The sequence below is a fragment of the Perissodus microlepis genome, chromosome 23, assembly GCF_051167445.1.
Source record: "Perissodus microlepis isolate ML-2025 ecotype Zambia chromosome 23, ASM5116744v1, whole genome shotgun sequence".
Taxonomy (NCBI): domain Eukaryota; kingdom Metazoa; phylum Chordata; class Actinopteri; order Cichliformes; family Cichlidae; genus Perissodus; species Perissodus microlepis.
Window position 1 is genome coordinate 20125029 of NC_140482.1, and position 71746 is coordinate 20196774.

The window sequence follows — 71746 nt, forward strand, 5'->3', positions numbered from 1 at the left end:
ATGGTAGACACTGGTACTGCTGAGCCACCAGGACAACCCTTTATGAGTTTGAGTTTCACAACTAACATGGAAAAGTTGAATTATGCTGCCAGCTCTTCCATCTCTTTCCCCACATGTGTGACCACTTTCATCCTCTCATCAACAGTCAGTGGGATTGACTGTCAGTGCGATCTTCCCTCACTCTCTCCTTCACGCCTCTCTGCCTCCATTAGGACCCTGGTACCCTGATAGGGGATGTGGGTGGATATGAGGACAGGCTCTGTTTGGCAGGAGTGTTGGGGGTGGGGGTGGGGGTACATTTACTGGATCAGCCTGGGTTCATCACCTTGCTGGAGGCCATAGGCGGCGGGGGGGTTGACTCTACTTATAGGGCCTTGGGAGTTGTCCCAATTCTCAGTGTGCCCAAAATCTGCCATCTTGGTCCTAAACTCCCAGACTGCACCCAACCTGCTCTGCCCTGATCAGGAGCATCCCTACATCTTAACGGGTAAGCAGTTTAACCTTTGACCTTTTGGTCCTTGTGGCCATTAACACTCCATCTCAAAACATTCCACAGATTCTCAAAGGACTGTCGTACTTAGAACCAGCAAAGATTAGACTTAATTATACAAGCGTGTTACATAAACTAGCTTTTTTTGATGGTTACCACTACTCTTGGATCTTTTTGGAGTTCTGAAGATGAGCCAAGACATTTTTTTTTTTTTTGGGGGGGGGGTCAAATAATGAGCAGATTTCCTCTGACGTGGTGCTCCATTTTACCCCACACTCTTTCTCCTTCTTTGCCTCGTATGATTCAATGTGGAGCAAATTTAATGCTCTATTTGTAGTTTATCCCATGGGCCATTTTACAGCCGGGTGGGTAGGTGGGTAGGCATGTTTACCATTTAGTGGTCTATAGGAAGAAAAATTAAAAGCCTCATCACAAAAACCCGCTTTTTGTAATTTGATACATAATCAGTTTTTCCAATGGAGCGCTTTGGTGTCAAATAAAAAACACAGACAAAGAGGTGAATCATGTTCTTCATTGTCTGCACTTGCCCCTAATCCAGACAGTATAACCCCACTGTTTTGCTTTCTCCTGGCAGCTCCCTTAAATGTTCTGCCGCTGCTGCCGTCCCACCCTAATAATGTCAGATTAAGCTCTGCACAACTGTCCATCTGACATGAGGGCTGGATTTGTGCTGGATTTGAAAATCTGGACGGGATGCCTCCATCCAAAAGCTCTGTAATTCTGCACACACACACTCACAGAAGCAGATTAAAAAGCAGAGGATGCACAAGTCCACGAAGTCTGTCGGTCCACCACGCTGCCGTGCACAGTTTGGCGCGGGTGCATTTTGCTTTGACCTCGATCGCTTTGAGGTGTCTGGTTGCGTCAAGCCCCGAAAAAGTTCCTCAACTGTCCTGAGCTGAGTCCCTCATAAACAAGCACTTTGGCAGCAGCGCCGCAGCATTGTTTTAATCTGAGGTTGGGATTATTTGAACATGTAGCTGGGTTATTCATGTGTCGATTGTTATCGGCAACGACAAGGACGCCGGCTTTGTGGATTTCAGAGATTTGGGGGGGTTGGTGGGTGCTCGACCCTCCCCTGGCACAGATGAACACCCCGGAGGCTACAGTTCTGATTCAGACCAGCCTCATCCCCAGACATGCCCCGGTGATGCCCGTGTGCCTCACTGGGCACGTCCCTATTTTGTTGCAGCTGACGGAAAGAGGGGGGTGGGGGGGTGTTGGGGGTTGATGGGGTGGTGGGTGATGGTCACCCAGATTATGCCTCATCATACGGCCTATTTACAATTGACACCAAACAGTGCGGCAAACAGCGGCACAGAAACGCAAACTGAGCTCATCGGAGGAGTCGGTTTTGTTTCATCATATAATTTCGAGGTCTGTCACGTGTTCCTCTGGTTGCTCATGTGACCTGTCGGCAAGGACCAATAGGGTGTAAGAGTTTGTTCTGGGCAGAGCAAAAGACAAAAAAAATTATTTTCCCTTTGCAATTTTTAATCGTCCAACGCCGAAAGTGGTCGTCAGCGACTGTCTCCTGCACTGCATAAAGGTAAACCCTCTTCTTGTTGCTTCTATTCAGGAAAAACTTGTTAAAGCTCCAGAGTGAGCCTTTTCCTTTACAATAATAATAATGAATAATTTGCATTCTTATAAAAATGATTTGTTCTCTACTTTAGTTAAATACATACTTGAGTTGATTGCTTGACTTCCAGGCACATTAATCAGTTGAAACTTTAAAAAATGCCGCTCCTTGCCGAGTTGGGTATCGCCATCAATAATTAATTAACTTCATAACTTACCCACAGCCAGGATTAAATCATTACGCACATAATGAGCTGTGACATGGTGCAACTTATCGACCTATTGTTACCTAATTTGATGCTTTCAAGTTTACGTTTTTTGTAAGTTAGCCTCAGTGAGTGCCAATAAGATGACCCATGCGGGAGGAAATATTTTGGTTCTCCCTGGGGAATTTTATGGTCAGTCGATTTTGCTTTCAGGCGTCTCTTGATTCACATTGTTTAGGTGTTCGTTGTCTTGGTTTAGATTCAAGCATGAGCGATTTCATTGTTTCGAGAATTAGCAGTGAGCACGAAAACAATAGTAAGTGGAAGAAAACCTGCTTAAATTCTGCTAACGATGAAGCCTGACCGCCCGAATTTATAGTAGAAATGATGCTCAGTGGAATTGATACATCAGCCCCCGTGCCACCCCCCAACAAAAGATCATTATTCCAATTATCGTCACATAGATATTAGCACTGCTGATGGCCTTATTTGCAGCTAGTCATAGACCAAAAATGTCATTTGCCATTACTTCAGAAGCGGCTCTCTGTGTTGCACTTGGAAACCGGCGATGAATAACTCCTTTGTTTGGGTGAAAAGCTTCTGTTTGGCACTCAGATTAATAAAGCCTGATACACTCGGAAATTTTCTGTTGGGAGGTGACAGAGGCCGAAAAAGAAAAGAGGATGAGGACCTGGATGAGGATGCGATTTCGAGCCGTTCTGCTCGACCGCTCGGCGAAAGCCCCCACGTATGGAAGCCATGACTTTGTGACAAGCAGTGATCTCACATTACAAATTGTGGCAAATCTAAAATGGCCGACTTAACGCTGGGCTCTTAGCGCCGCATTCACATCACAACATGGTGCGCCTGCATTGTAAAGCTTACTCCTCGCCCTCCCCATCCACCCCAGGACACTTGGGCTATTTTAAGGGAACGCAGAGTAGGCAGTGAGGTATTTTTAAAGCCACTTGGCGATACTTGGTCTTCACGTCTTCCTCGCTCAATTTGTTCTCTGATTTGACTGGTCGCGGTGAAGATGTGGTGGCCAGAGTTTTGATTGTGATTTGGGCTGAGGTATCAGGATGCTGGGCTGCTGATGTGGGCTGACAGCTCTTGAGAGCACTGTCATAGTGGCGTATAGGAAGGCTAACTGGGCGGACGCCCCCCCACTCAGCCGCGTACAACAAAAGCCTGTGCCAGACGAGAGCTGCTCATATACCAGGAAACGCAGGGCGAAAACCTCAGGACTTAGAGCAACTCTTCTCCATTTCTTCTACTTGATCTTCCTACAGTTACTATTTCTGACAGCAGCTAGCAATTATACACCACCATTTTCCTGTTACTTCAACTATCACAAACTGCAACTGAGAAGAGATTTGTGGGTGTAAATGTAGAAGAGAATTGTCAAACAGTGATTTGAGCGGCTCCACAGGAAACATATGGATCAATGAGGTCACCCTCTGCCCAACAGCCCGGTTTTGGGCAAACATATTGGCAACATTACGGATACACCTTTTCTCTTGGTTGCTTGACATGCACCTGCACACATCTGTCAAGGTGTTTGCAGCATCATTAAATACTGCACCACTGCATTAATTAACCCCATAACTGAAACGCAAGTGTTTACTGAACCTTCTGAAAAATTAAATATAAATGAATTAATACAATAAACATTAATTAGCATATGTACATTTTAATTTGCATCATATTTGTTCAGTTTGGCATTGTTGTGAAATTAATTTTGTTTTTTCAGAAGGAAGAAAAGATCACACTGATGTAGAGGTCTCAAAAACTCATGCATCAAACACGATACGAATGGGGTTGCAGGCTCAACGTTAGCATGGTTGGTGCTGGAGGTGGAGCTAACAGAAGTCAGAAAATTTTAAACAAATCTTGTCAAAATTTCTTAGAGCCAAATGCAGTTCAATTTTTATGACATAAAATACTAAAAAAAAATACCCCTAAATTTTAATGGAAAGAGAATCTGCTTTAGTCATATTCTGTTGGTTATCAATATGGTGGTCGACCCACATAAGCTCCACCCACCAAGTGCTTGAGAAACTAGGACTGGCGACTAAAGGACCAATTGCATATGTTGTTGTTGCCCTTGGCAAGAGCGAGAGTGACAGCAGACTGTAAAAGTGCATTATCTTTTTTACGGAAGCTTTTGTAAATGGTAAAATTCAATAGTAAAAATATGTTGGTTAAAAAACATGTATATGTAAAATACGGCACACTGTACTGTATTTTTACAGAATTGTTTTACCGTGCTTAAGCCACGCCTTCTCATTTTTTGCCTCACACAAAGGTTTGAGTGGTTGTATTGCAATTTAAACGAAATACCAGCTCAGAAACTTTGAGATTTTATACCGTTGGAATAGCTTAAAAAGGTGAGACTATTTAGAGAAAAATAAAAATTTGAATTTGTGGCAACACCTAACAATGAAGAGAACACTGCAGCTGGTGACAGGTCTGTGCTGATGCCACTGTTTACAACAAGTACAGTAAAAATAACGGGCCCTATTAATGAAGGCTAAATAAAACATGCACTGATCGAAAGTCAGGTGTTTAATAGTTCGTTAGACATGTCATTAATGTCCTTTTACCTTTATCAGAACTGTTGCAAAGATGGGAGTGTTGGGAGTGCAGCTGTCCAAAGAGTTCGGGGAGACCTCATAAATGAACACCAAACAAGAAACTGGATGGTATTCAGAACAAAGATGTCCAGATATTTGCATTATTATATTAAAGGTAATTAATTAACTATCCCATGAACACTTTTTAATGACAGAAGACTGCACACAACTCGCTTGAAACTTGCCACCTAATCAGCAAAAATCTTGCCGTCTCAAGCTGCAGATTCAATTTCACAAACCTCGGCCGTACAGCTTTGGCTCAGGCTCTGTTTGATGTCGAAACGTCATAATGACATATCTGTAGATATGTGGATTAGGATGGAACAGATGACAGAGGCTTTGGCCTAGATTAGACTACCGGCCGCCCATTTAATGATTTTTCTTTTTCTGCTCCTCTGTTATTCTCGTGACACGAAACAGCAGCAGTTAGTGCCTTGTTTTTCTATTCCACAGGGAGGAGTTTGATTAATTATCCTCTTTGTCTTCGACTTTCACATTATGGCGGATGTCACGGTGACGGTTCGCACCGTCAGTTTAGCCCCGCAAAATAAAAACAGCTCACAGTCGAGGCCGAGGGTGGAATGAGAGAAAGTCGCAGAGAGTGACTTCATCCATAATGTAGCCCTTGAAATGCAAAGCACCGACAGCTTCTGAATTCAATAACCTACATTTTAAATCAGTATGTGAGGCACTAGATTAGTTTCCTGGCCAGATAAAGTTTCTCATTGCATCTTTAATCTATACAAAATGGCCTAAAGCTGAACATTTTATGCAGAAATCTGATATTCTGACCCCTCACACCAAGTTCACTTTGATCTGCAACCACCTCTGCCCAATAATTTCCAATTAAGAATAGATAATACAGTTAATGTTAGTTTATAATCAATAACCAGCTTCCCTTCTTACTAAAACAATTTTCAAAAAGAGCCCCTTAACTTCACTTCTGCGAGTGTTTTTCCATCATTCACGCAACACCGGCTCTGCACAACAACAGCGTCTCCTCATTGTTGGCGGGAGATAAAAGAGGAGGAGTTCGAGTTCTTCTAGAGCGGCGCTCGAGCCTTTTCTGCGGCGAGTGCTGAGCAGACGCAGCGTGAGATGATGGGAGGAGAGGGGAGTTGGGAAGAGTGTGTTTGCGGAGGTGTGGGGGGGGGCATTTTGTGCACTGCGTTGTCCAGCCGAGCGTAAAGCGTGATTAATTCAATAGCCGCCATAGAGGAGGAGGCTAGCAGTGCTGCAACACCGAGCATGACCCACTTTCCCCATCAGATGTCATGAAAAATTCCCTCTCTGCATTCCCCTTCTCCAACTTCCTGCCTGAGCAACGGAGACAAGGAGAGCAGGATTATATATAAAAAATAAAAGTATATAAATCAGTGCAACAGCAGAAATGATGGACACAGGAGGAGGGACTCCTATCAGAGACCAATCCTTCTTTAGCTTTTATCAGGATGTCTTTAAATTAGAGTTTCTATCAGGCTTGGAATGTTTTTTTAAAAGCTGCAAGGTTTTTGCCCATTGGCACCAATGATTCACAAGGCCTTGACCCAATTCTATTATTATACAGGAAACATGAGCAGAATACAGTCTGAGAAAGCCACTACTGAAATGCAGCTCTTAGCGCTGTGACCCCATTCGACTCTGAGGTTCAGGCAGCCTCGATTTTTGTTGACCTAAATCTACAGAGAGGTTTCACGGTCTTAATCACAGGGAAGGAGGCTCCTCCATTGAGGAGGGGTTTTTTTGTTGCTGGGAGCGGAGCTGTATTGTCCGAAATACTTAAAAAAGAAGAAAGGATGTGAAATGATATTTAATCTGAAAGATCAATCTTCCCAGCAAAGACCCTTCTTTAAGCACCTTCCTGCCCCTGATGTGAAGTTTAGAAAGGGATGAGGATCTTCCCTCGCTCATCTTCAATCCCGTTGTCAATCTTAAATGTTTTTGCTTTTTTTTTTATTCCCCCCTCTCTCTCTCCAAGCCCCTGGAGAGGACCTGCACCGCTGGCTTGGGTCTTAAACCCGGATTAAAGCTTTTTATGTAATCTGGTCTCCTCTGGGAGATTGGAGAGACAGCTGGCAGCAGAATCCCCGTCCTTATCTCTCGACCCTCCTCTGGCCTCCGACCAGCATCCCAGCGTAGATTAAAGGATGAATCTACAGCTACCGTTTCACAAAAAAGCATTATTTTCAACATATGTCTGTCTAGGTTAGAGGATATAAGAACTATACATTACAAAAAGAAAGATGAGGCATTTAGTCTACTAATCGATTTTGATATATTCAATTAATTATTTAACCCTGTGGGGTCACAGTTCATGGCATGTTTCTTTTCCCCAGCACAAACCATGAGTCTTACGTCCAAGCCTGAAATTTCAGTTTAAGACAGTAAAAAATAAATAAATAAATGAATAAATAAATGCTTTACAGGCATGAAATGCTAAATGAAATGATACTTTGGTTTATTTTATTATCATAAACTCAGTATATTTCAGTTTCTGGACTGCTGGTCAAACAAAATGAGAGACGTGAAGCCATGTTCTGCACTTCATGTTGTTAAGGTTTAGGGTTTGGAGTTCCTTCATTTCTTTAATGTGAATATTTCCTGCTTTTGTCCATTTTTATATGAAAATCACCTAAAAATCTTCTGGTTTTTGTACCTCTCTAATCTCTAGCACCCTGACTCCCTCACTTGGACTTTTATTTCACATATTCACAGCCAACAAAAAGACAAAAACTATTCAACATAACATCTTCCACATAAAGTGATGCCAAAAAGGAAAAATGTACACCCTCTAACAGCTAAAACCCTGAAGAAACTACACAAGTCTTGCACGTTTTTACATACATTTCTAAAAAGGGCATCACAAACCGTCCTTTAGCTCAGAGCACCGAATAAAGCTGCCTGATCTGAAATGCAAGGCATCATAAAAGCAGATTTTTTTGCCACGCAACAACTGCGACTCGGTCGACTGAAGGCCTCGACAAACATCTCACCAGCAGGCACAGCTGGTCGGGTCACCGTTTCAAGCAACACTCATTTGAATGATTCACAGCTACAAATGACATCAAGTGATTAGAAATTACACAGGAAGGCAGCCAGAGAACACAATATATATATATATATATATATATATATATATATATATATATATATACATATATATATATATGTATATATGTATAGATAGATAGATAGATAGATAGATAGATAGATAGATAGATAGATAGATAGATAGATAGATAGATAAAACACAGCAATAATGACTGTGATTGGCAGACTGTGACATTATCTGTCTCTGCAGTCAAGGTCAGCCACTTCAGGATCTCTCCCATCCATATTTCTGTCTTTTTCTTGACTGCATTGTCAATCACCAGAATAAATATTCATACTGACTAAAGCAGAGGTTTCTAAAGTGTACTTGGGAAGGTTAACTCGTCTTGTACTTCCTGTCTCTGAATTTGATCTGAAAAAAGGGACATCTCTCTTCCCCCCCCCCCTTTTTTTTTCTCTCTCCATCTGCAGTGCAACTCTTCGATTCCTCTGATTTATTTTAATAGATTTCCTAATAATTCAGGCTCACAAAAAATGGCTTTCCCTTCTGGAAAAAAAAATTGGATTATCATCATTTAAATCTTGTTATATCAGACAATTCTCCCCATCAAGATATTCCTGATTTATTTATTAGCAGGCACAGTTTCCAGTTGTGGATTTTAAAAAAAGAAAAAAAGAAAAAAAGAAAGAGCCACGTTCAGGTACATAGCGCCATCTTGTGCGTGCTCTCGTCACTGCGAGTCCTGCCTGAGTCATTACATCACTTGTCAGGCAGAATTAGAGGCGATCAGGCTGAAATGGGCTTGATAAAAATAAATATGGCGCTCGCCGTTTGATGGCTCATCTCGTGACTGCGGAGACATATGCTGACCTACATTTCAACTGCTTTTATTGCATTGGATCAGGAGACCACTTATCATTCCACGTATTCTGTAATATTTGTGGTATTACCAATATATGTAATGCCTAAGGGGAGAATAACAAGATGCTCTTCTATTATTTAACCCCTTCTCCCATCTATGCTTCTGTGTGTGCAGTGGTTACTGGTCATTTTTAAATACAGTTGAGGTATGTGTCACAAAACCTGCACAAAAAAGTTGCAAAATCCAGTTTTTCTTAAAAAAAAAAAGACAAAGCAGCGACATTAAAACCCTGATAATCTTCCTATAACACCTCTAAAACTATTAAAAACACAGGATTGAGCCACACCGTTGCACTGACCTGTTTCTTCATTATTATGAGCAAATACACTGTTGTTATTTTCACTCAGTCCCACAGAGACTGAGCGTGGATTAATCCACAGCTAAAAATAGTCGACAACAAATCCAGTTTTGTTTTGCTGCTGTTTGAGTGATGGTTGCAATAAACTGCAGTTCACATCCATTTTGTTAAATTACATCTTTCTTTCTTTTTTTTACGACATTCCCAAATTTAGTAAGAACAAATTAGGCACACAGTCAAGAAAAATACTGAATGTAACCATGTTTGTAGTATTTTTAAATGTACATTTCCAGGTGATTTTACACAGTCTGCATAATGAGCCGGGTCCCAAAGAGAAGCTCTCATGCAGGCCTACATTTTTATAAAAGCTTAAGGCGAAGACTGTAAATGTCCACAGCTTTAGACTTGCATGGTTTGGATCCATTAAAAAAACAAAAAGTGCTGCACTGAATCTCTGTCCGACAGCGGCCCCCAGTGGGCCAAGAAGGCACTGCAGTTAGGCTTGTTTTAAATTATGAGTTAATATTTTAAAAAAAGTGTAAAACCACAAAAACTAAGCCATGTCGTTATATTATTACTACATATTTAGTTTCTTATTATATATATATATATATATATATATATATATAGAGAGAGAGAGAGAGAGAGAGAGAGATAGAAATATAGAGATAGATAGATAGATAGATAGATAGATAGATAGATAGATAGATAGATAGATAGATAGATAGATAGATAGATAGATAGATAGATATAGATATGTAATTCTGAGGATTATTTTTAATTTCTCCGACCTATTATTGGCACAGAAAGAGTTAAAACTCCTCAGAGGATCGTAAAAGGATAATAAGTACAAAAATATAGTACAATGTAATGTTTAATTTAAAGGAATTTCCCATATCAAATTCATTACAGATGTTAAATTTTTCACAGTAAAGGTCAAAGGCTGGATAAAAGTTACCTCCACAACTAAAAAAACATAATTTCCATATTAAAAATATTAGAATAATGTAGTGTATCAACCGCAGTTTGTATTTACGGAGTGTTGTGGTTTTAAATAACTGACTGCTGTAAATCTTGTTTGTTCACTGTGGATGTAAGAGCCCAACAAAGGATACATGTTTACAGCTATAAACTCTACGTGCAGCACATCAGTATTATAACCACGTTAAACATGAATTGCCCCGTTTAAATAAATAAATACAAATAAAAAATACATTTTTACAGATTTTACGTACTTTTTAACCACACATCAAATTTTAACACAAAAAAGTAGAATTTACTGGCATTTTCTGTTTCTTTTACAGTGTGGGTTGTAGAAAGTGCTCTGATAGGTCAAATTTAAATTTGGGAATGGCTGCCCTACACTAACTGAAGCAGAATAAATTAAAATGAAAGCATCAAGCATCAAGCATTTTTGCATTTCTGCGTTTCTTTTACCTGGCAGGTGACCGGTTGGCTGACTCTACCATCACACTCGCATTGGCCCTCGACTTCCTCTGTCACGTGACCACGCCCCTTCCTTCACATCCAATCCCGACATGGAGCCCATTAAGGTCCAATCAGAAGGTGGACTGAATGTGACCCTCACCATCAGGCTGCTGATGCATGGCAAGGTACAAACACACGAATTCAAACTTGACTTTTCTTGTTCTGCTTCTGCTTCCAATTATCTGTAAAAAGAGCAAAGAAAACAAAAACTAATTTCAAGGAGCCCATGGCATCTAACATTTCTTTCTGTTGTTTCTGCAGGAGGTTGGAAGCATCATAGGAAAGGTATTTATCACAAGCACAACAAGCAGAGCATGTAAAGCATGATAACGCCGGTGGAAACATCTCACTGCTCTTTCTCCCCTTTGCTTTCAGAAAGGAGAGACAGTCAAGAAAATGCGTGAAGACGTAAGAAAAATTTTTCTCAAACTCTTGTTAATTATTTTTGTCCTATAATCACGTATTTAATGCTTTTTTGCTCTCTCTTTCGCTCTAAAGAGCGGCGCCCGTATCAACATCTCAGAGGGGAACTGCCCTGAACGGATAGTCACCATCACCGGGCCAACAGATGCCATTTTCAAGGCCTTTGCCATGATAGCCTACAAGTTTGAAGAGGTACCGTTCATTATTTCACACTACAAAGAATCTGTTTTTACAACAATAATAAACTTGGTATTATTTAAGCACTGATTTCAAATCAAATTTGAACCATTTTCCTCTATAAGATTTTTTAAAAATGGCACATTTTAAAAGAAAAATTAGCAAATGTAGCAACATTTTTACTTTAACATCTTAGTGGTTGCATTCAAGAATCTTACAACTGTATGTAAAGTAATGGCGTAAAGGTTGTATGTGCATCTGAGTGCGACCATACTTATGAGAGAATCCAGCACCACTGGCCGGCTTTAGCACCTGCACTGACTCGTTTCCAGGTGGAATACAAAGCAGCTTTGGCCCTTATATGTAGGACAGAAATGTGCTGATCTAACCTTGCAACACCCTCTGAAAATGGGCCAGTGCTGTGTTTTGATTTGGGTGCCATATCAGCATACTTTCAGCCCGACCGAGCCAAGTGTCTCCATAATACAATAGATAGACTCAACCACTTATTATTCACGCGCTGCACACAAGTGCAGCTTTAAGTAAGTGTGGAGATTTCAGGGTCAGTTGTCGTACTACGACGCAAACACAAGTCACTTGATTTTGTTTAACTCTGAAACTCAGCTACACTCATATATTAGTGTAGTCAAGGTGTTATCGATTATGCCTGAATTCACTGTAAAGTAAGTGTGAAGGTACCCACATGCAACGCTTACCAAATTATTAGAACCCCACCCCATGTAAGGTTTATGTCCCTGTAAGGGTTAATTCACCAGCATGTGCAGGCTCTTTAATTGAAATTATAGTTTTAATGCTAAAAATAAGAATTTTCATCACTCTTAATCAATTATCCATGAATGGAGTCCATTTACAAAAAAAGGTGAAAAAAAGGCAAAGCACATTTTTAAAAAAAAATATTACAGTCTTTGCTCAATAATGATACGTTTAGTTTTAAACGCGTTTTTGACAGATTTCTGAAATATTTATAAAGATAAATATTTCAGAAATCTGTCAAAATGGATACTGTCACCTTTAATGACAGTGGTAGTAATCACTGTACTTTGTACTTTTACAACCCCCATTAAAATAAATGTTGTGTTTGCTCTGTGTACTGTAGGTGAACAGGGACTACAGAATGTTAATCATTTAAATGCTCTATTTAAGTGAAAATATTTCACGGACTGCATATTAAATTGGCAAACTGAGAAGCTTTTTATTTTTTATTTTTTAGGAATCATGGATGTCACGCTCTCTAGATAACAAGATCTGTATTGTTATCAATGATAAGTTTAAAAGCCAGAATCTGTGATGCTAATCGAGTGTTGTGCCTGCAACAATGCAATTTATATGCATTTATACAAGGCTTTACTCAAAGCACTATTATGCAGAACTTTGTTCACAGCTAGCTTGTGGGAAATACATGTAGGCACAGGAAGATCATCTACTCCACACAGAAGGGCTCCAGCCAGGTGAGGCTTGAAAGTGCTGCCAGCGGACGTGGTGTTAGCATGCAGCACATCTGTGAAGGCCCCATTAATGCTAAACAAAGCACACAGGTTTTAGAGCAGCGCTGCCAACCAGACAAAGTGTTTTTCACCGACGTTGTTGCTTATTTCAGCAAGACTACGCAAAACAACAATCACATATCCCAGCAGCAGATCTGCATAGAAAAACATACATTTAAAAACAAAACAAAACAGAAAAAACTGTGCGAGCAAACAAAAATGGCCAAAACTTTTCAAAGTTACAGAAATTTGACTTCTCAATGCCAAAACACTTGAAGTCTAGTACAGTGGTCCGCCGCTATAACCCGGTTCACCTTTCGCGATCTTGCTGTTTCGCAGCCTCGCTGTTTCGTGGATTTTTTTGTGCAATTCCCCATGTTTTGTTTTTGTTTTGTTTTTTTACGGCACATTGTGTTCTGCATCCTGATTGGCTGTAGACCATCGTGCAGTGTCTCCTGTACAGTAGGCTACAGAATGCGTTCAGTTTGCCAAATTTACATAAATCTTCGATCGCTAGCAGTGTGACTCTGAAGTGCTGTACTGTATGTTTGTAAGTTTTCTCCCCAACAAACACAACAATGTCGACGAAACGTTTTGCACCGCCAAAGGCAACCGCGGGTGCCTTTGGTTTCATTCTATAATACTGGACTTATTTTTCTACGAAGGTTTGAACTTCGAGAGTGTTTAAACAAAAGAGAAAAGTGTGAAAATGTTCATGCCTGTCTGAGAAAAGTGTATAAAGCTTGTAGTGAGGGGTTTTACGGCCTTAAAACATCTATAATAATTGTAAGAAATAAAGTTGGCTACTTCGCGGATTTCACCTATCGCGGGTTATTTTTGGAACGTAACTCCCGCAATAAACGAGGGACCACTGTATCATTAAAAGCCTCTACCTTGACCATTTCACCTTTTTTTCTCCTCAAAAGAAGTCATATGCACATGATTTGGACATGCATTTGCCCATTAAACTTGTAAAAATCCTGCAACCACAGCTGTCTCTGCCACAAGGGCATAATGGTACATGTTAATTATGCTATTACATAATAAACCGAGGTAATACACGAGATCATGAGGGCAGAAATAAAACAATCGAGACTTCCATGTGTGGCAATCATACATTTACATGGTTCTATGATAAACTCTTTTTCAGTTTCCTTTACTTGATAAACAACTTGGAGTTATTTTTAGCTAAATGCAAAGGACGAGCTTTCTCTTGCAATAACTAGACTTAATTATATTTCTTGAAATATGATTTTTGGACCGTGTATCAGGATTTTATGCTTCAGTGGCACTGATTTATTAAAGTAAACTCTCTCACTGCTCTGGCAGCCAAATTTGCCTTTTTGCACTGTCATCTCGACAGGATACCTTCTGTTAGTGCTTCATTATTAAATAGGATCATATTAATAATACTGCTCTGGTCAGTTTCTACTGCTATACACTGGCTGTACAGTACCTTATAAAATAGGATTAGGTGGAAAATATTATAATTATAGCCAACAGATAAAATGGCCAATTTTAAAGTAGCATCATACTGAAATACAGAGGCTTTAACCCTGTTTATTAGAACAATATTAATAAAAGCAGCAACTTAAAAGTGTGAAGAGATGTTATTGCCAAAAAGTAAACATCGTTCTAGCTTTTTAAAGGTCATTTTGTGCCGAAGCAAAGAGTTTTCTCAAAGCGCTGATGGTGAGTTAAGAACCATGAAGGTAGATTTATTACAAAGCCTCCACTTCACAGACAGAAAAACACTATGAAAGTCATCGCATCTGACAAAATGTGGCCTTTCCTCGCCCGCAGGATATTATCAACTCCATGAGCAACAGCCCAGCCACCAGCAAACCCCCCGTAACCCTGAGGCTCGTCGTCCCAGCCAGCCAGTGTGGATCCCTCATCGGCAAAGGAGGCTCCAAAATCAAAGAAATGAGAGAGGTGGCGGCACATTTTTCATCCTAACGATGTCTGTAAACATAAAATCAATCATGTTTTTTAAAATAATGACACTGCCAGAGGATATGCTCATATTTATCCCTCATATAGCTCCCATGTAAGCTTCCCAAATCCCACATTTCTGGTTCATGTAGTTTCCATTTAAGTGTTCAGTCTTGCAAAATACCCGGTGTGCACTGCTCCAAGAGCTCATTTTGGTCTCCCATATCGGTTTCTGCTCAGTTTGAAGGGATGCAGGGTCATGTAATGAGATGATATTAATTTTTAAAAAAATGTTTCTTTCTTGCCTCCAGTCCACAGGAGCTCAGGTCCAGGTGGCAGGAGACATGCTCCCCAACTCCACTGAGAGAGCGGTGACAATCTCAGGGGCCCCCGAGGCCATCATCCAGTGTGTCAAACAGATATGTGTGGTTTTGCTCGAGGTACGGTGAGGGGGGTGGGGCGGCCACACAGGGGACATGAAAGAAATGTTATGTAGCTGAAAATAAGTTTGATACGGAGAATTCAGAGGCTTGACTACACTTTTAAAAGTAATTTACTCCTAGAGTTTCTGCTGTATCCAAAGATTTGTTTCTAAATGTAATTTTTCACATTTAATGTATCCGCATGTTTTGATATTGTTTATGTTTGCAAGTCTGGATTATTAACATTGCTGCACTGCTGCAGACACATTTCTTTGCCTTTTAGATGGCAAATGTGACACCAAGTACTCAGTACATGATGCCAGAGACGTGCACATGTCCTGCACTGACTTAATGTTTGCACAGTCAGGAGAAAAGCAGGTTTCCATAGGTCGAAAACAGCAGCCTTAAAACCTCGTGTGTGGACTTTTGGGTGATTTTTGTTTACAGATAACGAACTGACACATCTGCAAATAGGTTCAGGCCATAAGCTGTACATAAAAGATGTACACAGTCATCATAAAGAAACTCTTTGTTTTTGTGAACTCCTATTCTGAAGCCTCAAATTTGGGGTGTAGTGCCAATTTGTGAACTAATGCTAATTAGCTGGGTTATTACAGTTCATACAAAGACCGGGGACTTAAATATGGATAGCTTTAAATAAATGCTAACTTGAGGATAAAACACTAAAATTTCACTCAGGAAAAACTGAAGTACAGACTTCCTCCAAACCAGAAAATAAACCACACAGCAATCTAGTAATACCACAGTCACAATGGAAAGGTTTACTTCACTTGAATTGTATGGTAAAGCCGACAGTGAAGAAACCTTATAGAGCTCAACAGTGAGCTTCCAAACATCCCATTCCCATTCATATTGTTCATATGGATTTTGATTATTACCATAATGCTGTGAGTCAACTTACTACAACCTGCGACACTGTGAAACGATGATAATCTCTCCTTTAGAAACCATAACTCTGCATTACACCTATGGTCCAAAAATACAGGATTTTTAAGGCCAATACCAGTAGTTATATTGATACCAGTACCAATACCGATACTGTATTTGGTAAAAACCCAATATATTGGACAATAAATTTTCTTTCACAGATATGAAACTCAAACAGAGTTACGAAGTAGTTGTTATGTGTCGTTATTTATGAATCCTTACTGAGATAATATGACGGTATAGTTCAAAAGTTACCATGCGTCATTGTCACAACAAGTCATGAATTATTATGCTCGGTCTGATTCTGCTCGTCAGCTGGTTGATCTCTTTGTCGCGTTCCAAACATGTGTTGCCAAGAGGGAAGTTGCGGAGTGCCCTCTGGTGGACAAACTATGCAACGGCAACACTCATAACAGAGCTGAAGGGTGTTTCTCCCATCTGTTCTGTATAGGCCTTTAGAAATGCCAGTACTGACATATGAGATCAACTTTGTTTTAGCAAAAACACAGTTTAGTCGTAACTTTGGGGGAAAAGAATACTCTTCCACTTTCCTAAACTGAAACAGCAATTTCTCTGTTTTGTGAAAGTCACTGTTTAAACCTACGAACATCAGGTCGGTTAGTGAGTGTAAAACTTACGGTGACTGCAGCCAAGAACTAAGCACCATCAAAAACAATACTACAACCTTACAAACTCTGAAAGCTATGACAATGAAAAGGAGGAGATTTAAACAGGCTGGAAGCCAATCCCATTTGTAGTGCATTATGGGATAAGTTGTTTCCTAACCCTAAAAAGTAATTATGTACATAGTCTTGTACCTCTGTCTTTTTTTATTATTATTATTTTCCTGGTTTTTTTTTTTATCCAAATCTAATTTTCTAATGGTCAGCATGGCTTTACAGTGGTCATGGCTTAGATCAAGGCTTAAAACTCTTTATGTAAGGATCTTATGAAACATTAACAGAGAAAGTTCACTCCTGGAACCGGACTTCTTAAAAAAGTGGGCAGTCACTGCTGAGCTCAATCTATCACTATCTCACATTTACCCCTTATTACAAGTCAAGTGTTAAAATCCCACCCAACCTCAGTTTTAGAGTCAGCCTAAAGATATTACAATTACAGATTTAATTTTTATAGCCATGGAGTGTAGTTTATTAAATCCAAGATTAAACTCAGGATTGTGTTTAAGCTAGTTTGGATCACTGAAAGCTTTAACTTATGATATTTATATCATCTTCTAATGAAGGTGGATGTTGGTGCAAACTTTCACAGCAATCTGTCTCATAGTTGCTGAGATAATTAAGTGATGGACTTACCTGTGAACAGCATAAATAGCATTAACCCTTTCACGCATAGTGGTCACTATTGTGGACAGCTATTCAAAGACTGTTTTCTTGTATTTGTGTCAGTGTGTACTTACACATTAACCACTACACTGGACACTGATGTGTCATCCTGATTGAGGTTGTCATAATTCATGCATGACAGGGTTAAAGCTTGATGTATCAGTAAGAAAAATTCACCCAAAAGATCAAAGCAGGAGGCATATATTTGATGTTTTTGACAAAAGTATTGTTACCTTCTTGTAATTCTGTGTCGAAAATGGAAAAAAAAAATGCTTTGGATCAAAGGGCTACACGGTATTTAGGTGTCTCTCTTTTTCTTGCACCATTAATTTGAACTATCTGCACAGCCAGTTCTCCATTGGGCCTTCATGATGGCACCAGCCATGGATACTAGGACATTTGTGACATGACTGTAAGTCTCTAGACTTAAGAAAAACAAAACTTAAATAACAATATGTTGAGTCATCATTATCCAGTTGAAAGTGGTGTTCCAGGTAAATCCAAGTTTAGTTGTGCACTGAACCACGATTTGGACATGTAATGTCAGCATGAACGCACAGTGAAGAGCACTTTTTGTGTGGGTGTCCACAGGTTGTCTTCCCTAAGGCACTCTCCCTTCTGGTCTCACTTTATGCAACTTCTTTCTTTCTCTCTCTCTATTATTTTCTGTCTTCCCGTTCTAACACTCTCTCCACATCCCACCCCTTCTTCTTCTTCCCCCCACTCTCTCCTCCTTTGCTCTCCTCAGTCCCCACCGAAAGGTGCCACCATCCCCTACCGCCCCAAGCCTGCCTCCACCCCTGTCATTTTTTCAGGTGGCCAGGTAAGAGCAGACCCACTGGGGGCGTCCACAGCCAACCTCAGCCTCTTACTGCAGCACCAGCCACTGCCTGTTAGTGTCGCACCAGGTTTTACTCACTTTTCCTCCCTTCCTCACTCCCCTCACCCACCCAAATCCCAACTAGCATGAAACCCTCACTGCTTTTATTTGTTTTTAAACTGTCATCCATCACCCCCAGCCACTCGAACCAGAACTGAGATCAATTGCGTTCAGCTCATCTGAGTCAGAGGATCCATCAGGTGACTTACCTTTTATTTAGTGAAAACGGATGCTGGTGCTTCTAGCTGAAAATACTCTGCTTAAAAGTCTAAAAGAAAATCAAGAAAAACAAATGTTAAGCTTGATGAAGCTTGGGGAAATTAAACTTCACTCTAAAGCCTAAAACAGTAACCAAGTGACCAAGACAGGAAAAATCCTCTAGAGTAGATACTCTTGGAAACACAGCTTTTTCTTAGTTTGGAACCAAAAGCAGTAAAAATACACAAATATACTTCCGTAATTCTACTTCAGCCATAAACAGACATAGGGAGTAAAGGAGCTCATAGCAACAGAGCCAGCCACAATGGGGAGGCTCACAGGAGCAAGGTGTGTTGCTATATAAGGTGGTCTGCAGGGCAAGGGAAACTCAGTGGCAGCAGCTAGTGGATAGGAGTAGTATGGCAGGACAACAAATGAAGCAGCAGCTTATATTAATTATATTTTATTCATTTCAAAGTACAAATTTTTATTTTTGGACTCTAATAGAGCAGCTTTGTATGATTCACAGTTTAAAAATAATCCCAGTTTATCTTATACTGAGACACGTGCAGCTCCTCTCCTTTTATGGAAATCCATTGGTCAAGCAAGCTATCTTGTGATTGGCCACTCCTCATTAAAAAACAGTAGGGTGGGGCTTCTCTGCTCAGAGGCGGCTAATGGAAAGCAAGTTTTTTTTGTTTTTAGAGTAATCCAAAAACTGCTTTTGAGCTGTAGGTTTTGGCTACAAGTGAGGTGTGTCTGGCTCACTTGTAGAGTGCTAAACACATTTTTAGATCATCTATAACAAAAGGAAGAAAACACCAATATTTTAGAAATCTGTCTGTTTAAAACAAAAAAAAATTATATTGTTATTTGTTAATAGTATTATTATTATTATTATTATTATTAAGACACACACGCACAAACACAGGTCTTGCTTTTCTTTACTTTAGCTCCAATTAACTAGAGCTTATTTTTTACTATAGGCTATGTTCCCCTCAGCTTTGCTGATCAGTAGGTTGGAGGCTTTCTATCCTCTGCTATAACAGGACAATAGTGAAAACACCCAGGAAATGGCCTGGGGCAGATTCACACCTGTGCCTCTGCAACAGCCTTAAGGTATATGAATCACTTGAGCAACACTGTGAGTTAAACTGGCACCCCTGCTTGGTGGTTACATCAATTATAAAACAGGGCAAAATTGTGAAGGAAAAATCTTCAAAATCATCTAAATTAATAAATATTCACATCCAAAAAGCTTGAATTTGTGGAAACTTGGCTATATTTATATTCAGCTGTGCAAATTACTGCTGGTTGACAAGTCTATGAATAAAAAAACTGCTTCAGCTCTATGTTATTCAGGTCAGGTTTGAGTCAAAAGATTCAATACTTCCCTTTAATTACCTTTAAGAGTGGAAAAACTTAATACAGGAACCCATAACAGGAGTCCGGAGGCAGATTTTTAATTAAATTATTCAGTTATTCAAATAGTTGCAGGCAAAGTTCTTGTGGATTGACTAACTGATTAATCGCTTTAACTACATTCCTGTATAGCATCTATAATTTGTTTTTGTTTTTTTAGATTTTAGTGGTTGATGTCAGACTATTGAGAAAGGCAGTAAAATATCTAAAGCAGAAGCCACAGACTTGGTGTGTTTTTATTCTTATATTAAAAATCAGGTTTGTATCTTGTGGGATAAAATTCAATTTTGCTCAGTTCTGACCTCTGTGGCTCCTATAAACCACATGTCCAATAGGACACGACACCTTACTCCCCTCAGGGTCGCTCCTCTGGTTTACTCCACACCCTCCCAATCACCTTCCTGCTGTCTGATTTGTCCCTTTTTTATTTAGTTCAACTGGATTTGATTGATGAATTGTAGGAGAACTTGACAGGAAATCTATAATGCATGACTTACATGTAATATGACTCATAAGATATAAAAAAACATTTAAGTCTATGTTGTCCTTGAGCTGTAGAAATGTTGACAGTTCATTTTTTCTTGATTTATATTTTGTTTCAGTCCACTTTTGTTTATTTAGCTTTTCAGAACTTATTGAGTAATGTGTCTTGTGGGATCGTAACAGTGAGCTCTTCTCCTCATGTTTGCAGGCGTATACCATTCAAGGACAGTATGCCATCCCACATCCAGATGTGAGTGCCCCACGAGGCAGTCAACCTTGCACCCTCTATAACTCTGTCTCGCTGCATCCAGATTTTCTTACTTTCTTTCCACCCTTATTAATATTAATTGTTAATATTAATACAGCTTTTATTCTGATATGTTATTTCCTATGTTTTCTAACTTTTCTTATTCTTGCCTCTGTGCCCTCTGATTGGCATTAAACCTCATGGGGCTTGGCCTGAAGAAGTTATCAGATTAGTCCTGAAGTTCTTGATGGACTTCAGATCGGCTCCTGACCTCCACTCCATTTCTTTTTACAATTTAATTTTAATTAAACTAACTAACTTTAATTAAACTTTCCATTTGTTGGCATGTTCAAACAAGCTCAAGACGAAGAAGAGGAAAAATGCTGTTTTTGCAAGTAGAAAGGAAACTGTATGGAATCCCAAAATGAGGAATTTTCATTGATTAAAACGGCTGCTTTGATGGTAAAGATGACTTTGAATACAAGAAGGTTTTGAAACTCTCAGTGTTCAACTCACCTCCAATTTGAGTTATTTATCTTAAAGATAATCCCCTGTGGGCAAGCACTTGGTGAGAGTGGGAGGAAAAAGCTCCCTTTTAAAAGGAAGAAACCTCCAGCAGATTCAGGTTCAAGGAGCAGCAGCCATCTGTCATGACCAGTTAGTGGTAAACATTCAAAATGTAAAGTTACAGCTGTTAGAAAATGTAAACTCATGAGCCTGATTGATTTACTGACAGTCAGTGAGCGTGAACAATATCATTGACTGACATATGAAAAGGTGATATTAGGCATTAGGGGAAGGTGACATCAGGGGATTACATTGGCAAACATCCACCCATCCATCCACTATCCTCGACTATCTAAAGTTGGATCACAGTTACCTATGCAGCCTATTCCAGATATCCATTTACTGGCAACGCATTACAGGAGGTATCCAGGAGTCATCCTAACAAGATCCCCAACTCAGCTGGTTGGTTGTTTGCTTGTGGACATTCAAGGCTTCAGTTGCCTAGATAATCCTCTAATGTTGTTACCACCAGGTCATATCTCAAAGGTATTTTTCTCTCTCATTGCTTGTAGCTTTAATCACTCACTTGGAAGTTGAGAAAAGCTTATCCCAGGTCCTGTCCACTTCGCGTCACCAGTAGTGTCGTTGGCAGGTGCTTGAAGTCGTGGAATGTCATTCAAATTCTGCAGTTTCTGCTCAGCACGTTGCTGCAAATCACTTTCAGTTTGTATGGCTTTAAATGATAGTCACTAGCTTCATAATTTCATACCCTCTTTTGCTCTCCACACAGACTGTTTATCTGCATTCAAACAACACCTGCTTTAAAAAGAAAATGGCAAATAAAAATCAGACAAGAAGCACATTACATATAGCAACCAGAATGCTTCTGCTACTAAAACTCTCATCTGTGGTCACCAGATTCTGAATGTGAACCTGTGCAGAGTGATTGATTGATTGCAGAGTTCTGTTCTAGAAATGCAGAGTTTAGTTCAAGAGTTTAGTTTAACAACTGCAAAGGTCTATTTCAGAACTGCAGCAATTATTTTAGCAAGTGCAGGATTCCAGGCCAGAACAGCACAGTGACATTTTATTCCCTAAACTGCAGTTTCAACATAGACTGTTCCACGTGTAGCAACAGTAACAATGAGGGGCGGGGCTTATGAAATCCTCCCAAATGCTCCAATCTCAGGCCAAGTCCTTCATGAGGTTCTCCTCTTCTTCTTCTGTCTTTCTTTCATGGTCTCTCTCTTTTCTTTCTGTCTTTGTCCTTCACCTGTCAGTGTTGTTACTTCTCCTCAGATCCTTACTTTACTCTTGTAGCATTTCGGACTGACCTTTGTGCGTGCGTGTATGTGTCTGGTGAGCGTGTGCGTGTCAGAGTGCGTTTTTAACGATGACCTCATAGCTCTGCTGTCCTCCTCCTCCCCCCCTCAGCAGTTGAGCAAGCTCCACCAGTTGGCTATGCAGCAAACCCCCTTTACCCCCCTCGGACAGACCACCCCTGCCTTCCCCGGTACGTACCCACCTACACAATGACCCTCTTCACCAAAGATCCTTCTCTCGTTTTTACCTGTAGAGACGAACATATTCTCTTCCTCCTTTTTTTCTCTTTCTCTTCTTTTCCTGTCTCTGTCCTTTCTTTCTTCTTCTCGTTGTTCTCCTCCTAATGGTCTCTGTGGTTCACTGCCATTGACATGGCCTGCTGGTGGTCTGCTCTTGTTGATGTTGAGGCTTCTTTTGTTTTTTGTTTTTCCCTTAGTTTCCTTATTGTATAGAATTGCAGTTGTCTTGGATTTTTTTTCTTCAAAAGTTAGAACTCAAATTTGTGTATTGCATAGGCTCTGCATAGGGCTGAGCCACATTTCCAGTGACATGCGTTTGCTGCTGGTTTATAGATAACATAGTATTTTATAGTAGATAATCGCAGTTTGCCTCCTTAACGTGCCAAACTGTATTTTATGTCCTTTCCCTTTCCTCCACTCTTTCTGTCTGCTTCCTGTGTTCAGCAGCAGGTCTGGATGCCAGTAACCAGGCCAGTACTCATGAACTCACCATTCCCAATGATGTGAGTACATTTGTCATGATATGCAGACACCCAACAATGCGCTTTCACTCACCATTCGTCACTTTCATTTTTTCCTGACAGGGTTTAACGAAACTTGCAAACAGCAGTGGTTTAAAATGAGACATTTTTCACGAAATCTGACAGAGAATCAGGTTATCCATTATCAGGCTTCAGGCAAGTCAATATTGTGAATGCTGTTGCAGAAATACTGTTGTCTTCTTTAGTCACACTTATTCAGCAGTTTGGGTAATTTGGGCCCACTTTCTGCTTTTTTGTCACTCCCTAAAGCTATAATCGGGGTGAATGCTCAAAACTGCTACAAAGGAATAAATAAAACAACAGAAAGTCTGCATTAAACTGGTAAAACTGGTTATCAAAGCACAAACTCCCAGACATGCTCTGTTTTATCATCTTTTCACATGGCTTCCTGCTGAAGTTTCCAGCTATGCAATGTGACAGCAATTCAACTGCAACAATCATAGACAAAGTGCAGCCAAAGGCAGTTAGCTTTGCAAAGTGAATGTCCTTAATGGAAAAGACTTGTTGGACCTAAATAAGGAGCATTTAAGTTATAGTTGAAAAGCTGTCAAAGACTGGCCGGTACTCACACGCTCCACAGAGAATCTATCAAATGTCTCTTTTATGTGCTCTTGCCATTCTAAGTCCCATCCTCTTTTCTTCCCAGCTAATAGGCTGCATAATCGGACGCCAGGGAACCAAAATCAACGAGATCCGTCAGATGTCTGGGGCGCAGATCAAAATAGCTAACGCCATGGAAGGGTCATCGGAACGCCAGATTACCATCACAGGGACTCCCGCCAACATCAGCCTGGCCCAGTATCTCATCAATGCAAGGTCAGAGATCAGTGACTGTTTGACTGCAAAAATAGCCCAAACAATGATATCTTTTGAATTAGTGCCTCATTAGCTGCTCTCACTTTGTCAAGATTTTGCAAAAGCACTTTTTTCTTCTCTTAATGAGCTCTCAGTGAGTGTTATTTGTTTATTTTATTCTTTGTTTTTAATTGCCTTTTCATCAATGTTTTGCTTTGTAACATCACATGTTTTACCACCATAACTGTTTAAAAATACATCATAAATAAATAGTAATGTGCAAGAGTTTTGAGCTATCCCCCATTTCTTTATATTTTAAATTGTATATTTAGGCTCTTTGTTTCTAGCAGCCTATCACAAAGACAAATAATTTTTTTCGATTTCTTTAACTCAATCTATGAAAAATACCAAAGATAAATATAAAATGATATTTTAAAACATAAAAATACATAAAATAGTACTTTTGAGTTACCGAACTTCAAATACATCTGTAAAAATTTAAGGAGGGCAAAAGCAGACGTGTCAAAAACTATCTACAGCAGATGAACAATATCTGAAAATCATGTCCTTAAGAAACTGTAAAAAATCCAGTAAACACCTGATACAGGACCTGAGCGATACATCTGGACCTTTAGAAATGGTCTCAGTTGAAGGGTGGCAGTCAATAAGCCATTTTTAAGGAAAGGAAACGGGGAAATGGGGTGAGGTATGCTGAATTACACAAGAACTGGACTGAAAATCATTTCCAATCATTCTCCTTTAGGTTCAGAGACGTGGCGGCTATGTGGACTGACCCATCTTCCATGACCACATCCTGAGATCCCTGACTGGCTCCTCCGTTTGGCCCTTTCCAATGACTGACTACCGCAGACAACCCTGATGAAGCCCTTCGGACTCTGGCTCTGGCTCTCCGAAAACCCTGACCACCTCCCCACCCTGGTTCAAAGCACCTCAGGGAGGATTGGGTGCTCACTTTTGTTTCAGAGAGCCAAATTAAATTAACAAAAAAAGAAAAAAAGAAAATGGATAACAAAAAAGAAATTCTCTGTTGCTTAGATTTTTTAGAGAACTGTTGAAGCATGTTGAATGTTTATTAGGAACAACTTGTGTTACTCTTTCTTCTTTTTCTCTCTATCTCTTGCTTTTGCTTTCTCTCTGTCAGTGCTGCGTCATAGAACATCATTTAAAAGTAAAAAAAAGTACTAGTAAAAGACTGAACGTTTTTTGTAGGACGTAGTTATTTGCATATAACAGCTGCTCAGTGATGCTATCGGTAGAGTGCGTGGTGGGATGTAGCCAAATTATCAAATTTTGATAATGTATTTCTGAAAAGACAAAAAAATTGGACTGTTCTGCTTTTGTCCTAATTTGCATCTCTGTCGAATCTCTACCCATGACTCTTTGCTGCATCACATGACCCTTTCAAGCCAATGGTATCACTCCTAGAGCCTCCCTTCTCATGTTAATTTCCTAGGTTTGCATTATATTGCATGTTTTCAGTGTTGTATTGTCGCGTATTTCAGTAAACCTGTTCCGTGTACTTCAGATGTTATTATTATATCTTTGTTTTCCTGTTCTTTTCCGCAAACTGTTTTCAGCATTTTTGGCCACTCACGTCTAGTTCTACTCCCTGCCCAGACAAAAAAAAACCTTCCGACACAGCCTCCTTCTATCAACACCGAATATTAGTATATAGATGCATGAATGGGAATTAGTGAATAACCAGTGGCTAAAACACTGACTGAAATTTAAAATGATTGTTTACTAACTTATTATTCTACTGTATTTGTTTTTGTATGAGGACTCTTGTGACTTAGCACATTAGTCGACTACGCGGCGCTCATGCAATAGACTACTCAACACTTTACTCTGGACTGCCTCTGATGTAGGGAGGATTAGTTGGACTTAAAAGCCAAGCGTTGCGTCCAAACCTTTCGGCTTCTTTCCCTTGTCTTGGAAAAAACTTGCTAGGCTGAGAGAGGTTTCTAAAAAATTAAAACTAAGAAATTGGAGGGAGAGAAGCCGAATTTTAATGGCACAGAAGCCTAGACGTTTGGACGAAGCCAGATGGTATTTTTTGGGCCAAGGAATGTTCAGGGGTTCATTGGGGGGAACCCGCGGGGCCTGGGCGGACATGACCACTCAGTCTCTTTTTCACGATTGTTCATCTCGTCATGTTCTTTTCATTGTCATGCGGTTGATTTTAACGCTTTAGGTTTGAATGTCATTTTATTGTCGCGACTGTGTCAGCAACATAATTGTTTTTATTTTAAAAAGTAAAAAGAGGACAGGTTGGATGACAATTCCTGCTTTGCTGTTTTCTAGTAAAGCCAGCATGTATTTATTTATGGTGTGTTGATGCACTTATGAATTTTCATTCATTGATCATGAACATTAAGCTAAGTTAGTTTTGTTGTATTGTACTTAATATGAGAGGGAGGTGTGGGTGATATTTGGTATGATTCAGTAATTCAACTTCTCCCACCATCTTCTGCTTATGAAGATGCGCTAAAGATAATAGACAGCTTTGGGTCATCTTTACTTCTGAGTTTCAGCTAAGCTCTTTTCAGCGTTGACGCTAACAAACAGCTGTTGAATGTTATTGTCGACTCACATTATCTGCCATCCAACACAGAAACTTTCTGCATTTACAGAACGTTTGTTTTATTGCCAGTAGCCTACACTGAACTTAAAGGAGAAGTTTAACAGTTTGGGCGAAGGTTTTTAGGGAAATATGCTTATTTCTGCATTTTTACATTGAACAATTGATGTTTGCATGCTAAACACTGACTAGCACAAATCTATGAAGCTTATAAGCACATAAAGACTTTTAAATTGGATGCAGCACCTTATTTATACTATTAGAAATGGTCAAATCTTTATGCTAAGCTAAGCTAACTGGCTCCAAGCTAAAGTTTCAGATCCCCTTTTCTTTTTTTTATGTACCAGTGGTTCCTGTAGTTCATCCTACTAGAAACCATAAACAATCTAGTTGTCTCTGTTTTTCATGCTAGGTTAAGTAAACTTACTGCTAACTTAGCCTAGCTATAAGTACACAAATAAGCATATTTACCAGAAGTGTCTATTCCTATGACTTTTAGGTGCGTTGATGACATAAATGGACCAATTGCTGTATCAACATACTGAAGGAGGCATAGTCAGTGATAATTCTGCAATAATTCTTACATTTTGATGTGAACTCAAGTAGTAGTGATAGAAATGACATTTGGGATTCGTGTTTCTTTTTGTTTTCACTTGTCATAGCTTGTATTCTAATGGGAATGTTTGTCAAATTACAAGAAATTTTGTTTTTTGGCAAACTTGTTTTTTTTTTTTGTTTTTTTTTAGAACTGTTAGCTAATACCTGTTAAGAGGATATTTTTTCTAAAATTGCCCACAACACTGTAATGGTGAAAAAATATCCTCAAGGGTATTGTGGCTCTTATAAAACAGTTATCAGTGCATGCTGAAATGTTTGCTTAAAACGTGAATAATCAATGACTAGACAGCCGGAGTGTGCATTTTACAAATTTAATCTTGTTGTGTTTTATGAATTTGATTAATAAGCAGGAATATTGACTTGTAAGTGATGGCAGTGTGACTTCAATAACATAAATTTTCATGTGTTACTCAGTGTTTGAAAACTGTATTTACATTTGTGTATATGCCTGAGTATACTGCGACTTTGAAACAAACTGCAACTAATGCAATAATAGGGTGCAATGTGCAATTATTTATTCAGTTTATTATTAGCATAGATACAGAAGAGCGGTGTAGCTTGTTTAAAAAAATGCTTTTTTGAATTTTATCCACTTTTCGTTTGGTGGCAACAGCGGGGAAAAAGAATGGCTAGACATGTTTTTTTTGGTTTGTTTGTTTGTTTGTTTTTCAGCTTTTCTTTGTGTGTATTGCAGTTTGGGGGGAACAAAATGATAGAACTTTGTAACTATTTTCAATTGATTTATTTGCTATGTGCAGATCTATATTAGTTGTGAGTAATTACATAGGTTTTAATTTTACAGTGTTGGTAAGTATACAAACAAATAAAGTTTCATTTTTTTCTTTCTGTGACTTGCCTTTTGACGTCTTTCTCAATTATTTTTTTCTACAACAGCTGATAAAAATCCCATAGAGACATTTTGAAAGTTCTTGAATGAAGCTAATTATTGTGCCACAATGAAATTACGATAATTATATGATGAGATCTTAATGGGAAGCTCATCTGTCCTTTTTTGAAGGTTAGGTTTTGCATAAATCAGATTAAAGAAAGTCACCTAATTATTACCAAAGCTGCAGCATGCTTATTGTTTAGAGAAGTGGTTCTAAAGTAAGGTTAGAGGGACCCTGTGAGGTCTTCTTACAGTTCTGCAGCCAAATGAGGGATAACTGTAATTTCTTAATAACCATTAACTCTAATTTCATTTTAATTCATCCTAATTAAAGAATGAATTAAAATATTATCTTAATCACAGTCTCCTTTTGTTCCACCTACAAAGACGGTAAGATAAAATCATAACTCAACGGATGAGAGATCCCTTGTGATAAATTACGATCAACGAGGGGTGTATTAAAAACCTGTGTGGATGTATGAAGTTTAATGTATGCTTGGTTGGACCGCAATGAGCTCGCTCCAAAACAACAACAACAAACAAAACAAACAAACCTGTGTTTAAAGTTTAATGCCAGTAAAGCTTCTACAGTGAGTTCAGGTTTTCACTCTTTACCCATTGAAAGCTTACTCGCAGTAACCATTGAAGCTCTTTCCTAAACTACGTTTTTATCATATTTCAGACCTGCTAATAGAACAAAATGACTGGATGTGCATTACAAGTTGGGACAGTGGTTTCAGCCTATGTAGCTACCCTTGGAAAAATCAGTAAACTGTTCTCATGGTTGCTGAAATATGACTTTATTGACATAGACCTAGGTGTCAAAACCATAACTAATTATTAGAGATCATTGAAGGTACAGGGGAGGTCATCAAATGTCTTTAAGAGTTCATGGCAAAAACAAAGAAGTATGATGAAGTATAAAGTTAATGTGGAAGAGCTGGTGCAAGTCCAATACCTTAGTTACACACTTCATAACATTAACCAGATTCCCATCAAAATTTTATGTAAATTTTAACAATGTTTTCTGGTTATCTGCTCAACAAAATGCTAATATAGACTCACTGGCCACTTAATAGGTGTTCAACAGCTTATTAAGGCAAATATGTAATCAGCCAATCACATAGCAGTAACTCAGTGCATTTAGGCACGTAGACACAGTCAAGATGAACTAACTGCTGATCTTCTGGGATTTTCGCACACTACCATCTCTAGAGTTTACAGAGAATGATCTGAAAAAAGTGAGCAGTGAGCAGCAGTTCTCTGTGTGAAAATGCCGTGTTGATGTCAGAGGTCAGAGGAGACTGGCCAGACTGCTTCAAGCTGGTAAGATGGTAAATAACCACTTGTTACAACTAGAGATGGACCGATCCGATATTACGTATCGGTATCGGTCCGATACTGACCTAAATTACTGGATCGGATATCGGAGAAAAATAAAAAATGTAATCCGATCCATTAAATATCACGAAAACACCTCACAAAACTTGCAACACGCCGTAACTCGCCTCAGAATGTTAGCACGTCGGAGCAGTATGCATCACGTGATAGAGCGGCTGTGGCATGCGGACCGGTGGTCTGGGTAGCATTTGGAGCTTCGCTAGCAACCCCGCATTTCATCTCCGACAAAGTTATCCCCGAGAGAAGTAAAGCAAGTGTGTAAGTCCATCTCTGAATGTTTGTAAAGCATTCCTGCTTTAAGCTTAACAAACGATATATGGAGCGACTGCCTCTTCTTGCTGCTACTTCAATCATGAAACTGCTTAATGATCAACTGATCGGCTTTTCTGTCGCGAGTCCGTCTCTCTTGTTTGTTTTTGGCCCACTTTGCACCAGAAAGAGGAAACCAGTGGATAAACAACAGCAGCACGTTTAAGCTTGATAAGCTGTTGTTAGAATTTATTTAATATTACTTTCTACACCAGGATCTTTTTCTACATAGCTGACGCTGGTAACTGTGCAGGGGCGGATCTAGCAAAGTTTAGCCAGGGGGGCCGATGGGGCATTAACAGGGAAAAGGGGGCACAAAGACATACTTTTCTTTCTTATTCTCATTTAAAATGTCTAGCTTTTAATAAATAATTATCTGACACCCAAAGTTTTAATTTGATGTAAAATGAATAGAAGTACATTACTGTATATAGTAACTATTAAGTCTAATATATATACCCTAGTAAGCTATAGTACTTTTTCGTTTGGGAAGGTACCATCTGTGCAGTCTGCAATTTTGTTGAAGAAAGATGTTGAATCTATTTAATATTTCTTGAAAAATAATTGATTTCTGTGCATTTTTTTTTCACACTGCATCAAATTAAGGTTGATTACGTCGATTAAGCATCATGAGGTGGAGCGTGAGGGGTGGTTCCCTATTTTTTATTTATTTATTTTTGTTGTTGCTGGGAGTTGGAACCCTATTAGTTAGGTTGCTTAATATTTACGCTAAGTACTCTTTAAAATACCAGAATAGGGAGGATGGAGTAGGTTTAAGTTTATTAGATTGATCAGTATTGCTGAACTATGAAATATTTTTTTTTGCATACAGGTATAACAGAATAGCTTTAGTGTAGTTGTTGTTTTAAACTTGAGTATGAACTTATACAAAATGCAGCAAGATATTTAAAAAAACCAGTTTTGTTGATTAAAAAACACTATATCGGATTCATATCGGTATCGGCAGATATCCAAATTTATGATATCGGTATCGGACATAAAAAAGTGGTATCGTGCCATCTCTAGTTACAACCCAGGTGTTCAGAAGAACATCTCTGAAGACAGGACACACCAAGGCTTTTAAAGCCATCGCTTTTTTCCCTGGCTACTGGATGATTTCTAAATCAGTGCTTTCTGTAATTTCACATTTCATGCTGCAGCAGACATATCTCTTTCTGAAATGTTGAAATGAGGATCATGCATCTCCTATGAAGCCTTTGTTTTCCTCTGCAAAGTGTTTTCCTCCACCCCTAGTAAGAAAACGGGTCAAATACCACTCCTTTGTCAGGAATCTTTGCTGTGTACGCCTTTAAATTTAATCAGCAGACACATAGAGTAATGTCCAGAAGACTCCTAAAATACTCTTTAACACCAACAATTACATGTTAGATGGAAATCTTCTCTCATCTGCAGCTTCACTGCCAATTAAGTGGTTGAAAATTTAGCTAGAGGGGTACCCAGTGCACTAAAAAGTGATGGATCTGGCTAAACATACATCTGAATTTCTACGTGGCTTCAACTAAAGTCGTGTACTTCACGTTTGTTCTCATAGTTTACTGACAGTCAATTCATTTCCTTTTTTTCTAAGGGTATTGGCATACCTGCATCTGATCAGTACCTCTTATAATGTACAGCTTCTCCTCTTTCATTAATATATCATATGTATGGACAGCATTTGTTCTAGACAGCAGCAGAGTGAGATCCAAAGATTCCCTCCTCACTGCAATGAAAGACTCCCTTCAATGTAACATCTTGATATGAGCTAGCTGTCTTTGAACCTGCAAATTGCTTTTTCAGAGTGCAAGCTGAACATCCAGACCTGCAGACAGTTCACAGGCAGCTCCCAAACAACTGATTGAGAGTTTTTCACCCCATTGGAGTAAATCATACAGCGATCTCCATTGAAACTAAATTATGTAGGAAGTTTGTTTGCAGGAAGCACATAAAATCAGGATGTCAGTTTTAATTTCTTGTATGACTCTTCTATAAAACGTTGTTCCAAGATTTAAGGCTGAAGAGATCTGAAATGACAGAAAATTGGTCCTATTTTAGGTTGCATGGGAGAGTGGGAACACTAAAGGCTTAAAACTAAGCACAGGACAATGCTGGAAAATATAAGTTTAATGCTTTTGAAGCCACAGCTTTAGAGAAAAATATAATAGCTCCTGGGCTCTCGGCTGGACTAAGGCCCAATTGAGATTTTTTGGGTGATCGCCAAGAAGCTGCCTGAGAAATTTAGAAGTGGGCAGGCTATAATCACAGGCAGGGATCCAGTAGAGAGCTTTGCAGTGTGTTGCAGATGTTATTGTGCTGCTGACAGCGTGCCTGACTTAGGACCTCCTGACACCCGACAGTCACACTGTACCATCAGGAAAGTCTTCACGGAGACCTAAGCACTTCTGAGAGAAAGGATAGTAGTGATTTATATATGTCAGCGCTGAAGCGATGAAACAAAAGTGAAACAAAAAGAAGTGAAGAAGTTGCCTACAAAGCAGTTGGAAGGTGACACTTTTTAAAATATCGTAATTGTTCCTCATCTTTTTTATTATATTTTCAGTCCTCCTCAACTTAGAAACACAGAGGTTTCCTAGATGTTTTACCTGAAAATGGTATAGAGGACAGTACATCCACCAGTTTTAGCTGGTAGCAAAATACCAGTGCCACACGGCCATGCATTAGTTTTGAATAGCTCCCTTTTTTTGTCTCTTTGCTCTAAACATGCAGAGAAGACCAGATTTAATGCACAGGTGAGAGCTGGACCCAGTTATTTGGACTTGATCATGTTTCTCGAGTCTAATCACAGAATCTAATTAAGTGTACAAAATTACATGTAACTCCAGCACACTAAATGTCTTTTGAGCATCCACTGGCAATTTTTTGTTTCTGCAGTTCACAGGTTTCTTCTGAGTGTGCCACATGCAGTGTACAAACAGTTTAACAGCACATGAACTCAGTGAATGTGTGCATGTGTGAGATTGTTCCTGTTCAATTCGTGGTTGTGCAGACCGGGAAGATTGCAGGCTGCAATTTTCTCCAGAACCAGTCATCCAGAAAAAGCAAGTGAGTTTATCTCATTTATCTCAATAAAGCAGAGACAAAAAGATAAACGAAATTAAATGTCCAGCTATCTTTGAACAGATCTGAGTCTGAGACCACCACAGTCAAGTCATGTTTTAAAAGTTATAACTTTGAGGCTGGATTTCATTTTTTCACCCTTCAAATTGTTTTGTTTCAAGGTTAAGGGTTGGCCTTTTGATTAAAGTTGGATTTTGATCAGGATATGAGTTCTGCTTTTAGTTTTGATAGTTAACTTTGCAGTTCTGATCAGAAGTTTACATGCACTCATCTTGGGCATGAATGTGATGGTATTTTTGGACTTTTAATGATTTCTTTAAATTGTTCTTTTCCAGCATGGAATGATTGTGCATCATACATCTTTAATGACTTTAAAAAACAAGAATTGGGTTTGCATACATTATTTTTGGTTTTCTCTAACCTACAAAGGGTCAAAAGCATATATTCACCTAGAGCTATTAAAAGGTGGTTCTGAAGGTTCTACATTTACTTTTAACTTGACATGGCCTGTTAATTTCTTGTTAGCAATCTTTATTAGCTAAAGATAGTTAGTAGTTTGTCTTTGCAGCATAAAAAGGATTTCTTTGACAGCGCTCATTGGATTGACCAATACTCAGAACAACAGGAAGGTGAAGATCTAATAAGGAGAATTATTAGAGTTACACAAGTCGGGAAGGTCTCTTGGAGTCATTCCTAAACAGCTGCAGATTCCAAGATCATCACTTCAAACAATTATACTTAAGTACAATTTATTTGGAAGTATCGCCATTTTTCCAAGGTCTGGAAGAAGAGCTGTCACCCTCAGATGAGAGGAAACTGTTTAGGAGATTCAGGAACAACCCAGGAACCACCAAGGCTCAAGTCTCCTTGAAACTTGTGGAACACCAGCATCACTATCCAGAGAGGGTGTCGACCAAGTGGGAAGTCACAAGAACAAGCAAAATGTCTTCTGGAGAAAATTTTAAAATCAGATTGAGGTATTGAGTCACAATGACAAGAAGTATGAGTAAAGGTGAGACTTTCAAACCTAAGAACACTGTATCAGCTGTTATGCATGGCGTTGGTAGCATCATGCTCGGGCTGTTTTGTTGCCAGGGATATTGGTACACAGGACAAAGCAGATAGACTAATGAAGAAGGAGGACTCCCTCCAAATTCTTCAACTTCACCTCAAATCAATCAAACAGCTAGATGGTTGAAACTTGGACACACTTGGGTGTTCTAACAGGACAATGATCCCAAACACATCAAAACTGATTTTGGAACAGACAAAGCGGGCCAACGAAACCTCTGAAATGGGCTTCACAAACCCCGGACTTCAACCCGGTTGAAAATTATTGAAAAGAAGAGAAGACAAGGATCAATATATATATATGTGTGTGTGTATATATATGTATATATGTATGTATGTATGTATATATATATATATATATATATATATATATATACATACATACATATATATCCTGTGTGGATTAGAGAACATTCAAAATAAATCCAAATGTTTTAAGAGGATTGAAAGTGCAATAATGTCAATGAATCACAAAGACAGCCAAATAAGCATGCCTGTATGTCTGTGCCTCCCCCTAAACACAGAGTGTAGCAGTCAGCGGTCACTTTAATGGAAAACTTTTATTGAAAATATGAGGACCACTCAGCCAAATGACCTCAAACTCAGCACTTTACTTTCTCATGTCCCCAGCTTTACACCTGCCAAGTTTGAAATGGATCAGATAAAGTGTTTTTCAGCAAGAAAAGAACAGATAGATGGATGAATTCAGAGAGATGTCTCATATCTTTAGTATGATAAATGCAAATCTTGAGATGAGTTTGTTTCTTTTCTCTAAAGTAGCCCCAAACCCTCTGAAAGCTGGACTTTAACCCTGCTGTCATCAGTCTGTCTCTCTGTGCTCTTCTCACTTAATTTACCCTTAATAAAGTTTCAATAAAGGTTTGTCCGACTGGCCTCGTCCAAAAGTTCTCTGCCCCAGTGTTGGCTCAGGATATGAACGTTGGAGCCTGTCCATGCTCTCACTTAGCAATGCTGTAAGCTGCTTATAGACAACCTTCTCTCTAATGCAAACGACTTTTTATCAAAGCAATGAGGACAGCAATGACATACAGATCTCAAAGATGCTCCAAATCTTTTGTGAGCCAGGGTCTCGCCTGTCCTGGTCCTCTGTCACAGGGTCACAGAGCTAAAACATGCTGTGACTGAAAGCAACTGGAAGCAGAGTGAGCAAAATCCAATGTACCCTCTGCGGCCTGAAATCATTATCAAATGTACCGAGTGTGGCTTTGGAGAGGTCAATATATACTGTAGGGCAGTGCGGTGCTGCTTTCAGAGAGTGACTTTACAATGTCATCTATAACAAGCCAGGCAAGAGGTGTCAAAAACAGTATCTTTGTTCACAGGAAGTAATGTCATCTTTTGCAATTCAGCACTGATACAGCAAATGTGAAATATGACAGAAGTACTCTGTCTCTAATGCTTATCCGACACTTTAACTGGCCCGGCTCCATATCATTGTGATCCTGAGGAGGACTGAATTTATTTAAGACGGGATATCATGCAGGAATTTTGCCAGGAGCCTGACAAGATGAGTAAGGATGTTAAACAAATGCCATGGCAAGTTTCACTAAGCTTAAATGGCGGCGGATGTGAAGTAAATCTATCACCGATCACCTAAGAGGCAAAATAAATAAATAAACAAAAAGCCGCCATTGAGCTGTTACAGCATTTATCAGCGTGCCTAGGAAGGGCTATGGATGCAGCCAAAGTAAAAGCAAACTCACGCACACTGAAATGCTTCACTGGTCAATACAATCAGTGATTCTGCCTTTCAGCAAAATTGACGGGGCTGAACTCTGCACATGGCTGCCATTTCATCATACAGATGCTTTGCAAAGCGCTGCCTGCATTCAGGCGGTCTTTGCATGTCCACCATACCTTCAAAAAGGTCTTTTGTCACAGCCAGTGTGACAGCATTGAAGTCCTCCATCGGGGCAGGACAATTGTAATCAATGTTTATGAAGAATGACAGAGAGCGGCATGCAGGGCAAGCAATCAGTCACACACAGAGCACAGGGACAATAGGTGGCAGTAGGTTAACAAAACAAGGCGCAGGGACCTCCGGACTTTTTTAAATGGGATGTTCATGAAGAGAATAAAAAGTTTATTGTTCCTTTTCATTAAAATGGATGCTCAGTATACTCTAAGTGGGCTAATAAGTGGGCAACTTCAATGGCAGAGTACAAAACACTCATTAATTTAGTTTGTCGTGCCTTTTGGGGCTGCAAAAGTGCTCATTGCAGTGTTGTGTCTTTTTAATAATCAAACAAATACAGAATGGGGTTAAAATATACATCAGAGAGGGAGAGAAGATGTCGCAAGGAAAAGGTTTAGCTGTCATTCAAAAGTGCAAGCAAGCTTGAAATTTGAATTTGATACATCAGTAGGTGCCGGGAAATAAAGAGATAATGCACGTGGACTGATTTACACAATAGGGGAGTTGCAAAAACTCATTTTCAGGAGCTCAGCCAATCATTTAGTGCAGTGAATGCCACATATGATAAGCAGAACGTTTGTAGATATGCAGTTTGTCAGAAGCTTTCTCTGCATAAACCCCCCCCCCAAAATGAATTCAGAATTTACAACACGCATGCATGCATTCATGTTTTCCAATCTTCTATTCTTCATTTTGGTGAGCCTGTGTGATCTGAGTTTCCTGTTCTAAGCTGACAGCACTGGTTCTGCTCCTGCTGAGATTGAGTGATTCTTGCAGGTTGTCTTGACAACTTCTAGATGCACGGAGTTGTTTCATTGTGATTGCGAGTGCCTAAACGTCATTCTATATAAACTTATGGCCAGTGTGTGTATTGTTTTTTATTAGCAATACGCTCTAACCATTTAAGCCAACCAGTTAGCTATAAATCAGCAGGTGTACCTAATAAAGTGGCCAGTGCCTGTAACTTACAAACTGCAAACATTCAAGCAAGTAAAGCTCCTATAAGTCATTTGTTGTGACTTTTCAGCAGGGAAGGGGATAGAACCCATGGCCTTGGTGTGTTTAGCACCACGATCTAACCATCTGAGCTAACCAGCTAGCTTCATGCCCCCAGTGTACCTAATGAAGTGGTCAGAGAGTATAATTTACAAGAAGACATGCTGACATTGTTGGCTGGTCCTGAGCTTGAACCCATGAACCCCCTCAGTGTTGTTAGCATCAGGCTCTAGCCATCAGAGCTAACTGGCTAGCTTCATGGGCCCTGGTGTACCTAATAAAGTGGCCAGTGAGTGTGATTCACTAATTGCAAATATTTAACCAAGAAAAGAGAAGAGCAAGCAATTCTTTCACTGCAACTTTTTGACCAGCGTGTGGATTGAACCCTCTATTTAATAATCTGAGCTAACCCTTCAGCTATACACGAATAGCTGTATGTACTAAAGTGATCAGTGAGCGTTAACTTACAAACTTACAGCTTTACATCATAAACTACACATGAGCAAATTTCCCTAATAAAGTGGCCAGCTACTACAATAGTTTTCCTTCCTCTGTTCCTTGTTTTTAGATGAGTAACTACATTTGAGCAATTTTGGGATATATATACATATATATATATATATGTGTGTGTGTGTGTGTGTGTGTGTATTCTAAATTAATTTATTTTCTAATCCCTTTGAGTTGGAAGAAAACAAGAAAACACGCTTTTCTATCACTGTGGGCGGGGCCCCTCAAAATTTCTACTTAAAGATTAGAAAGATTTTTTTTCTTCCATATTTAAAAAATGCTAGAATCTACCATGAAATGATTATCAACTTTAGTGTGTCAGCCTACAAAAAGCGGTAATATACAGTGCTACACGGACACAGCTCTCTGACAAACACGCCAAAAACTTTCTGTGTTTATGCTGATGGCTCTGATCACCTTCTGTTCTGTAGTGTACATTTTCCCGTAGTCTTCCAATTGCTGCATTTCCCGGAAGCAAACAAAGGAAGAACAGGGACCCCAGCGGTGCTACCTCACCTCTCCATCTCTGCACACACACACACACACACACACACACACACACACACACACACACACACACACACACACACAGACTCACCGCTGCTGCTGCTGCTGCTGCTGCTGCAAAGATCCACCGACAGGAGATCCTGACTAAACAGCTGGACTCTTTAAGCAGCTGCTTTTTCTCAGCTGGACTCTGAGTGGAGACGTCTGTTTGTTTGCAGAGGATGAGGCGGTGATTTACTCCTGGATGTTTCTCCGGTCCGTTTAAGACACAGTGATCCCAGCAGGACAGAGTGAAGCTGTCAGGTAAGTTGCCAACTCCAAATTTAGTTTAAAATAGTTAAGCCAAATGAGACCAAAATATATTTAAAAAAAAATAATTTCTGCCTGTATTGATCAATATAAGATTACTTTATCATGACTAGAAATAATAATGTATGCAAAAGTGTTTCTATGGTATTCCTAAGGGGAGCTGGGCATTTATTGTTGTAATTGTTAATTAATATATCAGTTAATCAGATACTTTTTACATTAACAAATTAATTAAGTTTGCCATTTAGAATCTACTTTATCGTGTAAAATATCAAATAAAGAACAAAAATAGAAGGTAGATGCTTTAAAGGAAATTTAAACTCAATTAGCTGAAACTTATGAGAGTTTATCTCCAAATTATGCCCCCATTTAATAACATCTACACCTGTAATATCCTTTTTTATTTCCTGCATCCTTATCTCTGCTACACCCATGTTAATATCCCTGTAATTTCCAAAAGGGCACCACAGTTTCTGAAACATTAGCTTATCGTATGAACATCATTCAGAAGCCATTACACAGCAGCTTGTTTGAGACTCACAGTCTTGATCAAAAAGCTGCTTATCACTCAGTCTGCACCTTGTTGTCGGCCCGAATACAGTGCATCCTGTAGAGGGTTTTAATTTGCATCCCGACCTTCGATGCTCCCACATACATCACTGCTAACCTTATAGACTACAGGCAGCTTCTTATTTAATCACAAATCACTGTTTTTCAAAGTTCATCTGCTGCATATTGATGAGCCCACACCTTGTTTAATGACTTGTCGTTTTCTCGCGGGGACAGATTTGAGTTGAGGGACCCATGCTATAGAAAACCTTGTATTATTATGATAATCTTGAACTTTACTGACTTCCCCCTCCAAGGAGGAAGGAGTCGGAGAAGAGGGGGAGGATTTTATTTATTTATTTACTTTTCCTGGAAAGAGGCTGTGAGATGAAGGGGCCGCGATATCTTTTTCACCCTTTGTTTCACTGTCATCTTTTTTTCTCGCAGGTTTCTTGCAGCCGGGCGGAGAAGAGGTGTCCCTCCCACCCTGGACTACATTTCCCACCGTGTACTGTTTCTGGGTTACGTCATCCATACCTCGCTGTAAAATCTCATTTAGCAAGAATGCAAACTTTCAAACATTTGCCTTCTTTTGAGATGGATCAGTTAACTGTCGGAATAAACAATGTTCAAGCGAATGTTGAGAATGAAACTGTAGCCACATCATTTGCTTGAATGTATTTCATGCCTCTAAAGCAACACACCCTCATACCAGCAGCACTGATTTCAGTCCTAACGCTGGCTAATGGGGGCCTCTCAAAGGTGCAGGTCATCCATAAACCCTTCTTCTTTTAGTTCTCTTTTCTTTGTGGGAACACTTCTCTCTTTGATGATGACCGCCTATACCTGCCCTAAGCTCTGCCACTGCACAGAGAGGAACGGCATGGTGGTGCAGTGCACTTCGCGCAACCTGGAAAGCATCCCGCCGAACTTACCCAAGGACACTGTGGTTCTCCTGCTCTCGTCGAACCAGATCCGACACGTCCCGAAAGGAGCCTTCGCTGACCTTCACCGCCTCAGGGAGCTGGATCTATCTCACAACGTCTTGGAGAGCGTGGAGGTCGGTGCCTTTCAGGGGGTTTCCGAAGCCCTGCGGACCTTGGATCTTTCAAACAACCATCTGAGCGGCCTCCCCAGGGACACCTTCACCAAGCTGCACGCCCGAATCCGCCTCTCCCAGAACCCCTGGCACTGCGAGTGCTCACTGCAGGAGACACTGAGGGAGCTGAGGCTCGACCCCGAGACGGTGAACGAGGTCAGCTGTTTCACGTCAGAGCAGGAGGAGTACGTGGGACAGCCGGTGATCCAGGTCCTGGACTCGGGGATCAACTTTTGCAACTTCCACCACAAGACGACTGACGTAGCCATGTTTGTGGCCATGTTCTGCTGGTTCTCCATGGTGACAGCTTACATCATTTACTACATCAAACACAATCAGGAGGACGCCAGAAGGCACATGGAGTACCTCAAATCACTGCCCAGCACTTCTCACATGAGCAAGGACTACGACACAGTGAGCAGCGTGTTTTAGGATGAATATGGATCAAAGTGCAGCGATGAATACAAATGACAGAGAGGCGATGAATATGTTTACAGCGAGCAATACTGAGAAGTGACAGGCGTGAAGGCACAAAGATTTAAGGGGGAGGTTTTAAAATGTTGCTGTAATCATCAAGTGCAGGCTTTAAACAAAAAGAAAGACACAGCTCAGACTCAGATAATTTACTTCTTTAATAACAAAAGATGTCAGATCCTTATTTCTCACTCCAATGTGCTTAACACACCTCAAAAGTTTGCATATCACACCAAGTTAAAGAAGTTCAGCTACCAGCTGAGGAGAACCCGAGAGCCACTTGAGTGTGAAACAGAAATGAGCTCCTCGACAAATAATTCCCATGGCTTCACAGAAAAATATCCAAGTTTGATTTTGTTTAATGCATTTTAAAAAAGAAGAAGCAGGGGGACCTTTAGGGGCAACAGCGGAGAAATTAGCTGTAGTAGCTGTTAATCTCTGTTAAAACTGATATATGTTTCCCTCCTAATGTTAAGATGATGTATGCTTAATGATGCAATGCATAAAGGATATAGGTGTTGTAGAGGGGATTTGATGGCTGTAGGAACCCCTGTGACACCCCTGCACTGTCAATTTAAGGTGGCTTGGCAGCCCAGAATTACATTTCACACTTGAGCCCTCGTTTTGCTTCAAATGTTGATAAGTTTGTTACTTTTGGAAAAAGAAATATGATAAATTCCTGCCACAAAAACAAAGTTCAGTTTGAGAACTGAACTGATCGTCTCTTTCTCTATTTTTGCTTAACTAAACTGCACACACGAAATGTTTCATCAAATTTCAGATTCTGGAAAGTCTAGTCGGCCACAACCAATTTGGCTCAAGGATTCTTCCGGCTAAAAGGGAGATTTTCCTCCCCACTATCGCCAAGTGCTTGCTCACATGGGTCATTGGATTGTTGTGGCTTTCTCTGTATTATTATAGGTTCTTAACCTTACAATATAAAGCGCCTTGAGGCGAGCGCTGTCATAATTTGGTGCTATTTAATAGGGATATTGGCTTTGTATGACATCATCCAGAGTAACAAGTAGAAAAAACAGTCCAAAATTGAGTATTTAGAGCAGTCTGAAGTGTGAGCATTTTGTACATAAGGATTCCTTGATTGTATTCTGAGTGATTTACTTGAAATTTTAACCATGTTTATTATGAGCATTTACAAGTGTAACAGTGTATATTGCAGGATATAAGTGAAAGAATAACAGGTCCCCTTTAAACAAACTTGATATCGACATGATTTAATCTGTTGTCAACATGTAGGCTCATTGAATCTGCACTTCCCCTGCACGGTGGGTGCATGGTTGTTGTTTTTTAATTTCCTCAGTCTCTTCCTGCTGCGCCTGACATCTGAAAGCAGCTTAACCAAAGTGGACCCCACCCACAGGTTTTTACACCTAAAGCTTCCAACTACTTGACTGTGGAATTCACACCAATTAGGACCGGCTTGACTTGTAGCACTCGCAGAAGAAGAAGTGGTGACAAATAAGGCAAGAACCTGAAAACATGTGTTTTTGTTTGTTTTCATCTATTAATTTGGATTGCATCACACAAATTTCATGCCTGTTGACACACACACTGGTTTTTACTGGAAGAATTATTTTATTTAGACTTAACATAAAACCATATTTTTCAATATATGACCTTTTTTTGTGTACAAGTTGATGCTCATTAAAAATAGTTGGACAGAAATCAACCAGAAAATATGGACATAGCTGTGATCTCACCCGTTATGTGTGTATTGTTCTATTCATTTATTTATTTATTTTAAGTAACGAGTAATAATCAAAGGGTAGATCGTAACTGAGAGACACTGTGCACTGACAGGGTAGCAATTTGTAGGTAGTCACACCTGAAAGTATTCTCTACTCAGTTTCAAGGGAGTTGTTGAAAGCTCTCCGCCAATCTGCTCAAACAATCTGCAGGCATAACATATTCCTCACAGTGAGATCCTGTTATCTGTTCGTACAGATTTTACGATGAAAAATACCCCTGGCTCCAAATATGGAAGTCATATATCTTCAGCTGCATAGATCTAGATGGAGCTGAATATTAATACGTCTTAAAACCCAGAAATAGTTTCATCCTACTAACGGCTCAAGTTCATAAATCTAACGAGCCATCGTGGAGGGTGCTTCAGTATCCACAGTGTAGTGATCCATTTATCCGCTACATAGTCGTTTACGCAATTCATGTGGTTTCTATCAAACTGTGCAAAAGTCTTGAGCCATCCTCTTAAATATATCTTCATATTTTGGAAGGAAAATGGAAAATGGGTGTAACAGTTTATTGGCCGGAAAAAACAAGTAGTATCAACTATCCTAATGAGCCTGAAAGTCAAAATTTGGTGTGACCACTTTTATTCTTTAGCACAGTCTGATCTGTCTTAGGCAGCTTTCTTATAATTTCTTTAAGGAATTGTAGCAGGGCGTGGTCAGTGGTGCCAGGGCAGGGAAGGCAGACGCACCTGCAGGGCATCTGCAATCACGCCGCTCTGGGTTAAAACACTGAACGGGGTCCTATCATGTCGTTGTTGTGGTTGGTGATGTGTGCGGTTGGCAGTGGGAGAGCTGTGGCTGTTCGTGTGTTTATAAGCAACTGTGTTAATAAAGAGATGCTTAAAAGCATAAATATGTCATCGGGTCTGCCGTGGTTCATTACAGTAGTCTTCAGAAATAGTTCTCCAGGCTTCTTGAAGGACATTCAAAGCTCTTCTTTGGATGTTTCTGCCTTTTGTTCTGTTCTCTGTCAACATGATCCCACACTGCTTCAATAACGTTGAGGTCCGGGCTCTGGGAGGCCAATCCATGACTGATAGTGCTCCACTGTGTGTTTTTCTATCCAGTTATGACTTCTCTGTACATACTGACGATGATTTAGATTCATCACTCCATCAGCCCCGTTATCACTGATTTTCACTCTAGTTCTTGTGTAATTTTCATATATCAGGCTTTTCTCCCTGTTTCCTTTCCTTAAGAAGCCACCTTTTCACTGAAACCATTTTTCAGTGTTAAGGTGAAATCTTTTTTGATGCTTAAATGATTCATACGTCAGTGTTAATTGGCTTAACAAACATTAACATTCCTTTGAAAATGATCAGGCACAAGGACTGGACTGAAAGTGAGTGAAAAAACAGCCAATGTCCAAAGAAATAGTTTCAAAGACCTTCAGAAATCCTGGAGAACTATTGCTCAAGAAGAAAATCTGGCTGCTTGGAAGCTAAATAGAAAGAAACGAGAGTGGCTCAAGACTTTTGTACCATATCCAGCCCCTAGAAAAGTGCATTTAACTTTCTTTTTTTTTTGCTTAATATCTATCTCTGACCTTGTAGTCTCTAAACCTCGACCTATCCCTTCTGTCACACAGTCAGGACTTTAATTACGATCCACATTACTTTGTCTTACAAGTCCCGAGGGCTGCAGTGTACATCATATTGAAGCGAATATTATTAATTATCTGGATACAGCTGAGGTCAGTGTGTCTCGCTAACTTTAAGAGTGACACTTCATTAGAGCTGTGTAAGCGCTTTAGCCAAATGGAGAGAAATGCTCAGTACCGCAGCAGACAACAGCTTTTGTCGACATCTGAGAGGCGCACTGTGTCGATTAATAGCTTTCTTTGTTTGTTAAATACTAAAAACATCACCTCAGACAGGAGAAAGTCAATAAAATTATCTGTTTGTCTTCTCTCTGCTGTTTCTTCTTTGCCAGCACTCATGAATTTTTAGACCTTTTCTCCCTTTGCTTTGCTGTTTAAGTCTGTTATCAGTAGAATCTAAACAAGCCTCCAGTGAACTGAAATATGTAGATTTTTCTCCACAAAATAAGAAAATAAGACTAAATAAAAAGTCCCCTTATAATGAAGTCTTCATCAGTTGACTGTCACACATCCATTTCTTTGACACTATGTCTTACAGGGTAATTTTAGCTGTTTTTAAGCAATTTTGGAAGGAAAAATTTAGGGATTAAAGAGTGCCTTTTGTGCCGTTGCGGAAGTTCGTATAAAATTTAAGGAGGCAAACTTAAATTTTAAGTTTAAACTGCCCCTGCAAAGTGATTTTTACTCTTTTTTTTCCCAATGATTTTTAAGTGTGTGGGGATTTTTGAGGGGAAATGGAAAATGACAGCTTTGAATCTATTTTCCTTCTGGTTCATTTAGACAGTTCACATCAAAACAACCAAAAAATCAAAGACACTCATTGTACTTTCAAATGTTAACAACCTGAAAATCAAAGTGCAATACTCTTTTGTTATTCTCACAAGCATCAAACACTCCCTGCAGCTACAGTCCTGTGAAATAAGTTTTTGTGAGTTTTTATGCAACTTTATAAGTGGAGGAATTTTGTCTCATTCTTCAGTTCACTGAGGTTTGTGGGCTTTCATTTATGTACAGCTCTGATTCATTGCTTTTCACTCATTTGCTGCTGTGCTTGGGGTCAGTTTCAGACATCTCCACTTTGGTCTCATCTGTCCATAAGACATTGTTCCAGTCTTGTGGTTTCTTCAGATGCGCTTTTTAGAGAGAAGAGGCTTTCCCTGGCCTTTAGAGTCTTAGATGGAGCTCTTGGTTTTATGTAGTTACATTTTTAATGATAAAACCTGCCTACATGAAACACAATTAATATTTATACATATACTTACTAACCTTCAGAGTAAAATGGGAAGTAACCAAAGACAAATAACTTATACAGAATGTGAAAACTTGACAAGGAAAACATGAGAAGAAATGATGCAGAAGAAACTCAAAGCACTGCAAAACTAACGGGCAATGCAAACAGAAACCGTGTTTTTGTGAGACAAGGTGAAACGTCTCACTGATGCTGAGAGATGAAATGGAGTTTGAATGTACCTGCTGTACTTACAAACCTAACACACACATGCTGTGGTGAATGGTCAGGTGGAAGGAGTGGACTGAAAATTTGTGAAAAAGCAGTCAATGTCCAAAAAAACACATTTGTAAGACTTTCAGAAAGCCTGAAGAACTATTGCTCAAGAGCACTTCAAAAGATTACAAGAAAATCTGGCTCCTTGGAAGAAAAATATGAAGAACTGAGGGCCAGCTCAAGACTTTTGCACAGCACTGTACGTCATGTTAACTAATATTCGTGTGTGTGTGTGTGTGTGTGTGTGTGTTATATATATATATATATATATATATATATATATATATATATATATATATATATAATACAATGAAATATGTTGGAAGATGGAAGATTAAAAAGAATTTAATTCTTCCTTGGAGAGCACTTTAGGTTGTGCTACCAGCCGGACTCATTGAAAGTAATAACACCAGCAACAAAGTTGTTCTTAGTTGACATATTCAGCAAGTTCTTCTGAAACTCAAAGCAGCTCCCTGGTGATTTTACTGTATCACAAAACTTTGACTGGACACAAGTGCAACGATGCTTCACACCAAAAGCACAACATCATATTGTTCATTCACGACAAGTAAAATAAACATTGAGTATCGTTCAAACACGTTTTGATAGGCAGCCCAAGGGCGCCCCAGTACAAACCCCTGCAGATAAACCTTGAACAGTGATCCGTGAAAGTGCGGCGTCACGCATCAGCTCTGACCGATAAAGGTGAAGCCTGCAAACGAGTATCTGTTTGTGTGTGCGTCTGTGTGTAAATGAGCACTTCAAAAAGTCAGTGTGACCGAGAGGCGTTTAGATTTTGATGGATTGACAGTCGAACTTGATCAAGAAAACATTTTTTCAAACTACTGTAAAGGACAACAGAGAAAGTCTCACTTTCATCTGTGTGAAAAACATGTTTAAATATATGGAGAGTTGCACAGTATCTCCTTAATGGCAGTGTGAAAGAGGGACAGACACTCAGAAACCACTGTGATAGTAGCACAGGCTCCCATAACACAACTGCAGCCAGATGGCAACAGAAAAACCTGAGGGCTGATGAAGTGAGGAAACTGAATTATCCAGGTAATTTTGTGACATCCGAAGTACCTCCATGGATAAGTTTAACCCATACCATCTTGGGGTTTTTTCAACAAGACTTGCCTTATATGGATAATTGACCAGCTAATTTTGGCGAGCTCATAAACTGTATAAATGTAATGCACAGGTATAAATTAGTGATAAAATTAATAACCACATAATCTAACTCATGTCCAGTTTTGACTTGAAGTAGTGGATAAGGTCGAGCATACTCTTCTGATTCTGTCTTCCTCCCCTCACGCCCAACCAGTTGCAGGAGATGGGTGCCCCTCCCTGAGCCTGGTTCTGCTGGAGGTTTCTTCCTTTAAAAAAGGGAGTTTTTCCTCCCCATTGTCGCCAAGTGCTTGCCGAAAGGGGGTCTTTACCATACAATATAAAGCGCCTTGAGGTGAGTGGTGTTGTGATTTAGCGCTACATAAATAAAATTGAATTGAAATTGATTTGATTGGCTCGAGCTGCCTGTGCATGTGCCAATTATGGCCACAGCCATAACTCCACAGTCATATCTCAATTTTCATCAAGTTTTAAAGCTGTTCATTTCTGCTGTAAAGTTGGACAGTAGCCGCAAATGACCAGTAGAGGAACTGAAGTTTGTGTCGCTTTCATTTTTAAGATCCTATAAAGTGAAATTAAAGCCAGACAGGTTGAATGTGAGAAAAATAAAGAAGGCTGACTTTTTAAATAAAAGGAATACCAATCGAACAAGTGAAACCAAAATCCAAAAATGTCAATACAAAAACCGGGACCAAGAAAGCATGTTTTAATGGGACAAGGTGAAGCATGTCACTAATGCTGAGAGATGATATGCCACTAAAAAAGGTTGTAGTGGGAGGTCCACAACTGGGTCATCATACACTGACTGGGATGACACAGGAGATGAACAAACACAAAGACTCGAACACAGGCTGAGATAGCACTAAGGGAGAGAGGACTAAGATCACTGAGAACTAAATCAAAGTCTGAAACACAAATACTGAGACGCAGACCCAGTACCGTGACAGAAGTGCTCCAATTATGATATGCGACTTCACCAATGAGCATCAAGGAGACATGGACTCTCAGAAACTGAACTTTGTTCCTCACAAAATTTGTCTTCCTGCTGACAGAAAGTAATTTAATGCTATTTCATTGTTTTTGACAGTATGTCTTTGTATAGCGAGCTAATTCCTTCAGGAATTTCTTCAAGCTGTTTAAGATTGTTATTAGATTGACTGATCAGATTTCTTATACTGTCATTCAGTATATAAATTAGACAAGAAAAGACTGTAGTGTTTTACACAGAGCACAAAGATTGTATTATACTGTATAAGTAAATAAAATAAATAAAAACGATATATACAAATATCTGTATGTGCATTTTGAATGTAACAGTCTGGAGGCAGTTATATAAAAGTCAGCGGCAAGCTTACAAGGTAAGAAGTGAAAGTGAAAGGAACGCTATGATGTGAGGTTTGGAGATGGTGGCGCTGACAAAAAAAACAGGATGATTTGATTTTTTGAGTGGACAAGATTAGAAATAAGTACATGAGCACCGAGCAGGTTGGAGACAAAGTTAGAGAGGCAAGGCTGAGATGATTTGGAGATTCACAGAGGAGGGAGAGTGGATATATTGGATGCTGAGCTACCAGGCAGGAGGAAAAGAGGAAGATGTAGTGAAGGAGGACATGCAGATGGTCGGTTTGACAGAGGAGGATGTTGAAGATAGAGGTGCAAGCAGATGATCAACTGTGGTGAACCCTAAAAGGAGCAGCTGGAAGAAGAAGAAGAAGAAGGCAGGCTTAATTACTAGAAGGTGGATCTTATACGTTGCCTTCTGGTTGCCAAAATTGCATTAAGTACCTTTAAACAGCCACAGGAAACATCATTTAATTATCTTGTCATTGAAGACATTTACCAGGGTTCATGTAGTGCTTCCCACAAGAGTGCTCTGCTCCCACACGTTATTCAATTGCATCCTTAAAAAAATGTTTCCTTTAATTAGTGTAGCTGCTTAACAGCTACACTTGATGCACATTTAATGTATGCACTTTGGCTTTTTCCTTTTAAACATTTGAAATTCTCGTCACACATATATAAAAACACACACATGCAGAGATATTACTCGGCCTCCCAGCAGCATTTATTTTTGTTCATGTTGTTTCTGAAGATGGACAAATGGTGTGGGTGAACTAGTAGACCTACAACAGCACATGCACAGAGACACAAACAATGTGCCTCAGTGAATACAAACTCCTGTTGTCAGGCTATTCATGGTGTGCATAATGTGTCACGGTGATGTCTGTTCTTCCATAGAGCACAGGAAGCGCATGCTAATGAGAGGAGCGTTAAAGCAAAGATTAATGACATGTTTGTTTTCTCGTCCTTTCAGACTGCATTTCCTGGGCACATTTCAGTGTTTTTAATTAGTTAGGAAGCAATTAAGGAGCAGAAAGGAGACCAAAAAAAATCCAAAAAAACATTCACATTGCAACAGAAAGTTGTGAAAAAAGAAGATTTAGTGTTTTGATGTTTGGATTTGGAGTGGAGGGGAAATGGGAGGAAAAATCATTTATTTTCATTGTGTTGCACAAACATATGGAAGCCCGTTTCCGCCACAAAAAAAAAAAAGGATCCATAACTCAAAATTTCGAGTTATTTTCTCGAAATTTCGAGTTACTGTCTCGAAATTTCTACATATTAACTCGAAATTTCTACATATTAACTCGAAATTTCGATTTATTAACTCAAAATTTTGAGAAAAGCAACTCGAAATTTCGAGTTAGCGCTGCCAATCAGTAATCTACGTGAATGACATCATTTCCTTGTTACCCGGAAGCTGAAGCCCTCAGCTACAAATGCTACAGCTAAGCTACCGGTATTACATCCAGTCGTGAATGCACAGATTGCTGAGTGTTTTCAGCCTGGCTTCACAAATGATGAAATCCCTGTGTTATTAGCTGAATCACATGGTGTTACAATCAGCAAACGTACTCGCGAAAGCGCCAATTTGTTGGGATCCGTTTTTGAGTGCGCGGTCCTCTGCGACATATGCGTCTGGGTAACAAGAAAGCGACCTCATTCACGTATATTTTTGATTGGCAGAGCTAACTCGAAATTTTGAGAAAAGTAACTCGAAATTTTGAGTTATGGATACTAGCTGTTTTGTTTTTATTTAGTGGCGGAAACGGGTTTCCATACAAACATGCTCGGTTTGGGGTGAAGGCTGAAAGCTATGAAACAGTGGAAATGTGCTTGTGTGAGGTGAGAGAGCGATGAGGCAGAGTAAGATAAAGAAAAAACTCTGAATGAATGAATTTGAACTTGAAGTTTTTAAATCTGTGACTGGGTGTCTTATGCTCATACATTACCAGTGACCTAATAGTTAAGGCGCTGCCCTCCTAAACCAGGGAATGTGGATATCTGGATATCTGGATCAATCCGTCCACCTATACTAACAAGGTGCACCTAATAAACTAGTAGGTGAATAGATATACTTTGAAAATAAATACAAAAGTGTGGTAAATAAACATAAGCAGGTAATTAAATAAAGGAAAGTGAAAATGAAGATCAATGTGCTAAAAAATAAATGCAAATGGGGGGGGGGGGGTCTAAAGCTACAAAGTGGCTGTAAACAGCACGTTCAATTCAATTAAATGTTCTATTTAACATATTTCTAAATTGACTAAATCAGTAAAAAAAATCGCCAACACTTTAATTTTATTACAATATAATAACATAAAAGATCACAAAATCTTAGAATGATTGAATGCTGCAGATACTCTTGTTGAAACACAGATAAAACACTTGTTTTCTTCTCCCTCGGTTTTCATTAAGATTCAAAACAGACAAAGCAGTCACCCTACTGCAGAGGAGAAGCCAGGCCCTCAGCAGCCCATTACCACCAGTGGCCAGGGAGGTTATTCTTCAGAAGCTGCTACAGCTCTCAAACCAGAGGAGCACACAACAAAGAGCTTGATTATATCTGTGAAGGGAACCATTAAACACAGTTGTATCACCAGTGTTGGGACTAACGCGTTATTAAGTAACGCGTTACAGTAACTACGTTATTATTGTGGGAACGAGCACGGTAACTAGTTATTATGCCAAAACCAGGAACGCGTTACTCATTACTGGGATTTAGATAGGCTCGTTATTCGTTACTTCGTGTGGTGGCTATCGCAGAGCCTCCACAGATTCAATAACATTAGCAAGTGGTGGAGGCCAGCAGGTGGATGAGGGAAAAGGGAGGCAGGAGGAGGAGAGACCCGAGGCTGCCGCCGGTCCGAGTGTCAGGTGAACTGAACTTCAGGTAAGAAGTTATGACCTGCAGTCTATCTGGGTCAGATATAAACCAAGTTTAGTTGGAGTTTATTTTCGTCATGCTGACTTTTTCGTACTGGGTACTAGCATGACAGAGTTTCTTTACAGCTGGGTGGGTGCTATGATGTTACTGATGTTGAACTTTATTTTGTTCATAAGGTTAATTATTAGAGTTGCCAACCGTCCCGTAAAAAACGGAATCGTCTCGTATTCAGAGAAAATATTACGCGTTTCGTATTGAGGTGAAAAGAAACACAGTTTGTCCCGGACTTCAGCTACAATGAAAAAGACACAAAGCTGGAGTTATTCTGTGTCTTTGCTGCACAGCTGCCTCTTCTTCTCTCATTCTCTCCCCCTCCCTCTCCTGTTTCTACTTCAATCATGAAACTGATCAATGATCAGCTGATCGGCTTTTCTCTCTTGTTTGTTTATCGCCCACTTTGCGCCAGAAAGAGGAAACCAGTGGCACAGCAGCACGTTTAAACTTGATCAGCTGTTGTTAGAATTTATTTAATATTACTTTCTAGTATCAGCTGATGTTTGCTGGAGCCACAGCTGTTAAGCTGCTGGTCATGATATCGGTTTGGTTATCTGGTGAGAGGGAAACATGAAGATGAAACCAGGAGATGTCCTTACTGAATCATCAGAGCTGAACAGGTGATGGAGAAACAGGTTTACCTTTTAGGTGACATGGATGAGTTGAAGGGAAGTTATGAACTGTTTCTGAGAGGCAAATAACACCAGGATCCTTTTTTATGTAGCTGACAGCTGGTAACTGTGCAGGGGCGGGTCTAGCAAAGTGTTGCCAGGGGACCAGGTAGGGCATTAACAGGGAGAGGGGGGGTACAAAGAAATACTTTTCTTTCTTATTCTCATTTAAAAATGTCTAGCTTTAAAAAAAATAATTATCTGAATCTTACAACAAACGACTGATAGATTGAAGCATATATACCATCAGAACAGTGTACATCACTGTCACAACAGTGTTTGTTTTCATTCAAAGGCTTTATGATTTTTCCTATAATGGCGGGCCGGTCTCTAGTCAAAACGCCCGGGCCGATTTTTTGTCCCAGTCCAGCCCTGTATGCAGCTCATCTGCAGTCTGGTGTTACCTACATCTTCCTATTCAGAAGGCAGAATTTCTGAGTTCTGAGTACAATCGAAAGCACCACGACTGCAGTTTTTGTGTTGGATGTAAAAAGCAGGCTAGAATCATGGCGGCGGTCAACGACGGTCCAGGCGTGGGATTTCTCTTGTGTAAATATGCACATTATCTTTTCCTTTCTATTGGTAGGTGGCACAGTGCACTTGTGGCAAGTAAGCAAGCTAGAAGACTGTTACTTTGAAAGTAACGAGTAACTGAGTTACTTTTGATAGAAGTAACTAGTAATGTAACTAAGTTACTAATTTAAAGTAACTTACCCAACACTGTGTATCACAGCCAAGCGTACCTTTGCAGAGTAAAATGTTTCTCCCCTTGTGACCACTGGATCACTGGATCACCACTTAATCTTCTCCTTCTCCACTGCTCCAGGGCCAGAGGATTGTCTTAGAAGGAAATTTGTCATTCAGAGGATTTTTGAGCTCCCAGAAGTGTGAGAGGTGTAAATGTTTAAATGATAGGGCTTACACCTGTTTCATAAATCTGTGACTCAGGAAAACATTCAGCAACCTCCTGGAGCTCAGCCAGCAGAAGGTTAAGTCTTCTGTGGCCTTTAGCTGAGAGGAAATCAAGCAAAAGAAAAGACAAAAATTTAAAAGAAATTGTTATTAAATGCCAGTCTAAGAGTGCCTTGTCCTAAAAAACAACTTTTGAGGTCCCTCAAAGTCAAAGGCGTGGACGGTAGGTTTTTAACACATGCATTTTCCCCTTCTAAGACACAGTCAGACCTGAAAATACATAAATAAATGAAGCTATCGCCTTCTCATTGCCTGTCAGAGGGTTTTCTCCAAGACTTTTGAAACTTCCCCGAGACCAGCAGACTGTGTCCGTATATGTATTTCTCTGACCTAAAAGTGCATCGGCCCTGAACCTGGCACGATTACAGACCGAAAGCTGAGAGAGCAACAAACTCCCCAGAGTAATCCTGCAAAATGTGCAATATATTTTGACACGCTATTAAGTCAGAAGAGATTTGCGCAGGAAGTAGCTACAACAATGAAATATTACAAAACTGAATGAGAAGATGCCCTTCAAAGTCTGTAATGTAACAAAAAACAAACATTTTTTTAATCAAATACAAGCAGAAATCTTACAAGACTGTCTTTAAGACCACAGCAACAAGACTGAAGTCAGTAAAGCGTGTTGTGAAACAATGACAATACCAGCCCTGCATTTTTTGCAAAAAATTTGTCCTCAAAAAACGCACTGTGAAAAAAAGGACCGTACTGAGCATCTCACAACAAATTTGCTTTGCTTTTGAGTTTTTAAAACACATTTAATATCTCTTGACCTTTTGAAGGGGTCTGGATCCCAGTTTGGTTCCACTGAGTGTTGACAAACTTCTGTTCAGGTTTGTAGCCACCAGTTTTTGAAGACCTGTTTTTTAAGCCTTAAGTTTTGACACCAGACATGGATCTGACTTTGAACCCATATGGTTACTAATTGATGAGTTGTAATTGATAAGCCAGACCACAAGATATTTACTGAGAGCTTAATAATGTATGGTTTGTTATCTCACAGTGCATAACCTTGGAGGATTACAACCACGACTACAAACACTTCAAGCTGGCAAAGTTGGCTAGTGGCAGGATTGCAAGGATACCAGAGGCACTAAAAGGAACGTTTACAAGGTGGGACTAAGACCTGCTGTGATGTATGGTTTGGAGACAGTGGCACTGCCAGGAAGCAGAGCTGAGGATGTAAGATTCCTATCAGAAGGGACAAGAATGACAGACATGAACCGGTCCCTAGGGCTGCGAGAGTGGGGCCTTATCCACTTGACCTTAAATTAGTATCGTGATTCTCAGTCCCTCTAAGTTTGCTCCAAAACGCAGGGTTGGTTGGAGGAAGGGTTGAAGCAATCACTGAAGACCTCACGGGATTCAAAGTAGCGTCATTTCAAAAAGCTCCCACAGAGAAATGTGCTGACACACTAGCAAAAAGATTTATTTGTCAGTTATGTCAAAATAATTTTACATTGTGGACACATACAGCCCACTTTGACTTTAAGTGGGCCAGACCTGTGATTTTAAGGTTTTGTTCCTGATAACCAAAAAGAAATGAATGAGAGCAAATTACATTTTGTGAGCACCAGCCTTGCTTCTAGACTCACTATAATAGGGAGCTAATTAGTAGCCCTTTGACTTGTTCTCTTGGCAGGCGTGAATAATGACACGAATAAAGGCGTACCAGGTTACAGCTGTGCTTTTTCTGCTTCCATATGTCAGACTGTCATAATAAAAAAGTCTATTGTGCAGGCTAAGTGCGAGACACGAGTCATATTTATAACCCTGACGTCCATATATCTACTCACTCGTAATTAAGCTCAACAAGATGTGAAACTAACTATAGAATCCATGTGTGAGGTCATTTGATTAATGCGCTCCATTAATTAACCCTGGCACAGTGTGAAGCAGATATGGAAAAAAAGAAAGGAAAAAATACTGCACTCCAATTTTTTGTCTTCACATCTGTGAAGCTTTACTGGAAAATATCCCACAAGGCAACATGAAAAGAGTAGTTTTCTTCTCTGGAGTGTTTTTATTTTCTTCTTGGATTTGGTGGAACTTAAGTTGCATTGAGAATGTGCAAATTTGCATACAAATCACAAAATCAGATGAAACGGATGAAGGGATTTTTACACAGAAAATGATTTCCCTCTATCAACACATGCATTATTTATAAGCTCTCAGATCCACACTCTCACTGACGGCCTTATCCGAACAGTAGCTTTACTCTGACTCGTGGATATTGTAAAAGTCGATTTGCACCGAAGTTATTTGTCTGGAGGATTTATGTGACACATAAGCAAACCGACTTTATACATGTGGCTTCAGTAAAACTTTAATGTTACATCAAAATAAAAGAGCACTTTAGGTTTGACAATTAGTGTATTTACATAAAAAAAAAATTTTTTTAGTCATAAACATGAGTACCAGGTAAAAAACATCTTCCTGTTTTCCCTTTACAACACGTTGAGGACGTCTGCAGTCTGGTGCTCCAGCAGGGAGTAGCGGTTCTGCTCCTCAGCAACAACCTTAATGGATGCCCCTTGACTGGGTGAGCGGCTGGAGAAGCCGGGTGGAGTCATGCCGCTTGGGTTCCTCTGTTCCCAAGTTGCGTTGGGGAGAGCGGGACTGCGCCGCCGGCCGTCCAGACCCAGATGTGTGCTGATCTGAGACGAACGAAGGCTCCTCATTTGGCCTCTAGCACGCATCTCATAGAGCTCCACTGAGGTTTTCTTGTACCTGGAGGAAATACGGGGTGATTAATTTCACTACTAAACTCAAGCGCGAGTGAAAACAGACCAGGTATGCGGGAGAAGGGAAAACATAAGCTTCATATCACATAAAGTTTATTGTGTTCATCTGGATGCTGAGATTTCAGACAGATAAATGTTTTTAGTCTGAGCTGACTGCATTTTTCCCCACTGTATCAACAGTATATTTACATAATTAATGATACTGGCACCACTGACTAACTAACAATGGGCTATGAGGTCAGTGTGAGGTCAGTTTCATGATCATGATTACCCCAACTGGTCGCAGCAGATGGCCGCCCCTCCCTGAGCCTGGTTCTGCTGGAGGTTTTCTTCCTGTTAAAAGGGAGTTTTTCCTTCCCACTGTCACCAAAGTGCTTGCTCATAGGGGGTCATTTGATTATTGGGTTTTTCTCTGTATGTATTATTGTAGGGTCTACCTTAAAATATAAAGCGCCTTGAGGTGACTGTTGTGCGATTTGGCATTATATAAATAAAAACAAATTAAATCATTGAAATGCAGATTGTCCTTGTCTAGTATGGGGTGAACCTGTGACCTTGGCATTATTAGCACCACACTCTAACCATCTGAGCCAACCGGCTGGAATCCCTATGAGCAAAAATGTCCTAAGAAAATGTCACCCATGCCATTACACCACCACTCTCAGGATGAATTGTTGATATAAAGCAGGATGAATCCATGTATTCATACTGTTTTCGTCAAATTCTAAACTGAAATAGACTCATCCGACCACGGAATATGTTTCCAGATATCTATTGTCCAATTTTGGTGAGCCCCTGTGATGCACGATGTATCATCTTAATTTCCCTCACAGGGGTCAGTCAGGCACCACCAACAGGTCTGATTTAAATTGTGGCTGCTTTGTCCTGCTGTTTCCTCCCTAATCTTTAATATAAGTGTAGATAATGTAAACGCAGATGGACTCACATTTTCAGCAGTAAAGAAGACAGGACCACTGAAACTGATGAGGCGGCCATTGCAGCTGAGCCCATCCAGGGTTGGAGCACCAGGCCAACGGGCATGAACACACCTACGACCAACAGTTCACATTTGAGAAAGAGGCACCTCAATGTCATCCACAATGTGCCAGGATAAGAATAATTTCTGATTTCATTTTGGATTTTGGTTTCCCAAAATATCGAGCTTGCACGTTCACCTTGACTAGAGTCCGTTATTGGTTCAGGATTTTACTGTAGCTCTCACCTGCAGCAATTGGTATTCCAACAAGATTGTAGAAGAGAGCAAAGACAAAGTTGATCCTTATCCGACGCACCGTCTTCTTGGACAGCTCGATGCTGGCCACCACATCTAGCAGGTCATTCTGCAGAGCGCGAAAAGCGTCAAGTGAGACAGTTTAAACGAGCCAATGTATCTGCACACAGACTATCTGCCACCTACTCGGATCAAGACAATGTCAGCCGCCTCAATAGCCACATCGGTGCCTGTCCCGATTGCGATGCCGACGTCGGCACGGGCGAGGGCGGGGGAGTCGTTCACGCCATCTCCCACCATGGCCACCCGCAGGCCTCGTTTCTGCAGCTCCTGGACTTTTGCTACCTTGTGTGATGGCAGCACTTCTGCAAATACCTTTCTGATCCCCACCTGCAGCCAATCAAACGCTTTGATTATATGTTAAACATTCAGGTAGATTTTAAGAATGTGCAAGTGTTACCTGTGCTGCTATGGCTTTAGCTGTGCGCCTGTTGTCTCCCGTCATCATCACCACCTCAATGCCCATAGTGTTCAGTGTATGCACTGCTAATGCTGACTCTGCTTTCACTGTGTCTGCGATGGCTAACATTGCACACAAAACACCTACACACACACGCACACACACACACACACACACACACACACACACACACACACAAACAGCATAAGATGAAGTTTAAATGTGGCATCAAAGCCACAAAGAAAACCTTGATTTTCCCCTCACCATCTATAGCCACCAGTATGGCTGTCTGCCCTTTGGTTTCGTGGCTCGACATCGCGGCATCCACATCTGCTCCTATGTGGTGGCCATTCCTCCTCATCCACTCTCTGTTTCCAATCAGGACAGAATAAAACAGCCCTTCAGCTGGAAACAGAAGAATGTGATTAAAAACAATGACTGCTTACAGTTACACCTCACTAGCACCAGGTTGGACGCTCTTTGCCTTCAGAACTGCCGTGATTCTTCATGGCATAGATTCAACAAGTTGCTGAATGGTACTCTTTGTGGTCTTCTGCTGCTTTTGAGATGGTCTTCTGCATACCTTGGTTGTAACGAGTGATTATTTGAGTTACTGTTGCCTTCGTCTAACTAAGTGAATAATTTCCCCTTTTCAGACCATTCTCTGTAAACCTTAAATATGGTGATGTGGGAAATATCTGAAAAACTCAGACCAAAAATCATGCCACGTTCAAAGTCACTTAATCACTTCCAAACTCTGATGCTCAATTTGAACTTCAGCAGGTCACTTGTTAACATCGCTGCCAACTGAACATGCATAGCTTGAAAAAACAAAAACTAGCTAGTGTCCGGTATCTACAAAGAACTCTTCCTTGAGATTCTGTGGCCAGTATGGGGCTTGAACCCATGACCTTGGCGTTATTAGCACCACACTCTGACGATCTGAGCTAACTGGCCTACACAGTCTGAAAAGTTGCTCTTGGAGCCCAGGTGGATGATCACAGCGGTTTCCTGAGGGGTTTAACACTGTCTATTAATTTTAATTAATTATTAATTTTAATTAATAGACAAATGCTTCACTACTATAAACGTCAATAGAATATTCTGGTATCTGTACTTGAGTCGTTTGTTTCTGACAACTCCCTACATTAAAAAAAATATCTGTACTTTATACTCCTTACATTTTCAAAAGGGGTCCATGAATTTATACTTGGGGGTGAAACATTTCTTTAAGTGGCTGGTTATTACAAATTACCTGACAACTATACACTGTGTAAGATAAAGACAGTATAAACAGTATAGTGTCAGTGTAGAGAATGGACATTAGCCATGATAGCTGTGAAACATCTGCTGACATCTTGTTGAATTCAGTTATGTGCATCTGCAAAGAGCAGCAGGTCAGCTGATCACAGCCTGTACACTAAGAAAATCTACTGAAGCTCATATTAGAAATTATTGTGAGTTATGATTCTATTCCCCACGCTGAGCCACTACAACCAATTTCAGGTTTCCCCACCTGCTAAATCCCGGTGCAATCCTTGACTGTTCTCATTTTCCTGTTTATGTGTGGAGCGAAAGGCACCCTCTACAATGTAGGCAACAGAAAAAGGTTTTGTTTTTTTCATTCACTTTCACTGCAGGGGACCTACATAGCAGATCACACTGAGTACATTCATTTAAATTTAAATTCAAATAATTTTTGAATTCTTGTGTACTAATGTTATTTTATTATTATATTAACACAGCACAAGGTTCAGTTACCTCTGTACAAAAGTGGTTAATAGACTACTTTTTACTTTTGTACTTTTAGTACATTTCAGAGCCTGTACTTTTATACTTTTGCTTGAGTAATAAAGTTGCTTTAGTACTTCAACTTTTACTGGAGTATTTTTAACCCAGGTATTTGTACTTCTACTTAACTAAAAAAATCTGTACTTTTGCCACCTCTGCTTTGAATAAAGTTTACAGTTACAGTTTTTTTCTGACCTGCAGAGGTGGACTCTCCTGCAGGCAGCATGCTGCTTTCTTCAATAGTAGCCCCCGGCAGCAGGAATCGCTCCTCACTCGGCTGCAGCAGCAGATATTCCACGCTGGACACCCGGCAGCTGATCCCACAGCCGGGCACGGCCTGGAAGTCCTGGCAGCACCCGAGGACATCGGAGCCCAGCTCCTGTCAGAAAGTTGATAGAAAGTCAGTAAAGTTTTCCCCTGAACAGAAAGGCAGGCATAAATAGACCTCTCACCTGTTTGCAGTGTTTTGCAACTGCTATGCCTAGTGGGTGCTCGCTGCTGGCCTCGGCGGTACCCACCACTGCCAGGATCTTCCTCAGGGGCATGCGGGCCACTTCCCACAACACCAGGACTCGAGTCACCCGCGGCACGCCGTTTGTAATAGTGCCAGTTTTATCAAACATCACCACACCGATCTGATTGAGACACATAGAGGTCAGTGTCAGGTTTAAAAGAGTTTCTAAGAGGTGCCTTATTACACTCTGAGCACTGCACTCTAAACATTCCTTCTCAAGATTACTTGATATTATTATTTATTCGATTTTTATAATGTATTTATTTACTTGTTTTTTTGTTGTTGTTTTTTTGTTGTTTTTTTGTAACATATTTGATCTCTGGTTGGAGGGGCCCATTTCTGCCTCAGGCCCCAACAGATGCTAGAATCACCCCTGGCTGTAATCAAGCAGCAATGCCACATGGTGTCACCAGTTAATTAGAATAGAGGCCAACGCAAATATTGAAGTGAAATGTGACATTTCTGTGGTTGTTCCAGCTCTTTTCTCTTTCATTTATTCGCTCATTACAGACATATTTTCTTTCTACCCGCTTCAGTGTTTCTGCAGTTTTAAAAAAAAGCATTAAATGAATCGTAAGGGTCTCGCCTTATGCGCCATCTCCAGCGGCTCGCCTCCTTTAATGAGGATGCCGTTCTGAGCGCCGACCCCCGTGCCAACCATGACCGCCGTCGGAGTTGCCAGCCCCAGAGAGCAGGGGCAGGCGATGGAGAGAACGGTGATAGACGCCTGGAAGGCGAAGCGGACGATGACCTCTGCCTTGGAGATGCTCTGGTTGTAACCCTTTGAGGAGGAGAGTGGTGTGATCAGGCTACAGCTGTTTTTATTCACACAAAAGTCGTCTGTATGCACACTTACCGGGAAGTTCTCCTTCACAATGTCGAAGTTGACAAAGCCAATGGCCAGCCACACTATCAGTGTTAACAGGGACACGATAACAATGAAGGGCACGAAGTAGCCACTGAGTCTATCTGCAAACTGCTGGATGGGGGCCTGAGGAGGAGAAGGGAAAGCAAAATGAGTCTTTATTCTCTTTGTTTTATTCATTCTAGTAACTTTTCCTAAGAGCTTTTCTTGTTTGAGAAGAGTGTATGTAGTGCATAAAGCCCTTTTTTGTATTATACATGCAGAAATTATTTGAAGGAGTTACTGTAGTTTTCGGGTCATAAGCCGCTACTTTTTTCCCCACACTGTGAACACTGCAGCTTATACTGACATGCGGCTAATGCATATTTTTTTTCATGCGGCCAAAAACATTTTGCCTGGTAACAGTAGACCAATAAAATTGATACGTAGTATATATACAGTATATATTTTTACCGGTTGTTAAGAGACGTTGTAATGTTGTTTGTGCACTGTTCCGTAAAAAAACCATAAGCAACGTAATTTCTGTGTTACTGATACATATGTATACTTAAAGGTAGCCGTGTTACAGGCGCTGGTGGAGGAAAAAAAGCATTTGCAGTATGTATTTTTGTATGTTACCATGTTTATGTTACCTTACGGATTAAATTAAACGTTAAAAATCCTCACATGTAATATTTCTGTGTAAATATCTCATATTACAAGTGAAACGCATATGGCTTAAAATCCGGTGCGGCCTGTACAAGTACAAAATTGATTTTCTTTCTAAAATTAGAGCATGCGGCTTTTAATCAGGTGCGCTCTGTAGTCCAGGAATTACGGTACATTAAGAACAGTGAGTGACCTTTAAAGGCAACAAGTGGCCAGTATGGGGGTTGAACCCATGACCTTAACGTTATTAGCAACACAGTCTAATCAGCTGAGCTAATTGGGCAACTGGAAGACAAAGCAAAACGTCTAAATGTGGAAAAGTCTAAATGACAAAGGAATCCAAAATTTTTATCCTTACTTATTCATGCAGAACCAGGGGCAAAATACAACATAGTTTAGTGTTAACAGTCTCTTTTTGTGAACAGTCTCTTTTGAGTGTCTACAGTGTCTGCACACCACGGTAGCAGTAAGCACTGCCTTCATCATAACTACACTGTTAAAACTCAGCAACTAGAACTTTTCAACCATGCAGGACTTCCAGCCCTCCAAGAGCAGGTTCTTTATGGAACTTTATGCATTTGCCATGCTGTCCACATGACAGCCAATCGTATTACATTAAATTTATCACTGTTAGACAACCATACGAACTTTAACGTGACCTTGGTTTCTTGGTTCATCTCTTGAGTTGGGAGCCTGTTTATGCTTGAATGACTCATAGTAGAGTGTTAAGTGGCTTAACAAACAAAAATAATAAATTAAAAATTTCCTTTAAAAATGCTCAGGTACAAGGACTGGACTGAAAATGAGTCCAAAGAAACAGTTTAAAGAGCTTCAGAAAGCTGGAGAACTATTGTTCAAGAAAGTCTGTAAGCTATTAAGGGACTGCTGCAAATATTCCATTTGTGTCATCCGATCATATAAAAACAGTCCAAAATGCGGCGGCCCGCCTCCTGACTGGTACCAGGAAATTCTGCTCTATTACTCCTGTTCTAGCTGGCTTGCACTGGCTGCCCATAAAGTACTGTATTCAATTTAAAATATTACTCCTTACGTTCAAAACTATTAATGAATTAGCGCCAAGTTATCTTAGTGAACTTCTCAGGCCACATATTCCTGCTAGAACACTTAGATCTGCTACTCAACTACTTCTGACGCAACCTAGATCTCGGCTGAAGTCTCGGGGTGACTGTGCGTTTGCTCTGGCTGCACCGGTACTGTGGAATAACCTCCCTCTCGCTATCCACGCCTCTGATTCTATTGCACTGTTTAAATCACGACTAAAGACCCACTTATTCAATCTTGCCTTTCCTTCTAGTTAACATTTCACTTGTGATTTTACACTATGCACTCTTATGCTCATTTAATTCCTTGTTTGTTCTGTATCTGCTGCTTCTCCTATGTATCAGTGACAGTTATCTGCTTGCATACCTAGTACTTGCTTTGGTCCTATTTCTATTTCTATTATCTTCCTTTTATTCTCTATGTTACTTGTTAAGCACCTTGGTATACGCTTGGTTTTAAGTGTGCTTTATAAATAAAGTTTATTATCATTGTCATTATTATTAAACACATGTGAGTGACCTTATAGTTTAAAATTTTGATTTTTATAGCTTACCTTAGAGGTCTGTGCCTCTTCAACCAGTTTGACTATTTGTGACAGTGTTGTTTCAGTACCGACGTGAGTGGCCTCCACCAGAAGGGCACCGTGAGCGTTAATGGAGCCGGCAATCACTAAACTGCCCACCTTCTTACTAACGGGCATTGGCTCACCTGACAGAAAGAGAGGAAAAAAAATTGCAACAAGTGACTAAATGATGGTGTCACAGTCATCTTCTGCCTTTTGTGTAACTGTGGTTTGTTTCTGCTCCAGAGGTCCTTTCAGAGGCTCAACTGCTCAACCACTCTCTGTTGGATCACTGGCTTTCACCCCTTCTTTTTCACCCACCAATCACCCACCAGCTGTAATTAAGAACTGGCTCTCTTGAGCACTCTTGCTTGTTACAGCAGTCCAAAGTTGTGGCCTCAGACTCATGAAATTTTGATATTTCTGATTAATTTCTCTTTATCTTTTTATGTCAGTATTCTTAGTTCTTTTTTTTCTAGTTCTGGTTCCTAATAAATTGGTATAAAATCAGATTCTTTGATTTTCAATAGGTTGAATCTAAAAAATGCCAGATGATTCTTTTTATTGAAATGAATGTTTTTTTCAAACCTGCATGCAAAAAAAATTTTACCAACACAAACCAGACATCTCTGATTACATTTGTAAGACTTTATAACTTAATTACACAAATTTAACCTCTGGGACTAAAGATCTGCAATGCATGCCACTTGTTCTGCCACACAGAGACGGAAAACTCACAGAAATTAATTCTAAATTTGGCTTAAGATGCCTGAAATCCACATTCAAAGCCAAGGATTCGCATCATTCACTCCCTCCTACCTGTAATCAAGGACTCATCTGCCATGGAGCTCCCTTCAATCACTTTCCCATCGACTGGGAACTTCCCTCCAGGGACAACCTTCACAATATCGCCCCTCTGAACGAGCTCCACCAGTACCTGCTCCTCACTGAGGCATAAAAATGTTTTTACAGACACACACGTCATGTACCACAGAGGTGATGGTTTTATTTATTTATCTTACATGTCTCACCTGATGATGGATTTGTCAGATCCCAACGTGACCACAGTGGCATCGGTGGCTTGAAGTGACATTAATTTGGCCAAAGCCTCTGAGGTTTTACTCTAAGACAGTAGAAACAGCACAGGAGAATGTATCGTTACAGTCTTAAAACAAAGATGTACTGCACTAATGGTATGACCTCATACACTCTCCTGTCTACTAAGTATGAGCGTTTTGAATTGCTACAGTCACATGGTTGTATAGTTACCACGGAAATGTGAGAATTTGTATGTATCTAGGTTATATCTGCATAAAGTAATTTTGCAAGAAAAATCTGTGTTCCCAGATTTTCACAAGTGTGCCGATGAGATGGCGACAGAAGAAAGTTCATGCTCTCCTGCTGGTAAGTATGCGTATAAAAAATGGGCCTTCTCTCACTGGTGTTAAAACACCTGCTGCTAGTGTCCCACCACAAAGACAGGAAATTAATCTACAGCATTTCATTTCTGAGACGGCTCATATAAGAATGTTTTAGTTTCTTTGTGTTTTTGTCCAAGCCAGAGTACAGAAGCTTATGATGAATCAGTTAGTAATAATTTCACATATGCAGATGTAAGTTCATGAGGAAAAAACAGCACAAGAGAAAACCTGGCAAAAATGTGGGGAAAAATGGGAAATTTAGCAGAAAAACATGAAGATTTATTTGTCAATTTATGATCTGTCACATTTGTAAGAACAAAATTTAAATTAATGACTAATTTTTTTTCAAAATATAAATAAATATCAAACTTTATGATAAAGATGTCACATTTATAGGGGGGGGGAACCTTTTAAAATCTGAGGGAAAAAAACAATCAAAACAATTGTCAATTTTCACTGGCCAACTTTCAGGAAAAAAAAGAAAATCTATTAGTAAAACACCTGTAAAATTTGCCAAAGCTTTACAAAAATAAATAAATAAATACATTTAAAAGTAAAACACTGGCAAGAGTGAAAGTTAAAGTTAACAATCAGCAAATTTCCCATAAAAATAGCAAATTTGTGAGAAAATACTGTCAAGTTTATAAGGACAAAATTGTATAAGAAATAAACTGTTAACATTTAAAGGACAATTGTCAAACTTGGATAAACTTTATGAGAACACAGTGTCGGAGATCCTGGCACAATTCTGTGCTGGGACTTTTAGATGTCTGAAACTCACGTAATGCAATGGTTGCAACAAAAATCTGTCAAAATTACTAGAAAAAAATATTAACATTGCAAAGAAAAACTAATTAGGAGAATGATACATTTGGCAAAATTTTCAAAACTTCTTTTGAAAAGAGCATCAAAATAGCAAGAAAAAAAAGATTTATAACAAAAACATGGCAAATTTACTAGAAATTGCAAATTTCGAAGAAAAAACGAAAAATTCACAGGAAAGAATAGAAAATTTACAAGTAAAATACTGGCGAAGATTGGTAACCAGTGGGTGAGGTCATGGTGGCTAGCCATCATCAGAAGCCATCGAAGTACTAATAGTAAATGGTAATAGTAATAACTCTGTTACAGCTATTATTTGAGTACTGCACAAGATAATAAAAACATGCACTGCAGATATAAAATGCAAGCAACTTCATCATCAAATTGAATGCAGTCCTGTGATTGTGATGTAGCATCAGCTGATGTTCAGTTAATCATTGTCTAGCACAATAAAAACATCAGCCCTCTGAAGAGTCATTAAAATATGGCAATAAAAGCCTGGAGAAAAAACAAACATGCTGCCTAATGCAAACAGTGCAAGTTTGAATTAGGTCATATATAAGCAACTGTAGTGAGCTGATTCCAAGAATCTTGGAAGTGAAATGTGTTTCTGCAGTGACTTGACAGTTTATAGTTTCCTAGAATTAGGCCTCATAAACCTGTTTTTCTTTTTATTTTACCTTTGCGATGTGTTCCAGCCATCGTCCCAAAGCGATGAACACAAAGAGCATGGGTGGAGTGTCGAAAAAGGTCACAGGGCTCTGGCTGGCCTGCTCTGCCATGGCCACGATGAGGACCACGCAGGAATAGATGTAGGCAATGGAGGTGGCTAACACAATTAGCACATCCATGTTGGCAGTGCGATGTTTTAGCGAGCGGTAGGCCTGAATGTAAAAGTATCGACCTCCAAAGATCTGCATCAAGGAAGACACAAAGATCCAGTGAGGGGAAGGATTCATGCTCCACCGTGAGTCATACACTTTTACCATCCTTAGCAAAGAAAACGCACTCATGTGTGATTAAAGGTTTAGCTCAGATTGTGCTTCCTCACCTGGACAGGTGTGCAGAGCACAAAGAAAAGCAGGTTAAGGATGGAGAGGCCCGGAAGTACATTCTGCTCGGTAGGCATGGAGCCCCCGTGTTCTTGGTGCAGGTTGTCCATCACCATCATGTAGATCATGAGACCCATCACAGGCAAGCCAAAGACCAGGCTCAACAGAAATGAGTTCTTCCACCTGCAAAAACCAGGCAGACATGTCTGTTATGAAAAAAACATTCATCCTTTGCACTGATTTCTTGTACTGCTAGTCATTTTTATGGAAAAATTTAGCGGTAAGCTAATAATCTGACGCCTTTTTTAGCTGCACATGTTCCCCTGGTGGCCAAACGGAGAAGGGCCGGTAATTTCAAATTGCCTGACAACTGTATACAGTCTAGTATAGTGACAGTGTAGGGGATGGAAAATCAGTCATGATAGCTGTGAAAAATCTGCTGACATCTTGTTGAATTCAGTGATCTAAATTCACAAAGAGCAGCAAGTCAGCTGAACGCAGCCTGTACACTAAGAAAATCTGGTTTTACCACCTCTGGACTTGCACCTTTCATATATAGCTAAGAGCATAAACAGTCCATCTGTATGACATTTAAGGAAAAGTGAAAGTTGGTATAAGTACTAATTAATAGAAATGTTAATTCTGACCTAAATCTAAAAAGCCTTTTTCAGTAGTGAAAGAAAGCGTAGTGAGGGATTGTGGGTTTAAGCATGACCTGGGGTATCAATATATGGATCAAAACCACCATGTGCTGGTTATAACTCTCCACCTGTCAATGGCATACTCTCAGGGTTTAATTGTTAGAAAATTGTTAATTGTTAAAAAGTTAGCATCCATTTAAAAATAAGAACTGTAAACCAGATACTTGCTGTCGAATTTCTTCTTTGTGATCGAGGTTGTTTTTGAAGCCCGCCTGCTCCAGCCTGGCCTCAAATCCAAGACCCTGAAATGAGGAGAAACTCCAAGGTGTGAAATTGCATGTGTAAAAAATTGTAGGTTTAAGATGGCTTTTAAAAGTCCTATGATAAACACCTGGATGATCTTGATAATATCCCGAGGTCCGAGCACCTCTGGGTCAAACTCAACCTGAGCTTTGTTGGTTGCCAGTGCGACCGAAGCCATGAGGATCCCTCTGGTTAAGTTGAGCTTGGACTCGATGTTGTGGACACATGATGCGCACGTCATGCCTGTTATCTGCATGTGAACTACATGTGATGTGGAATTTGCACAAAATTCTGCATTATATGATGTCCTGCAGACTTACAGTGAGGTCCAGCTTTCCATGTGCTACTGCATTATCCTCAATCACTTTGGCACCAAAGCCCAAGTCTTTGATGAGCTCAGTCACTGCAGTAGCATCCAGGACATGTGAATCATACTTCACCTCCGCCTTACCGGCCATTAGCGACACCAACACTGAGAGGATTCCTGGTTAACAAACACAGTACACTTTATCAACAATCTTCATCTCAGTTCAAATGCCTCATCCCTGGAAGTCGCTCACCTCTGTGTTTGAGCAGGTTCCTCTCGATGTTGGACACACAGGAGGCACAGGTCATCCCCGTAACGCAGATGAAGCATTTCTGTGCTTTTATCTCAGGCGAACTTGCAGATGGTGCCTGTGAACCCGTCCCATTGCTGACTACAGGCCTGTTTGTCGACATGTCAGAAAATCCAAAGCTTACAGGCTGGGACTTTTCATGACTCTGAACACTCTTTATAGGTTCTGAAAGGACAAAAAATATGGAGGCGCCATATAAGTTTGTAGCTCTACAGATTTATGAGGCTCAACTTAGAATCTTCAATCCCCATAGTCCAACTAGAAATTTTAAAAACTCATCCTATTCTCTCCCTGAAGGGAGGGAGGATATAATCTCTTTCATTTATTTTTTTGTCTGTTTGTTAGCAGTGTGGCAACCAGAGTTTTCAAATTTTGTGTGATGGTAGATACCAATAACCAAAAGATACCAATAACATCTCGAGGTGATTTAATTTTCAAGAAAATCGGTCAAAGTCAAAGTCAAGGTCATACCGAATGTGAAAGGTAGTAAAATCTTTATATCACCCACAATTTTTCATGCATCATTTTCAGATTTCACAGCAATATGCTAGGCCCTGGGGGACATGAGTACCTAGGTTGGCTTAGTATTTAACATTGACATTTATTGTTTAAAGTCAAGGTTGACCTTGGAAAAAACACTTCAAGGAATAATATCAAGTAATATATCCTGTGAAAAGGCCTGGAGAGGCATCACAGTTTTGCAAAATCACACATGCATGAATATATCTTAAAATGTCAAACTTTCACAGCTTATAGAAGACAAGGGTAAAGATATAAAACTTTAGTATGCTTCAAGGTCAACGGTCAGGTTCACACAAATTAGGAAAAAGCCTTATTTTCCATGGGTCATCTCCAAACTTTAAAGCAATAGGAACATAAGTTACTTGTTTGCTTGAACTCTTTAAAACATTGTATGCCTTCACAGTGAAACAAATGGATTGATGGATTGGATAACATGGTAGGAACTAACAACTCGGTTGTCAGAGAACATCTGCAGGTGGCACGATTCCCTGTTGTACTGGAAATATAAGGTGCACAAAGTAAACAGGAATGATTGTTTAACTCTCATATAGCTTCAAAGCACAGAATTGGAAACGAGCATGAATGGCATTTCTAAAGCAAGGTGGATTTATTTATTTTTTTTTTACTTTAAGTCCACAATCTTCTCCCACACCTTCTGCTAACTAAACAGATAATGCAGAAGAGAAAATAACCAAGCATTTGCTTAGTTTGAGAAATTTGGATAGACTTTTTTACAGCTCACTGGCATATGATATACAACCACATGATATATAACTTCTATCCCAATAAGAGGCCAATAGAGGCCAATAAAACCTGACACTGAGAGCTGAGCAAGATAAAGAGAAATTAAAGAATCTGTTCATAATCTGCCTGCGTTAATCCCTCATCTTGGCAGGCTGTTTCTGCAATTAAAGCCCTGGTAAGGATAAGGGCTCTCAGAGTTTCACTGAGGAGTACAGTTGTCTGGTTCCCAGAGTAACCGTTGAGTTTCTGGTTTACTCTAAACAACATACCTCTTCTAAGAAACCCTTTAGATAGCATGTACACGATTTTACGGTTAATGGCAGACATTTCCTAAATGAAAGCAAACCCCTCCAAGGACATCAAACAATGGGTGCTTTTCTACCTCGGGTGTAAAAACTAGTTCAAAGGTACTTGAGTTCCCAACTCACTCCTTGCCTGACAGAAATAGCAGATGAAGACATGAAGAGATGAGGTGCCACTGAGGCATGAGAGTTGTTTTTCATGTTCATCCCATTGGTCTGTGTATGCCTTTAATAAGTATTATTATTATTATTATTATTATTATATTGCATAAAATGTAGACTTTACTTTTTTACTTTTTACCTCGTTTCTGTCTCGCAACACAAATGACAACTGTAGAAAACATTAAAGTGCAGTTACGATATACATTCTTCTAAAACTAATATAAAACCCCCTCCACCGGACTGAAGGTTCAAGGCAGATCCAAGAAAATTTACTAATGTAGTTTTCAGATGCTACTGGGTCAGCAGACACATAGCTAAAGTGCCTCTTGTGTCACCACATGGCAAGCTGTCAAACTTGGACTCAGAAGGGTCGGTATTGAAGTGTGCAGAGGAGCTTTTTCCCCCTAGATTAGGATAGCTGCAATGATGGTGTCCTGGAAATAATTTATCTGAATTTCAGGAGCGGGAGCACACCTCATACAATCCCCTATCCTGACTGTATACTAGGGACAGATGGTGCTGTCCGGACCACCGGTGGTCTGTTCTCATTTTCATGCCACACCTTCCTTCCTCATTTATTTCCCTGCCTTAAAAACATAAATTGAAGCACTCTTATGCTTGAATGACACCTGAGATCAGCCAATACAGCAGTGGGCCATAACAAATTAAAAATTGGTCAGATGATCCAGCTGTGCTACTGTTCTTGCATCTCTGGTGAGAGGCACTGAGACCAGATGAGAGGATTTGGGGAAATGATGTACAAACTCAGAAATGGAAAGATAGGGATAGGAAAAAAAATGCACCAACCTGTGCCAAATTCTACCCAAAATAAATTAAAATGCACAACTTCTTGTCCAAGCCTGATCAGCTGGAGTCAAGCTAACACCTGCTACCATGTGAACTAATGGGTAAGGTATCTAGCTCCTGAGTGTTTGTGTCCCTTTATGTTGGAGAAGTTCTGGGATCTTTAGGTTGTGATCTGGACCAAGTGCTGCGGAGCTCAAGTAAGATGTTAAAGAAAAACAGGATGGCAAAAACAAATGCTAACTGTTCCCTGGATGTTCAGTCAGTTGTCACCCTCACTATTTATTAAGATTTGACACACTGAAAAAGAAAACTGAAATAATCCTAAAATAATATTTTTTTAAAAGCTGCATTAAGCAAACATTTATTTTTGTTACCTACCTTTAAGTGAGGCGTCAAAGCCCATGTCCTCAATAGCTGCCCTGAGCTGCTCTGGCTCTGTCAAATAGGGATCAAAGGTTATTGTTCCCTTTTCCGCCTCCAGGGACACCACTATGAACCGCACTCCAGTCATCTGAGAGATCCTCCCTTCTATTGTCTGCACACAAGAGCTGCAAGTCATCCCTCCAATCAAAATGGTTACAGTCTGGGTGGAGGCATCCACCTCCTTTTTCTGCCAGAAACTTAAATCTTCTACTGATGGGTCCTCAGATAACAAAGCAGTATCAAAGCCCATGTCCTCAATTTTGTCTCTCAGCTCTTCATGTGTGACTAGAAGAGGCTGAAAAACAATCAGCGCTGCTTTGTCCTGAAGAGACACCTGAATATGTGAAACCCCCTGCAGCTCCCCGATCTGTCCCTGAATGGACTGCACACAGGACTGGCAGTGCATACCATCCACCCTGATCTGCACCACAGACTCCACGCTGTATCCCAAGGTCTGTAGTTCCAGGGCGATCTCTTTGGTTGGAATAACTGAAGCATCATAGTCCACCTTGGCCAAACTGTTGGGTACAGACCATGTGACAGCAATTATTCCATTCAGGCTGCAGATTCTGGTTTGGATGATGTGGACCTCATGCTCAGAGGTGATCCGCTGAAGTTTAAAAGCTGCTCTTGAGGCAGCTTTAGGTGGAGGGCAGAGCTCAGTCTGGCTCCCATACTCGTAGGCCAGGTTTTCAAAGCCTTGTTTCTCAATGTCATGGTCATTCTCCTGGAAGGACAACAGAAGAGTATATCAATTCAGCATTTTTTTTATTTTTGGAAATGTAGGGACAATAATTATTACAATTTATCTTAAAATTACAATATCTTAGGTCATATTTTAAGAATAAAGGCCATCTTTACAGAATGCTTTTATTAAGATATGTAGTAAGACAGAAGGATAAGATCCAGAAACTGTAGTATAAGGTAATTTTATCAGGCTTCTGCTATTTGATGTCTGTGAGCATCAGAACTGGAACATCACAGCAACTCTGACCTAAATTATTCAGATGACACAAAGCTCTACATATAAGCATCACCACACATTTAAAAGCCCCTAACAAGTGCTTTGCACATATCAGTTAGTTAATGTTTAGTATTTGTTTTTGGCACTAAAAATCAGCATGACTGCTTAAAATATCTGACAGACATCAAACCATATTTAAAATTAATTTTAATTATCTGAGAACCAATGGAAAATAATCTTCCCATTGAACTTTATTTTTCCCCATTGAACTTTTTTTTTTCCGTCATCATGATTAACGCAATTCCTTTTTTAACGCAATGAACCCATCTGGAGTGTAGAATGGACAAACTTTGGATAAACTGCACAAAATGCGTTGACAGAGACATTTCAGGGATTTTGAGTCATTCTGATTTTGGGTTAATTGCCTTAAAAATTTTAATCGCGTTAATCGTGATGACGGACTCATCCGTGTTAACGCGTTAATGTTGACAGCCCTAACGCACACACACACACACACACACACATATATATATATATATATATATATATATATATATATATATATATATATATATATATATATATATATATATATATATATATATATATATATATATAGAGAGAGAGAGAGAGAGAGAGAGAGAGAGAGAGATTTTCCAAGGATATGCGCTTCTTTTGCGGTTTGGACTCCTTCTGACATTTCTTTGGAGGTGGAGGAACACCAAAGTAATT

At 39.9% G+C, this 71746-nt stretch overlaps 2 protein-coding genes, 1 non-coding gene and 1 pseudogene across 6 annotated transcripts in view; 2 read left to right on the forward strand and 2 right to left on the reverse strand.

The window, feature by feature from the left end:
• The first annotated feature begins 402 nt into the window (after window positions 1-402).
• Window positions 403-28117, forward strand: LOC146361247 (poly(rC)-binding protein 3-like). 3 transcript variants are annotated; one of them, XM_084921977.1, is made up of 13 exons: window positions 403-487; window positions 10651-10819; window positions 10956-10979; window positions 11070-11102; window positions 11193-11309; window positions 14603-14734; window positions 15046-15174; window positions 18199-18342; window positions 20642-20683; window positions 22622-22700; window positions 23194-23252; window positions 23938-24107; window positions 24850-28117. In XM_084921977.1, exons 2-13 carry the CDS (start codon window positions 10745-10747, stop codon window positions 24902-24904), a joined length of 1059 nt encoding a protein of 352 aa, XP_084778103.1. In that variant the 5' UTR covers window positions 403-487; window positions 10651-10744; the 3' UTR covers window positions 24905-28117. The 3 variants fall into 3 exon arrangements, with proteins under 3 accessions (XP_084778103.1, XP_084778102.1, XP_084778104.1); XM_084921976.1 differs by lacking the exon at window positions 403-487 and adding an exon at window positions 1779-2060; XM_084921978.1 differs by lacking the exon at window positions 403-487 and adding an exon at window positions 1779-2060 and having other exon boundaries at window positions 22625-22700.
• Window positions 28118-38095: 9978 nt separating this feature from the next.
• On the forward strand, window positions 38096-44053 carry LOC146361248 (leucine-rich repeat-containing protein 3 pseudogene; annotated as a pseudogene). Its single transcript, XR_014799540.1, has 2 exons — window positions 38096-38300; window positions 39303-44053. The product of XR_014799540.1 is annotated as a leucine-rich repeat-containing protein 3 pseudogene (transcript).
• A 9815-nt stretch (window positions 44054-53868) lies between these two features.
• Window positions 53869-71746, reverse strand: part of atp7b (ATPase copper transporting beta) — a 99587-nt gene continuing 81709 nt past the window's right edge. Inside the window, exons 2-21 of the mRNA XM_084920848.1 lie at window positions 70006-70777; window positions 67034-67255; window positions 66794-66957; window positions 66562-66723; window positions 66399-66472; window positions 65529-65712; window positions 65158-65391; window positions 63266-63357; window positions 63054-63181; window positions 62226-62380; window positions 59954-60088; window positions 59684-59878; window positions 59036-59218; window positions 58779-58962; window positions 57057-57197; window positions 56793-56935; window positions 56519-56722; window positions 56324-56441; window positions 56048-56150; window positions 53869-55087 (exon numbers count right to left, since the gene is read on the reverse strand). Coding sequence (XP_084776974.1) covers window positions 54805-55087; window positions 56048-56150; window positions 56324-56441; window positions 56519-56722; window positions 56793-56935; window positions 57057-57197; window positions 58779-58962; window positions 59036-59218; window positions 59684-59878; window positions 59954-60088; window positions 62226-62380; window positions 63054-63181; window positions 63266-63357; window positions 65158-65391; window positions 65529-65712; window positions 66399-66472; window positions 66562-66723; window positions 66794-66957; window positions 67034-67255; window positions 70006-70777 — 3876 coding nt within the window. The 3' untranslated portion in view covers window positions 53869-54804. The remainder of the gene's footprint in view (window positions 55088-56047; window positions 56151-56323; window positions 56442-56518; window positions 56723-56792; window positions 56936-57056; window positions 57198-58778; window positions 58963-59035; window positions 59219-59683; window positions 59879-59953; window positions 60089-62225; window positions 62381-63053; window positions 63182-63265; window positions 63358-65157; window positions 65392-65528; window positions 65713-66398; window positions 66473-66561; window positions 66724-66793; window positions 66958-67033; window positions 67256-70005; window positions 70778-71746) is intronic.
• trnai-aau (transfer RNA isoleucine (anticodon AAU)) lies at window positions 57676-57749 on the reverse strand. Its single transcript has one exon. It is a non-coding gene; the product is annotated as a tRNA-Ile (tRNA).

Excerpts from the sequence above, each read along its gene's own strand:
- LOC146361247 (XM_084921977.1), top strand. The coding sequence starts at position 10,745 with ATGGAGCCCATTAAGGTCCAATCAGAAGGTGGACTGAATGTGACCCTC. Across the intron at positions 10,820-10,955 it reads GGCTGCTGATGCATGGCAAG|GAGGTTGGAAGCATCATAGG; the intron begins GTACAAACACAC and ends TTGTTTCTGCAG. Across the intron at positions 24,108-24,849 it reads CAGTATCTCATCAATGCAAG|GTTCAGAGACGTGGCGGCTA; the intron begins GTCAGAGATCAG and ends ATTCTCCTTTAG.